The 69,656-nt window shown below is 36.2% G+C and overlaps 7 protein-coding genes across 8 annotated transcripts; 5 read left to right on the forward strand and 2 right to left on the reverse strand.

The window, feature by feature from the left end:
- Positions 1-1,645: 1,645 nt before the first annotated feature.
- On the reverse strand, positions 1,646-8,434 carry LOC107616270 (uncharacterized). Its single transcript, XM_088499389.1, has 4 exons — positions 8,183-8,434; positions 7,577-7,675; positions 2,437-2,652; positions 1,646-2,386 (listed from the first exon to the last, which is right to left on the reverse strand). Exons 1-4 carry the CDS (start codon positions 8,432-8,434, stop codon positions 1,646-1,648), a joined length of 1,308 nt encoding a protein of 435 aa, XP_088355515.1.
- A 6,271-nt stretch (positions 8,435-14,705) lies between these two features.
- On the forward strand, positions 14,706-15,577 carry LOC148546841 (uncharacterized). Its single transcript, XM_088499390.1, has 2 exons — positions 14,706-14,771; positions 14,948-15,577. Exons 1-2 carry the CDS (start codon positions 14,706-14,708, stop codon positions 15,575-15,577), a joined length of 696 nt encoding a protein of 231 aa, XP_088355516.1.
- A 315-nt stretch (positions 15,578-15,892) lies between these two features.
- Positions 15,893-16,477, forward strand: LOC148546842 (uncharacterized). Its single transcript, XM_088498438.1, has 2 exons — positions 15,893-16,177; positions 16,259-16,477. The coding sequence occupies exons 1-2, from the start codon at positions 15,893-15,895 to the stop codon at positions 16,475-16,477; spliced, it is 504 nt and encodes a 167-aa protein (XP_088354564.1).
- Positions 16,478-22,032: 5,555 nt separating this feature from the next.
- LOC107617755 (ENTH/VHS family protein) lies at positions 22,033-28,977 on the forward strand. 2 transcript variants are annotated; one of them, XM_016319605.3, is made up of 14 exons: positions 22,033-22,290; positions 22,644-22,724; positions 22,853-22,904; positions 23,121-23,200; positions 23,289-23,367; positions 23,638-23,721; positions 23,818-23,963; positions 24,226-24,567; positions 25,497-25,538; positions 25,659-25,751; positions 25,822-26,024; positions 26,408-26,598; positions 26,989-28,066; positions 28,182-28,977. In XM_016319605.3, the coding sequence occupies exons 2-14, from the start codon at positions 22,690-22,692 to the stop codon at positions 28,592-28,594; spliced, it is 2,838 nt and encodes a 945-aa protein (XP_016175091.1). In that variant the 5' UTR covers positions 22,033-22,290; positions 22,644-22,689; the 3' UTR covers positions 28,595-28,977. The 2 variants fall into 2 exon arrangements, with proteins under 2 accessions (XP_016175091.1, XP_016175092.1); XM_016319606.3 differs by lacking the exon at positions 25,497-25,538.
- Positions 28,978-32,339: 3,362 nt separating this feature from the next.
- Positions 32,340-33,920, forward strand: LOC110266355 (uncharacterized). Its single transcript, XM_021110845.2, has 4 exons — positions 32,340-32,371; positions 32,446-32,536; positions 32,656-33,616; positions 33,763-33,920. Exons 1-4 carry the CDS (start codon positions 32,340-32,342, stop codon positions 33,918-33,920), a joined length of 1,242 nt encoding a protein of 413 aa, XP_020966504.1.
- Positions 33,921-45,531: 11,611 nt separating this feature from the next.
- Positions 45,532-49,227, forward strand: LOC107618206 (zinc finger CCCH domain-containing protein 14). The gene is made up of 3 exons (XM_016320198.3): positions 45,532-45,960; positions 46,353-46,413; positions 48,269-49,227. Exons 1-3 carry the CDS (start codon positions 45,873-45,875, stop codon positions 48,996-48,998), a joined length of 879 nt encoding a protein of 292 aa, XP_016175684.1. The 5' UTR covers positions 45,532-45,872; the 3' UTR covers positions 48,999-49,227.
- A 677-nt stretch (positions 49,228-49,904) lies between these two features.
- Positions 49,905-51,859, reverse strand: LOC107619710 (protein NRT1/ PTR FAMILY 7.1). Its single transcript, XM_016322005.3, has 3 exons — positions 51,801-51,859; positions 50,169-50,345; positions 49,905-49,989 (listed from the first exon to the last, which is right to left on the reverse strand). Exons 1-3 carry the CDS (start codon positions 51,857-51,859, stop codon positions 49,905-49,907), a joined length of 321 nt encoding a protein of 106 aa, XP_016177491.1.
- Between the last annotated feature and the right edge of the window lie 17,797 nt (positions 51,860-69,656).

Consider the following 69,656-nt stretch of genomic DNA (forward strand, 5'->3'; position numbering starts at 1 on the left):
CACACCCAGCCTAAGTGCATGTATTTCAAAAAAGAAAGTTATGCCAGAAGGTATGAGCCTCCAAAATGTGGAAAGAAATCCTTGCATATTATTATTATTATTATTATTATTATTATTATTTTGGTGTCCTCCTTGCATATTAGATTGTTTCTTATATAATGAGGTTATGTGAATAATAATAACATCAATAATAGCAAGAGCAATAATGAAATGGATCTAAAAAATAGAGATGCATATATAGGTGCGTGTCAATTATAAAATTATGCAATAAAAACGATGTACCATTGAGAGATAAGGAAAAAGTGGATAAATAATTAAATATTATATTCGGTAGATATATTTATGACGATAAACCATTAAAATAGTCTCTCATTTTTATAAATGTTAACAAAAATATTCTCAAGATATTATAAAATACGATAAATATAATTTAAAAGAATATTATTTTTTTATAAATAATAAATTATTTATATATTTAATTTAAATTTTTGAAAAAATATTTAAAAAAATAAAAAATGGATAAAAATTTAATTTCTATAAAAAAATTTATTATTAACAATAATAAATCAAAATAATTTATTTAACGTAAAATTATTAAATTTTAAAGATAAAAGTATTTAAATTTTTTAATTAATAATACTTGTAAAAAAGTATCAAAATTTAATTTTTATATTATTTTAAGAAAATATATATTTAGCATTTAGTATTTTATCACGTTTTAAAATTATTTTTGTTTTTAACAAAAATTGAAAATATCTTTGTCAGCGTGTTTACCAGTTGGAGCGATTTCGGAAATTTATCCTCTTTTATATTATTACTAGTGTATGAAGTATGAACTCGTGTCAGAAAAATTTATAAAAATAAAAAAAATTATATGCTTAGATATTTTTAAAAAAACACAATAATTATTATTTTTAAAAATTTATAAAATTATTAACAAAATCAAAGTTTAACTTAAAAATAATGAGTAATAATTATTTTATATTTTTTTAAAGTAAAATAATTATATATTGATTCATAATTTAAAATAAAATTAAAATATTTACATTAGAATTTTATTTTTTTAAATACTTCTCTATAAACAATGTTGACGATTGAATTTGTAGACATTCCTACGTGATTCATAAGTAAAACTTTTAAATTTCTCTTACTCTTAACTCTTAAAAGTGCCACATATAGTTAGCCTTGTGTAAAAATTGGTTTGGGCAAGTACAATCCAACATGAGATAAAGTTTGTTCATGAGACTTATTAATTGTCATGGCAAACGATACTATTATGGAAACTATTTTTGTTAGAATCTAACTGGGACGGTTTCATTTGTTGCTACCATATTCATTCTTGTAATCAAAGCAATATGACCAACATTGTTACCCATTAAGACTTCACATTCTATGACATGATTTCCAAATTTTTTAACTTGTAGCCTTGTACCATTACAAAGACCATTGGATTTGTCAGTATTCCTCAGTAACATCACCGGAACACCAACCTTGAATATTAATTTATGTGGAGGCAAATCAGAGCAATTTATGCTATTCAGTAATTCAGAATCATAGAAATCTAGCTGACTCTCCATATTCCCTTCATCCATACAAATCGAATCCGAACTAAGATATAATTTTTTTCCTCCAGAAATGATAGCCATCAGATAGTTGTTGACTTCTTTAATAATGTCCAGCGTGAGAGCCAGTATAGTTCTTGCTTTAAAAAATCATTTGATGACATGTTATCCAAAATATTTGGATAAGAAAAATGAACCAACTCATCAAATGCCTGGTCCAAAGAAGGAATAACAATATCTCCTAGAAGACATATCTCAAATTCACCATTCATATTGTCACCTATTAGACCATCACCAACTTTCAATAACCACTCACCAAATTGCTCTGTCTTATCTTGATCTGAAGCAGTCGTCCCTATAGAGAATCTCATGTTTTTTGTTAGTTTGAGCACCTGACAAAACTTCCAAAGGTAAGACGAATTCACGGATGAATGAATGATATATTGTCTCGATTCTCGTTGAATGACAGGAAAAAGTTGTCTAAAGTCTCCACCTAGCACAACCACTTTTCCTCTAAAGGGAAAATCTTTGTTATATATTGGAAAAAATCTCATGATATCACCCAAGTATTTATCAAGCGCTTCATAGAAGTATCTACTAACTATTGGAGCCTCATCCCAAATTATAAGTTTGGCTTTCAACAGCAGCATTACTTGAAGGGAACCAGGTTTGATGTTACATACAGAATCATCAGTTATATTCAGCGGTATTTTGAACCTTGAGTGTGTCGTTCTTCCATTGGGAAGAAGTAAAGATGCAATACCACTTGAAGCAATGTTTAACACAATATCACCCCATGAGCGAATCTCAGTAGACATAAGGTTCTAGAAAAAAAATTTTCAGTAACCCCATGACCGTACACAAAGAAAAAAACCCCTTCATCACAATACACAGCTGTAACAATTTTATCGAATGCATATTTCTGCTTAGGTGTTGCGACGGCTAACATGTCTGAGGCATTTTTCTTTAAATCATCCTTGTTAAAGTTTAGCTCTTTCCTGATAACCATTTCGGTTAACAAAGAACTATCAACTTCAGTTGCTAAAGGCATAGAAGGATAGTCTTTTATCATAAGAATGTAAGATCTTGTCTATATCCATTAAATACAACTGCTTAATCTCATCATCTGACATGGTTAACTATGCATATCATACGATACTGTAAAAATTCAATCAAACTAAAAATGATCAATAATGAAGAACTTTTATAATTGCAATTAATAAAAACTCACCCCTCGTATTCATCACGGTTCTCTGTCGATACAAAATATCATCTGAGAGTTCATGCCAATATCTATTCCAGACATGTTCTGGTTTTGAGATATTGTTGGATGTTAATAGAATAACAAATAACCTCCTAACATATGATCTTGAGGCCCACGAGCTTGCTTTGTTAATTGCATCCATGAATTCTCTGTCATCTTGTAAGAGTCCAAAGGCGAAACATGCATCTCTATACGTAGCATAAATTGTTCCTCATACTATTCTTATATCTCGAAAATTCATACATCCTCTTTGAATATTCAAGAGAAGTCGTTGGTAATATTCTTCGGTATTTGCTACAAAAAACTTAGTCAAAATCCCACTTTTAAGTTGCTAAATGGATTAGGCTACACGATTTCAATTATTATGATGATAATCATGCATGAGAATTAAGTGTTATTTAGAAGAGGGTTAAGATTAACGACAAACATGCATATGCATTAGTCATGCTCTTATTATGTTTCTCTCTTTTTTGCCCTCCATATTCATCTTTGGTTAATGTGATTGATTTAGTCTAGAATTTTGAATGTTAAATCAGTGGAAGCTATACTGCTTGATTTCCAACAGTCAACACTACCTGAGAATGCTTGGCACAAATTTTTCTAATACAAACCTCTCTTGTTAGTTGTCACCCATATGGGAGAAGGAAATTTAAGTCTTCAAGATGAGAATAATAAACAAAAAAGTAAGAAATAATTTGATTCTCAATTTTGTTGTGATGTGCGTATTATTTCTTATCAAAGATATACATTATGCTTTTTGTATGATGTAAAAGCGAGAGCGACTCAAACTTTGTTATTTTTTGTCGGCATAAACTCTTATATTCAATTTGTATTATTTAGTGATTATGTATCTTGGCATTAGTGCATGTCTTTGCAAGCTAAAATTTATAATTTTATATAATTGTCTATGAAAATCTTGCTAAAAGTCCCCAACCCCTCTCTTTATTGGCCGAATACAACATGAGCTATATATTAAATCTGCTTTTGACTACAGAATCTTTTTTTTTATGATGAAAAGCTTATGTTTTCTTGCAGGAAAACACAAAACTGGGTTTTGTTCTTGTTCTATTTTTAAACGAATAGTCATAAGAAAAGCAGAAACTGCTGAGGTTGAAATTATGACAATTATGAGGGTGAGGATCATACAAATGTGGGACTAAGTGTATGGAAACAGAGAAAAAATTGTGTGTATGAATAAAATTAGAAGTACATGCTCATCCATCAACACCATTTCAATTGAGCTAATAGATTTGGGGTCTTTGAAATTCGGTAAAGACCAAAGTATGATTACTCTGACAAGAATCTTCCAACATTTTTTGGGCGGTGCAATTATCTCCAACAAATCATATTGCCTAACCATTTTTCTCTAGTGAAAAAAATAAAAGCAAATGTAAATTCTAGCAAGTACGTATGGTAAGATTGTAGGATCACACCTTTTAGGCTTTTATAACAAGTAAGAAGATGTATATTTTTTGGTAAATCATTTTAAAATTGGAGTGCATCAAAAATCACATATCCTCCATAATCCAAAAGAAGAAAAAATCTGTCTTGATGATTTAAAAAACGAAAAAAGATTTGAGTTGAAAATAAAACACTTATTATACATCATAAATACTGACAAATCAAAATGTACTGAGTAAAAAAAGGGTATAAAAATAAGATCTGAATCCATGCCTTCCTTGCAGCAACTCACCTCCATCAATTATAGATAGGGAGCGTCCCAGTGCGACGGCGATCTGAGCGACAACAACATTAGTGAAAGTCTCCTCTTGCCGGTCCGCTATCTAACCTCTCTGATCACATTAGTATCTTCAATCGTCGTCGACCTCCTCGCCGGCACAACCCCGTCATCATCACGTCGCCGTATGAGCAACCAATCTTCTCGTCTTCGCCATTATGAAGTTGCCAGTGCCAAGCCGCTATTCTCCATTGCTGGCGTATATGCTTGCTTGCTGGGAGAGAGAAGATCCAAAAAGATTAAAAGAGGACTTTGGGTGCGGGTTGAAATTAATTGTATGAGATTCGGATAGGTTTTCTATCTGCTCAACTTGGAATCGAGATTAGTCTCCGTAGGTCCATGTTTTGTTAAGATACAATGGAGGCAAGCAAGCCGACATAGCGTGGGCCTTACTTTTTTTTTCCCTTTTTATCACCATTCATAAGTTCTATGCTTTATTTAATTGTTGTATAAATTATGGATCTACATTGGGCTGCCTAGAAAATTAATTTATTGTGCTTACGGTTTAGAATGAGTTTAATTAATAATTTGTTATATAAAATTATATTTTTAATAAATCAAATCTAATTACGATATTAGTTAATAATACATAGAATAATTCCGTTTAGAATAAAAAAAGTTTTGCCTTATATTACTTTTGCTTACGAGCGAGAATATAAAATTTAAAACTTAAAAATCTATGGAATATAAAAGACTAAAAAAATAAGGCGATTTATAAATTATCTTTAATTTATATATAATATAATTAAATTTAATGAATTCAATTAGAATAAACAACAAATTATTTATTTTATTTTAGACTTTATAAATGAATAAACCAATTAACTAATATAAGGAATTACAATTAATGTAGTAAAATTAATCAAGTATTATATACTATAATAAATTACACTGATATTTAAATATCTAATCAAATCAATTAGTTGATATAATTAAGTCAAATTAAAACACTTAAAAATACACCGTTCTTAATTAAATACTATCTATACTATATAAACCACATTTAAATTCATTTTTTCGTGTGCGTATATAATTTAAAGTAATTTACAATTTATTTGATTGGATATTATAATATAAATTAATTTATAAATTAACGTTAATTCATATATAATATATAATTAAATTTAATGAATTTAATTAGAATAAACAATAAATTATTTATTTTATTTTAGACTTCATAAATAAAAAAATTAATTCACTAATATAACGAATCAATTAATGTAGTATAATTAATTAAGTAATATGAATTTTAATAAATTATATTAATATTTAAATATTTAATCAAATCAATTAGTTGATATAATTAAGTCATTGTAATAAATTGTATTGAATGAGTTAAAATAATTAAATCGGAAACACTCTCCAGAGCATGCCACGTCAGCTACATTATTAAGTGCAGAAACTCGATTTTTATATAATAGAATAGATTATAATTATTTAAAATTAGAAAGTAAATTTATTAAATATTACTGTTATAACTTCGATTTATTAAAAAAAATTCACAATATTTCTAAACCTGACAAATAAAAAACTAATTTATACTGTTGCGAACGAGACTTTCATTTTAAGGTTTATTATTATTGTCTAATAAATTGCTGTATGCAAAAGACATATTCAAACCTTTTAACACTTATTTAAACAAATTAGTGAGTCAACTAAATTATTTTTGTTTTAAGGTAAAGTACTAAATTAGTTCCCTACGTTTAGGATTAATCATATTTTGGTCTCTAAGATTTAAAGTGTCCTATTTGAATTAAAAAAAAGTTTTATTTAATTTCAATGTAGTCCTGCCATAAAGTCAATATTTAGTAATTAACGAAACTCGGTTTTCATATATGAAAAAAACTTATATAATTCAATTCTTCGGTTGCCGAGAGGAGTTCCCCGTGGTAGAGGTGACGATGGCCTTGTCCTCGTCGCCACCATCGAACTTTTTCGCAGAAAATGAGTTCTTGATGATATATTCTTTATGTATTTGAACCAAGGTCAGTGGCTCGCGGTGATGCATCCGCTGCTGATTCTATACCTCTCGAGTTTGTACCTCTTATTTAGGAAAGGACATTAAGGCTTAGTGGAATGGTGACGTTAATTATTTAACATTGATTTTATGGTAGGACTACGTTGAAGCTAAATGAATTTTATTTTTATTCAAATAGGACACTTTAAATTTTAAAAATCAAAATAAAATTAAACTCAAACGTTAGGGACCAATTTAATACTTTATCCTTTTATTTTATTTTATCAAACATATTTGCCAATTTTTTTAAGTAACTATTTTTTATATATGAAAAAAAGGATAACCCACAAAAATACCAAACTCGCAGTAGAACATGGCATCTTTCTCATATTTTAAACTTTTATCCTTGTAGTTTCCCCCCTTTTTTGGTAGACTAGTGTTTAAGAGATAATACATGTGTACTCAATCAACTACTTGAATCATACACTCTAGTCATTGAAAATGATTAAAGAAAAATAGAAAATATTGATCTACATATACTCATATTACTATATAGGAAAATTATTAGGTGTATCGGTGTACGAAACCAAAATACGAAAATGTTTGGTAACCAAAGGAAATCAACCAAAAACAGCCATAACTTGTCTTATTTAGCATTCATTAATTGTTGCGATAATTAATTAATACTAAATAAGGCAAGTTCTGGCTGTTTTTTTTTTGTCTACCTAGTATTACCCACCAAAATATTGGTGTTCGTCGTACAAAAAAAATTTTTTTTTATCAAATTTTTGTTGTGTAGCGAATAACATATACACGAATTTAACTCTCTGAAGAGATGCGAAATATCAGAAATGATCAGCTTAAAAAAAAAGAACGTTGGATTTAGCTCAAAATTGTCAAAAAAAAGTATGAGTGGGATGAGATCGTGCACTGTTGGAATAAATTCAAAAAATAAACGGTTAACCAAATTGGAAGTTTAACAAATCAAGAACGCCATCCATGATAGAGTTGAAATCGACGGCATTCTAGTTCAGATTTTGTGTGACGTGTATTACTGGCTCTTCGACAAGGACAATAATGGCAATGGACATGCCATTTTCATGTTCAAGAAGTTTGAGGAGGTTGAACACGGCAAGGACTGAAACCTCATGAATCTATGGGCATAGCAGAACTGGAGCGCGACTAGACCAAGATGTCATCTTCTTCTGTGTCGATGGGTTCCTCAGCTAGGTCATCCGGCGGAAGCTCTCCCATATTGAAATGGTTTAGTGTAGAGGAGAATGTGTTGGTGGATCTCGTTGGGTTCTCTCTTATTGATTATGCATGGAAGTGTTTATTCTTCTTTTTTCATTGGATTCTATTATTCTCTTGTTACATTAATTTTTATGCTAACTAGGCTTAGAATTATTGGAATGTGAAAGGGAATGAAGAAGAATGTGATTCTCATTGAGTAAAAAAATTGCAATTACAAGTGAGGTATCTGTATATATATATACACAATGAGCTGAGAGCAATAACTAACTGTTATGTCCGTAAGAAGAATGACTAAGTAATTGCTAACTAATTAAGTTAGGTATCCATAACATCCTCCCTCAAGTTGGCAGGTGTATGTTAATCATGCCATACTTGGAGATGAGATTGTGGAACTAGGTTGGAATTACCGGCTTTATGAAGATATCGGCAAGCTGATGTTGAGTTTGGACATGGATCAATTTGATGAATCCTGCCGCAACTTTCTCTCGAATAAAATGGCAGTCTATCTCAATATATTTGGCCCTCTCGTGGAATGTAGGATTTGATGCAATGTGAATGGCTGACATAGAGTCACAAAATAACATGGAAGATGGTGCCTTAATTTGAAAATCAGAGAGGAATCCTGTCAACCAAGTCAATTCAGTAGCCACTGCTGCCATAGCTCTGTATTCGTATTTAGCAGATGATCAAAAAATCGTTTGTTGCTTTTTTTATCTCCACAAAATCAGAGAGTCCCCAATAAACACACAGTAACCTATAACGCTTCTCCTAGTATTGGGACATCCCGCCCAATCTGCATCCGCATAAACCATTAGCCTCTTTTCTGATTTTGCAGAAAATAATAACCCTTGACCCACAGTTCCTTTCAAGTATCTCAAGATATGGTGAAGTGCATTAATGTGAGCAGTTCTAGGCTTAGCCAAGAATTGACTAGGGTAGACACTGCATAGGTAATGCCCGGACTGGATATAGTGTGGTACATTAACCTCCCTATTAGTCTCTAGTAGATGGTTGGGTCCGCAAGTAAATCACCATCGAAGTTGCTTAGTCTGAGGTTAGCCTTCATAGGCAGAGAAACAGACTTAGAATATGTAAAATTGGTGTTTTCCAAGATGCTTAGGTGTACTTTCTTTGGCTAAAAACAATTCCATCGCTGGACCTTGCTAGTTCCAAGCCTAAGAAATATTCCAAATCACCCAGAATCTTCAATTTAAAGGAGGTCTCTAACAATTTCTACACCTTATGCATCATATCCTTGGAGGGACTGACTAGTATTATGTCATTTACATAAACCAGTAAGCAAACAATCTTATCGCTACTGCCATAAGAGAAGAGAGAGTAATCACGCCTGGACTGTTTGAACTTGTGAGTGAGCAGTGTTGAAGTGAATTTGTAGAACTATGTCTTGAGGCTTGTCTCAAACCATAGATGGACTTGTTCAACTTGCATACAAGTCTAGAGTTCTTGGATTTGTAACCAAGAGACATGTCCATATAAACTTCTTCGAACAAGTCACCATTCAAGAAGGCGTTGTTCACATCTAGTTGTAACAAAAACCAATTGTTGATGGCTGCTAAAGAAAGGAGAACCCTAACAGTGGTGAGTTTGGCCACGGGAGAGAAGGTGTTCTTAAAATCAATGCCTTCCTGCTGCGTATAGCCCTTTGCAACAATGGGCCTTATAGCGTTCTACTGAGCCATCTGCCTTACACTTGAATTTGTACACCCAATGACATCCAATTGTGTGTTTTCTTGGTGGAAGAGGAACTAAATCCCAAGTATTAGTAGCCTCCATGGCCTGAAGTTCCTCATCTATAGCCTGCCTCCACTAAAGGTACTTCACAGCTTGATGGAAGAAGGTGGGCTCAAAAATTGCAGCGATATTAGATATATATGAAATGAGAGTAATGGTGTGAGATGTGTCGAAACTGATCTAGATTCCCATGAGAAACAATATTACACTGATAATCCTTGAGGTAAGGTGGTGGTCTGTGTTGTCTGGACGATTTTTTTTAAGTTAATTGGTGAACTTGGAATAACCAACTCATGTTGTGAGGTAGTAGTTGAGATAATGGTTGAACAGAAGGAGGACTGATAAGCGTGGCTGGAGGGGGCTGCATTAGTGATGGATGCAGGGATAACTATATCAGGAAAATTGTCCACCATGGACCTGGAAGTATCGGTTAATTAGCGAAAGGAAAATTCAATTTCGACAAAGGAGACATTTCTAAAGATGAAAATCTTCTTGCTCACTAGGTCATATAGCTTGTATCTCTTGTAATCAGAAGAGTAGCTAATGAAAATTGCACGTACTGCTCTAGAAAAAAATTTGTGTCTCTAAAATAGAAGAGAAGACGCATGAATTAAACAGTCGAAGATTTTTAAAAAGTGATATTCAGATTATTTAAGGAAGAGTCTTTCGTCAGGAGAGCAGTGATGAACTGCTGAACTTGGTAAGCAATTGAATTGTATGCATTTTAAATTAATTTCTTATTTTCTCATTTCCTTGTTATTGTCAATGATGCAGCACTAAACCATTTGTTTCCTAGAGGAATGTGTCTTTGTTATTAGTTGGCTCATTTATGTTAGTATAAAAAAAGTACGAGGATCAAAGTGCGTTGCTTCCATTATTGCGGTTAGTATTACGTGATTATTATTTTGATAAAAAATATTTTTTTAATGAAAAAATATTTTTTTTATTTTTTATTGTGTTTGGTAAATTTCGAGTAATAAAAGTAAAAATACTAGAAAAATCAGAAAAATATCTTTTTAGAGAAGCTGTAATTTACATCTTTTTTATAAAAGATCTTTTTTTCTTAAAAAAAAAAGATATTTTTTATGTAATAAATAAACAAAAAATTATTTTTATATTGTTATATCTAAACATAATTGATAAATAAAAAGATCTTTTTGCATGAGATACCCAAATATAAAATTACTTTTACTTTTTTATAAGATCTTTTAAAAAAAGATAACTGAAAAAAAGATCTTTTCTTAGAAGTTCACCCAAACAAGTCCTATATAGGGTTAAGTATTATTTTGGTCTCTAAAGTATAGGTCAAAAATTTTTTTTGTCCCTAACCTTTTTTTGTATACAAAATGGTCCATAAGGTTTAATTTGGTTTTAAAATCATCTCTAAGATTTAACTTGGTTTTAAATTTTTGGTGGCGAAAGAGACAGATGTAGATTATGGATAACTTTTTCTTCTTCTTCTTCCCTTCTCCTTTTTTTTTCTTCCCTTCCCTTTATAGGAGTAGAAATACTCTCCTTCTCTTATTATTTTTTTTATTTTATAAAATTTTTGTTATAGGTAATTTGGTCAAAATTTTTAAAATTTAAGTAAAAATAATTATTTTAAAACTTGATTTTAAACCTTATGGACGATTTTGTATAAAAAAAAGTTAAAGACGAAATAAATTTTTGACTTATACCTTAAGAACCAAAATCATACTTAATCCTATTATATAATTTGAAGTTGAAGTTTTATAAAAAAGTAACTATTCCAATAAAAATATCAAAAATATTTTTTTGTGATAATCTTTGTCTAAAAAATATAATTTATTTGTTTAAAAATATTTTAAATAAATATAACACTTTTATAATATACAAAAATTAAGTCTTATAATTTATTATTTAAAAATTAAAATAAAATATTTTCACATAATAATAATCATAAAATTTTTATTGATACAATAAAGTTCGGCTCAAATACAAAGGAACATCATAACCGGTTTCTACTATATATTTTTACAGTTGGACTTTGAGATAACCAAATAACCAATAGTCCAATATTATTGATCCATCCGCTTAAACTAAAAAAAGGATAAAGGAGAAAGATGTCAGCTCTGGTACATCATAAAATGATTTTTCCAATGCTATTTTATAGAAAGCCATGCGATAATTATAAACTATATTGGAAGAAAATTTAAAAAATTAGTGAACATTTTCTTTTTGATACAGTATTAATCTATTATAATAAAATTACACATTATTATTATTATTTATTTTTAAATTTAATAAATAAAATTTGAAATAAGGGTTAATACTCAAATTAGTCCCTGAAAGATCACCCGATCTTCATTTTCGTCCCCGAATGTTTTTTTTAATCAAATTAATCCCCGAAAGATTTAAATGGAAACCACGTTCGTCCTTCCGTTAGGTCACTGACGTCGCCGTTAGAAACTGCTGACGTGGAGTGTGACTTGGCTGCCCACCCCAACCAAACGACGCCGTTTGGTCACTCCAGCGTGTCGCAATGAAACGCTTGCGTTTTGAGGGGATAGTGAAACGTTTTTCACTGTGTCTTTGGTGTTTAACCTCAGTTGTTCTTCTTCAAAGTAAGCTTGAGTCTCTGTTTCTCTGCCCCCTAAGCAAGCAACAGGAAGACGAAGAAGACTGCCCCATTGAACGCAACCGTTGGAGTCGGCGTGGAGCATTGTTGGTGCGTCTGCTCTGGAGCCCGGTGGGAAACCTGAAGGGAAGAACAGAGTGTTGTTTCTGCGTTCGAAGAAAGAGGTAACCTTTTTTGTATGTTGCCAAAATCCTCTGGTAAAAGTGTGTAAAACCGTAGTTTCCGCATTATTTGATTGAGTGATCGTTAACAATCTGTTAGTGAAAAGGGTGTAGGGTTTTATTCCAGGGTTGGGTTTATGAACGGGTGAATGCGTAAATTAGGAAAGAGTCTGTATTTTTGGCTTAGGAAAAGTGTTAAGTATGGCTTGTGTTAATGGAGTAATGGTTAGTGGTTTAGGGTCTGTGTTGGTGATGATTTAGTGTTTTTCATGTTCCTTGTTAATTTTTGTATAGGGTTTGGCGATCCTTGCACTTCTAAGATGGAGGGTCCTCCGATGACGTTCATTTTTCATCATGGTGGAAGCTTTAGAAATGATGAGAAAGGAAGTAGAATATACGAACCAGATAATACGGAAGTGTTGGTGGGGGTGGATGGGGATACATTGGATGTATTTTTTGTTAAAGGATACTATAAGCAACTGGGATATGCTGGGGGGGGTTTATGTTGGTGGAAGGTTCCTTGGCTGTCGCTTGAGAAAGGGCTGAGGAAGTTGGAGACTGATAAAGACTTGCTGAAACTGTGTAAGACCTGTAGGAGGAATCACAATGTGATGAACATATACTTTGAACATGGAGTTTCAGAGCCACACGTGGTGGAATGCATGAGTGAGGAAGATGATGTCATCTTGCCAACCAATGCACCCTTCTTGAAGCTGCCCAGCACACAGCCTGCAATGCAAGCAAGGAAAGTTGCATCCCAGCCCACAATGAGCCACTCACAGAGGGAGTCAACAAAGCCTCTGCATCCCACTCCCAAAAATAAAGCCAAAGCCACTCCCAACTCTGCTGGACCCAGTCCTCACCACAAGAACATGGACTATGCTAAGCCCAAGACAAGGTCTTCCCAGCAAGCAGAGAAGCCCAAGGAAAAGCCCAATTCTGAGCCCAGTGAAAAGCCCACTAAGAAGCCCATTTCTGCCCCCACCAGAAAGTGTAGTTCTCAGCCCACTCCAAAGCCCAAACAGCATCACAAGTTCCAACCAAGAAGTTTTTCCCAACCTGCAAATCCTACCACTGCTGTTAAGGCAGGAAGTAGGCACCAACCTCCAACGAAGTCAAACTCTAAAAACAAGAACAACCCAACTCAGCATTGCACTAGATCTGGGAGAGCTGTTAAGCCACCCCCTATTCAGGATGATAGTGACTCTCATGAGTCATATGAGAGTGCTGAGGACAGTCTATATAAACCCACCAAAGGATTGGGAGATGCTAGTGACACTGACAGTGGGGGTGAAGAGTTTGAAAGTAGAGGTACACGAAAGAATAATTTTAGAGAGAAGCACAGACCAGCATCTTCTAGAAAGGAAGACAAGGTTATTGACACAGATGACTCTAGCTACGAAGACATTGAAGAGGATGAGCCATCAGATTCAGGTAACTGATGGTTTCTAATTCGACTTATATTAATCATGTTTTTATATTTTTAACAGACATATTAGTTTGATAACTGACCTCTGTGTTGTGATTGGATTGACAGACTCTGGAGAGGATTCTGGTAGTGAGACTGAATCCGACTGTGACTCCTGGCACTCGGAAGATATGGATAAGGTCCTGGACTCTGATGAGGAGGAGCCTACTGTTTATACACCATACAATGAAAAGGCAAAATTTGGAACTCTGAAGCTTGAGGTTAGCATGATCTTTAAGTCCAAACAACACTTCATGAATGCCACTAGAGATTATACCATACAATGGGGTAGGAATATCAATTTCATTAAAAATGATAATGTGAGAGTGAGGGCTGTATGTAAAACAGAGGGATGTCCATGGGTTGTTTATTGTGCATGTAATAAGCAGAATGGGGTATGGCAGATTAAGACACTAGTTGATGAACATAGTTGTCCTAGAAAGAGAAAGAACAGGGCTGCAACACAAGAGTGGACATTAGGTAAGCTGGTTCCTAAGCTTAGAAAGCACCCAACTATGAAGCATAGAGAGGTATATGACTGGTTTGTCAGGAAGTGCAACGTTAAGCTTAATAGGACCTGCATTACTAGGGCCTTAAAGGCAGCAAGAAAAGTAGTGGAAGGGGATGAAGTTGAACAATACGGACTGATCTGGGATTATGCTAACCAACTCTGGACCACCAACCCAGGTTCAACAGTTCAGGTTGGAGTCATTCCCATGCCTGAGGGTCCTCCACAATTTCAAAGGTTCTATGTATGTCTGGAGGCGTGTAAGAAAGGATTCAAGGCCGGGTGTAGACCGTTAATTGGCTTGGATGGCGCCTTTTTGAAGAGCTTGCATGGAGGGCAGCTGCTGACCGCTTGTGCCCAGGACGCTAACAATCATGTTTTCGTCATAGCTTATGCCTTTGTGGATGTTGAGAACAGAGATAACTAGCACTGGTTTCTTGAGATGTTGCAGAATGATATCGGTGACTACAGAGAAAATGGTTGGGCCTTCATTTCGGATATGCAGAAGGTAAGGACCTTTTTGCTTCACGAAATGATTTTTAAGGACTTATTTGACTGCTTTAATTTCTTTTAGGGACTAGTTTGATTTAATGAAATACGTAGTTGGACTTGTTTGATTTAATGAACATGCAATTTCATTGCTGATTCACTGCAAACTGTTGTTGACGAAATGTTATGTTGCAGGGATTGATCCCAGCCATGCAGGATGTGATGCCACGAGTTCACCACAGATTTTGCGTCTGGCATCTGTGGAGGAATTTTTCTAAACAGTGGGGCAGTATACAATTGAAGGAGCTGCTGTGGGAATGTGCTAGGTCTAGAACCGTTACTGAGTTTGAAAGAAATATGAAGAGGGTGAAGGTGTTGAATGAACGAGCCTGGGCTTATCTAGATAAGTGGCCGAGAGAAGCATGGACGAAATCTCATTTTCGTGAAGGGCCTAAAATGGACACTATCTGTAACAACGCCTGTGAATCATTTAATGCAAGGACCAAACATGATAGGGGTAAGCCTATCCTTACACTGGCGGAGGAGGTTAGGAGGATCATAATGAAATCCATGATTGACAATAGGGAGAAACTGGCCAACTACCAAGGTCTTCTGCCTCCAGTGCAACAGAGCAGGCTGGAGGCAATGACAAAGCTTTCTCAGCATTGGAGCCCACAATGGAGTGGTGATCAGAATGAGGAGTTATACGAGGTTCACGGCTGGCCAACAACAATGGTTGTTGACTTAGGAAAACGAACTTGCACATGCAGATTCTGGCAATTGACAGGTATAAATTCTCACCCTATATTAAGATTAAGATTCTGAAGTGTACTTTTCTTACACTGCAAAACTATGTCTGAGATATTAACTGCTGCCACAGGTATGCCTTGTATGCATGCCATATCCTGTATACAAGATAAGAATGATAAGAGGGCTGAGGATTACTGCCATGAGTGGTTAAGCATGGAATCATACCGAAAAACGTATGCTTTCCATGTTAATCCAGTCAAGGGCCAAGAGTTATGGGAAAAAACAGGTCGTCCTGCCCCAGTTCCCCCTCCAATTAAGCCCAAACCAGGTAGACCGACAAAGAACAGAAGAAAAGACAAAGATGAGGGAGGATCTGGGTCCAAGACAAGAATGAAGAGAAAATATAACCCCATCCGATGCATGTTCTGTAGTGAGGTTGGACACAACAAGAGAACATGCCAGAAGAAGAAACAGGCTGATGCTGAAGAAGAATCACGTTTAATGCAGCTGCAACTGGCTTTAACTAACCCGAACACAGATGTACCAAATGAGCTCCCTTCTGATGTACCAAACGAGCTCCCAACTGATGCTGATAGTGCAACTCTGCATAATCCACTCCCTCTGTCTGTTTCCCCACCACCAAAGCGGTCAAATGCAACCACTGAAACAACACCGGTTTGCTTTACTGCTTTAACTTCAATTTCATTTCACTACAGCTGTTTAGTTTCTCAGTTTGGTGTTTACCATGTCATGCAGGCTAAAATGAGGGGAAGACCACCAAAGCTTCAAGTTTGTAAGGGAAAAGGGAAAAGAGCTGCCTCTCCCCAACCTGCTCCCCCAATAGCAAAAGCTCCAATTTCTGCTGGAACAATTAGAGGATCTAGTGCTGCCACAACCAAGAAGCTTGCAAGTTTTATGACCTTCGTCCCGACTCCAGGGTTCAAACGGCCTAGGAAGAAAGACGACGCCATCTGAAGCACATCCATCTAAACATATGCAACCTTTTTTTTTTTTGTTCTAGGCTTTAGACTAAGAAAGACATGTTTATGTTTCTGTTAAACAATATCTAGCATCAATGTTTTGTAATGACTCTATTTTGGGTGCATGTTATGCCTTGGTATGAAGTGTTTCTGTTGAATCACTTTTAGGAATTCTACTACCTTTTGTTATGAAACTTCATATTAAGAAATTTAAGAAACTTTATTATCTTGTTATGTGTCTGGTTTGCCATTTGCTTCTTTACATTTTATCTTTTCACCACAGGTTATCCAAAAACCAAATAGCCATTGATAAACTCTGGTTTCAGATTACAATACTTTAGCAAGGGTACTGGAAACAACAAAACCAGCCCTACTTGTACATATCTGAGATGCAAACTAACACTCCTACTAAGATGACTAGCATCACAATAGTGAACATGAAGCACAATAACATTCTGTGTGCTCTAACTTCTGCTTCTAAACTACCTATTCTCCATGCTAACTTAATCTTCCAATCTTCATAGTCAATGTCCAGTTCTCCTTCCATTTCTGGGACACCCCTGGAACCCTCTGCAACAGCTACATCATTTTCTTCCACCCATTTAAAAAAATTGCAATGGTTCCCTTTCTGGAAAAATTGAACAACAGTGTAAAGCCCAGAACAAGAGTAGAAGCCAACATCATGCTATGATTCATACAAAATTAAACTCACCCGATATCTTGCACAGGTATGGAACAACCGGTCTGGGTTCTTTGATGTCCCTGATTTCTTAATCAAGGTTTTCAAACCGCAGAAACAGGTTTCTTCATGGTTTTGTCTTCTTCTTCGCATGGACGAGCTCGATGTATAACTACTCTGTGACGGCGATGGAAACCCACGACCGGCCCCTCCACTTCCGCTTCCCATCATGGCGCCGAGACCAACTTCCTCCTGCAAGCACAACACCTGGGTCTGCGACAACGCTCAATCAACGGAACCATGTTCTTCGAAGGTTGGGAATTAGGGTTTTTTAATCTCACACTTGGGGACCAAATTGATGCAACACACTAAACATATCTGGTCAGCAATACACACACCATGCCAGGTGTTAGGGTGGGCAGCCAAGTCACACTCCACGTCAGCAGTTTCTAACGGCGACGTCAGTGACCTAACGGAAGGACGAACGTGGTTTCCATTTAAATCTTTCGGGGATTAATTTGATTAAAAAAAACATTCGGGGACGAAAATGAAGATCGAGTGATCTTTCAGGGACTAATTTGAGTATTAACCCTTTGAAATAATAAACACTTTCTTTATAAATGATATGTACTTTAGGCCAAATTTGAGTTTGGTGTCTCGTTTAAAAAATAAGATAAGATGTCAAAACTCTAAAATGAAATCAATGATAATGATACAGCTGGAAACTGCTTCTTTCAGGTTCAAACTTCATTTATACTCTGTGAGTTGATTGGGTTTTCATGAGTAAAATATACTAAAACGATTGGCGATGAAGATAGGTTTATGTTTATGAAAATATTTATATTTGAATTTAATTTTAATATATTATTAGTGTATTTAATTATGTAACGCTATATTGTTAAAAAAATATTATTTTTACTAATCACATGAATTATTATTTAAAATAATAAATATAATTATACAATTGAATAAAATATTTGATATTTATATTAAACTCTACTTTTCTTTTTACCGAGTCAACTTTGGAAAACATTTGCTTCCCATGAACAAACCTACTTATTTTGACTAATCATCATCCAAATGCAAATTGACGAATACAATTTGGTCAATATTTTTTATTCTTTTCAAGCACTTTGAAATTCTAGAAAGATGTATGTCATGATTTTAGTAGCATAATCCGATAATAAATTAAATTAAATTTTTACCTACATGATATTTTATCAAAACAATAATTTCGCCAAAACTAAATAAATTATTCTAATATATCAAATATTTTATTTGTATATAGCCACCTATATAAATAAACTGTATTAAATTTGTAAATATATCCCCAACAATTATATTAGAATAAAAGTCATTAAGTCATCTATCTAGAAATTATATATTTTAAATTAATTTTTAAAAAGTACAACTGTGAATTTCTATCAATTAAATAATGACACATTATCATCTAATATTTTTCAAGAAGGGCCTTTGAACATTGAAGCATACAAGATTTCTTTTTCTTTTAGCATTTTAATTACTGAACCAATATATATGTTTGTTTAAATATCACCATGCCAATAAAATAAGGCAATGATTCTGGTAATATTTAAAAAAATGAGTGAAAAATTATTCTCTATTGTGTATTATTATTTGATAAGGCTAATTGTGCATATATGTAATGCATTAAATAATTATCTTTTCATATTTTATTAGAATATAGATATCATATTTATATGAATTTCAAATAATTATCTGTCATCGTGTGTTTTTGCTTTCCCTTTGTTTGGGTCTTTGATCCCCTTATATCACCAAAAAAAATTTTATTGCAGCACTTTTTTTTTTCCAAAGATAATAGGTTATATTTCATTAATTATTAAAAAATGAAATACAAAGATGTCTAAAAGTAGAACAACATAATAAAAGGTGGGGATTTTTCAAAAACACTACACTGAAGGTATTCATCCAACGGTGCGTGGTCGAAAAACGAAGAAAATCTTAAAGAAGAAATAATGATAAATCAAATTGAATGCAACTAAGAGCTTGTCTCATGGAGATGACGACCTAAACTGGGAGTTCTTTGAATTTCACGAAGCAACTTGACAGAGCTTGCTAGAATGGCAGACGGCATAGAAGTAGAACCTTCAAAAATCAACTGGTTGCGAGCTTTCCAGCAGTTCCAGCAAATGATGGCAAGCAATTGAGGATTACGGTCAGCATTCTTCAACGGGTTAAGTATCTCTGTTGATGCAGTCCACCATGTCCAAAAGTCGTTAGAACTCTGAGGGGAAAGACAGTCACGAAGATAACTCTGAGACCATACGTCTTTAATTCTAGAGCAATCGATCAAACAATGAATGACTGTTTCCGTTGCTTCATGACAACAAGGGCATATTGGTGATATAGATGGGATGCGGTGATGAATCTGAGCAAGCATCGGAAGTCGGCCATGGAGAGTTTTCCAGATAAATAGCTTAATTTTGTGAGGCAAGTTCAACTTCCATAGATCAATCCACGACTTTTTCTGCTGCATATAATTAGGGCAAAGCTCCAGAGGCGGATGGTAAAATAAATAGCCAATTCTGTAACCTGAAGCTGTATCATATTGTTTGGATTTGTTCAAATCCCATTGCAATTTGTCCCTACTCTGCTGAATTTTAACTGACAAAATCTTGTTTGCAACGTCTTGGGGAAATAATTCTTGAATGGGATTCTGATTCCAATTTCTATCTTCAGTAATTAGATCTTTAACTCTTGGAACCAACTCAGAAATAGCATGTCTATTTGGCATGTCAGAAATCATTAAAGGATACGGAGGAGGCAGCCAAGGATCCTCAAAGGTTCGGATATTCTCACCAGTACCTACAGCCCAATTAAGACCTTTTTCAACAATCTTTCGGCCTTCCAGTATGCTCCTCCATCCCCAAGAAGGTAAGACTCCAATTTCTGCCGTTATAGTATTACCATTGCTAAAGTATTTACCTCTTAAGATTTTGGATAATAAGGAAGTAGGCTGTGTTACAAGTCGCCAAAACTGTTTGCCTAAAAGCGCCAGATTTTGGATTCTGAGATCTTTAAATCCAAGGCCTCCTTCTTTTCGTGGGCAAGTCATAGTGTCCCAGCTAATTCAAGCCATCCTCCTTTCAGAATCCTTTTGTCCTCACCAAAACTGAGAAAGTAGAGAGTGAATTTCCGAAATTAAACCATCAGACAACTTGAAGCAAGACAATGAATAAATAGGAATAGCTTCGCAACTTTATTGCAGCACTTACTCTTATAGAAATACTGAAATACAGAACTCAGTAAATACGATTTAATTTTATCGTATATTTAATGTATATTTAAATTTTTTTATTGGTCCAAACTATAGCCAATCATATTATTATTATACATACTACTCATATAAAATAGATGTTAATATATATATATATATATATATATATATATATATATATATATAATAACTAATTCTTTAATATACATATTATTTTTTAATTTTGAATTAAATTGATAATTTTATATATTAAAGTCTGTAAATAAAATATAGAGTTAATATTCAATTGGGTTTTTGAAAATTGAGTTTAGACTCAAATTGACTCTTAAAATTATAATTGACTCGATTCAAATTCTAAAATTTATAATAGTAACTTGTCTTAGCCTTAAGTTAATTTTTATAAATAATGTGTTGATTTTGTACGTTAATTTGCTTAGATTTTGATTTTTCGTCTAGGTTTTATGTGATTGAGATATAGACTTCGTAAAAATTTGATTAACTCTCCAACATCTTTACAATAATATATTTTTAAAAATTTTAAAATTTTGAGAGTGTCAAGCTTTTAGAAGTTAGTAGGTTTTGATATGAGAAATCTGGGTAAGAAATTCAAATAATAGTAAATTAATGTACTAAATGAACATGCTTCGTTAATAGAGATTAATTCAAAAGTTAATACAAGTTATGGTTATAAAATTTAAAGACCAATTTGAATCTATTAAAATTTTAAAAGTCAAATTGAGTCAAATATCAAAATTGAGAATCAAAATGAATATTCACTCTATGGATTTTTTTTTGAAATAAAATAAAAAAATTATTATTTTTTAAACCCATTATTTCAACTTTAATTTTCAGAATGCAATGTTTTTTGTTTAAAGCAACTTTGTCTAACTCCGACAAACTTCTATAATTTTATAGAGTTGGCCGCATCCTTAACGAACATCATCCAACTCTTTCCTAAAACCTTGGCTGAGAACGAAATTCAAATTTTTAAGCCATTATCATCGTCTCCAACAGTTTATAGGAGGAGTACGTAAAAGTACACAGACAATAAGCATGACTTCTTCAATATCGCCGGCACCAATAACAACCATTATCATCGTCTCCAGAAAATATACAGGTACATATGAATAAGCCATATTTAACCAAAATTTTTTCTATTATAAATTAAAAAAAATCACTATCTCCAAAAAAAATACGACTTATTCTTGTTTACTTTTGTGTACTCCTATCTATTCTCTCCTCACAAAAAATGTGGTAAAGTTTGACGGAAAATAAGGCGAACTCTATAAAAATATAAAAATTCGTCGGAATTCAGGCGAACTCTATTAAAATAATGGAGTTCGTTGGAGGATGCGACGAACTTTGTTCTAAATAAAAAAATTGTATTCTATAAATTAAAATTAAAAAATCGAGTTTTGAAAAATAATAAATTTTTTATTTTATTTCAAAAAAATCCCAAAATCTACAATATAATTAAATAGAACATAAGATCATTTATTTATCAAAAATATTATTGTACATAAAAAAATTAATGTATTTTATACCAAAATTGATTTATTAATTTATTTATGGTATGTAAATAGTATGATTGTAGATTGTGTATTTAATTGATGCCATAATTCCCTTGGTGTAAGTTGCCCAGTCTTTGTCTCTGTCTTCAATTTTCTTTCGGTTTAAACTCCAGAATTGTAGAGAGAGAAAATCACTCCCATGTTAATATTGTAGTTTCCTTTCTGTTTGTTTCCCTCGTAATTTTATGTTCCAGAGACTCACCAAACACACTCACACGCACCTCTCTGCAATCTCCGATCTCTCTTTCTCTCTCTAAAACCTTCACCTTCATCTTCTGAGTTCTGCCCACTGTTTAGATCAGGTAACTTCGATCTCGATTTCGCGTACTCAGATCTGGATTCCCCTCAAATTTCTTCACTTTTTTAGCTTCTTGGATCTATCTATCTTTACCTCACTTCTTTATATTTCATTTCGTGCTTCAATTAAGGATCCTGATTTTGATGCTTTGTTTTCTTATCTGTTATGTTGCGATTGTCAAAATACTGTTTTTTCGTTTCTTTCTTGTTCCTTAGTTGTTTTTTGGGATCATTATATTGATTTTGATAAGTTTCTTTTAATATAAGCTTTATTGATACTTGCTTATTACTGCTTGTTTTATATTTTAATGTATTTTACCTCATTTGATGAATGGATATGGCTGTTACCGAATTGCAGTTTGGCCTGTGGTGCCGGCACATAACCGTTATTGAAACCAGCTACGATGAAGAAGGCCATTGGTCAAACTGTTAGGGAACTGTAAGTCTAACTCTTTATTAACATATAACAACATATGGATATGGTTCAATATGCGGGAGTATAATTTTCTATCTTGATCTGTATTGCTATTTCATTTCTGATTTATGCTCTCCATTGTAATATTGCAGCAAAAGAGAAGTAAATAAGAAAGTACTCAAAGTTCCTGGCATAGAACAGAAGGTAAATTTGTGTGTGGTTTTCTTATATTTTTATACTCACTGTAAACTATGTTTGCATAATTATGGCATTGGTGTAAGGATTGTGGGGAACTTTGAGCTCACTTTTCCTAAGTTTTTGCTCAGGAATGGTTAGTTGAGTTGAGTGTCTTCGAATTTGCATCATATAATCTTATCTCACAAATATTAATCCCATTAGCTGTTTCTATCCTTTCCTTAGGTTCTCGATGCTACGAGCAATGAATCTTGGGGTCCTCATGGATCACTTCTTGCTGATATTGCACAGGCGAGCAGAAACTAGTAAGCTTAATCTCTCTTTCTAAATAATGAATCGAACTGTGCTTTGCCGTAAAAAGAATCTCATTTCTGAGCTCCAATTCTAATGCAGTCATGAATACCAGATGATCATGGGGGTAATATGGAAGCGACTTAATGACACTGGCAAGAATTGGCGACATGTCTACAAGGTGTTCAGGGAGCAGTTTTATGTTTTAGTTGTAGTTACTCGTGTGTTCTATTATTCTTATTTATTTTCTGTTGTTGTAATGCTTTTTAGTCCCCATGACAATGAAAAGCACCCATGAAGTAAACCGCTTGTTAAATTTGTCATAATATTTGTCATGACTATGCTGGTTACCTTCCTATTTAGAATTCTGTCCTGTATGTGTTTTACTGCTGATTATACATGCTTAGAATTACATAGTGCTAATGTTTTCATATTAACTGTTAAATCACAGGCTTTGATAGTACTAGAATACATGGTAGGTCATGGGTCAGAGCGAGTCATAGAGGATATTAGAGAGCATGCCTATCAAATATCGGTAATTTTCATTTCTGTCATTCAGGTTTTGTTTATTATTGAAACAATCTGAAAATTAGAATTTAACTTAATATTATTGCCAATGTATTGTGAACAGACATTGTCCGATTTTCAATATATTGATTCCAGTGGAAAAGACCAGGGAAACAATGTCAGGAGGAAATCACAGAGTCTCGTTACCCTTGTGAATGATAAAGAAAGAGTCATAGAGGTTAGACAGAAGGCTGCCGCTAACAAGGACAAGTAATTCTCATCTTATTATCTTTATTTATATTTTGAACTTTTGAACTTCAGTATTTCCCATTTTATATAACAACTTAGACCAATCACATTAATTAAGAAGCACCAGCATTCTTAAAGCATTTTTTTTATTGTTTTTATTCATCTATGAAGTTCCAAAGGAACTTCTAGACTATTAAATCTAAAATCACAAGGTATAACTTACAACACGTAAGTATCAATCTTACTTTGGAAGATATATGTAATTGCCGATATGATTCCCCAGGTTTCGCAACAATGCATCAAGTGGAATGTATAGACCTGGTTCATACTCAAGCAATGGACCTTATGGTGATAGATATGATGATGATCCTTATCGGAGCAGGGAGGAAGATAGAGGCTATGGTAGAGAAAAAGAATGGGGCTATAGAGATGATGATCAGTATAATCGTGATGGAGATCGTTATGGCAGAGATTATGAGGATCGATATAATAGAGATGGTTACAGGGATGATGAATCCAGGGGAAGAAGTCAAGATGTTAATGATTACAATTATGGCTCTAGAAGCAGGAGCTCAGATAGAGATCCTGATCGCAGTTACAATGATGAAGGTCAAAACTCGTCTCGGTATGGCCCTATATTTGGATAAGATATTGCATTCACTAAAATTTGCTTTTGTCTAAACAAATATGCATTGATAAATATTTATCAATAGAGTTCTCAAGGTTTATTAAATTTTGGATCCAATCTTTCTTGTTATTGTCTGTACTTTATGTTTGGCCTTTGGTAGCTTCCATTTTTCTTGGAAAAGAAAAAAGTTGCACCGCGGCCCGGGGGGGGGGGGTACATGTAGGAGTTTCACAAGATTTTACTGTCCACTTTTTACTCTCTAATCATTAATCAATGACACCCAATTTCTCAGTTTAACATTTTTTATATTGAGGATGGAGAACTGTAAGACTGGCAGAGATAACAGAAAGTAGATCGGTAGTTGCAGTAGGAATTAGAATAGAAATAGAGAAGAATGTGAAATCACAGAAAAGGGAGTATCTGTGTGATATTTCCCAAATCAGTGAGGAATTATATTATTTAATTGTGTATGAGTGTATAAGAAATAATATAAATGATATTTGGCATTTGAGAGGCCAATTCTCTCCTCAATTCGTACTCTACTTACTTCCTAACGTCCAATTGCTTCTGCCTTTCCTATTTATATCCTCCTCTCACTTCTAACAAACTCCCTAAAACTCGGTTCCCCTTACTCCCTAGATCCCATTCTGTTATTTTCTTCTTGCCTTTCCTCCTATATGTAAATTGATAAGGGGCAATTTTCCCATTCTGTCCTTGATCTTCCTTGCTGCTGAGGTATGTAATAAGAACCCAATTCATTCAATACCAACTTGGTCTGGCCTTATTCCTTGATTTATTAATGTGGAATGGATTGCATATATTTTTAAAGTTCAAGTTTAAGGAATATATTGTGAGTTCACTGAGTTGTAAACTGGTAAAAATAATAAGGAATCATTGTAACATTCTTTATTGCAATGTTCTGTCAGAGTTACCAGTGCTAAGGCTGAAGACCCTTCTCTGGAAGGAAGGTCAAACATTCATAGATATGTTATTTTTTTTTCCTCTCGGTCCCCCCCCCCCTCCCCAAATATTTACACATATTACTACATGGTATTATTTGAGTTTACCATATGTAATACAATGGGCAGGCTGGAGCAGAAACTATCAGAGCAAAATATGGGGGCTCCTCCAAGTTATGAGGATGCTGTTGCTGAATCTCAAAGCTCTGTACATCATGAAAGGTATCAAGTTTACAATATGGACATCACTTACTCACAATTGAATCTGTTGCTAATAATTTCTTGATTACAGGGATGGAGAAACTTCAGCAGCATCTGGTCCAAGGGGCTCTTCTCCTGCAAGTGATAATCCACACCAAACTTCTGCTCCGACAGGATCTTCTCCTTCTGTAGGTAATAATCCAATTGAAGTAAATGGTGTGCCAACTACTGCTATATCTGGAAACCAGGAAGTTGAGGCTTCTGATGAATTTGACCCTCGTGTTCCTCTTTCAGGTGTGAAAAGTTCTTTGCTAAATTCAGTTGCGTTGATCTTCATTATTATTGTAAATCCAGTTGTTAAATTGTTACAAAATGTAATTAGTATTTTCTCTCTTGGATATTAAATGCAACTATGCAAGTGCTTTCAAGGAATGTTCTACCTTGGTGTCTGGCAGCATGTAACACTTAATTTAATCCATACATGACTTTGGTCCTACACGCCCAAATCAATGGCATGACCATACTGTAAAATTGATGGACTTTTAAATGCAGATATTCACTGTTTCAGTTTAATATTTATTGTATTCAGGAGAATGTATTCGTGTTTTAGTGCTAATTTCTTTGCTAGAAAAATTCATTATGCTTTATACTCATGATGTCTGTGTGTTTCTTCTTAGCTGCCCCGGCCACCTTAAATAATGTTGAAGTGGACTTACTTGGCTCCCTCTCAGAGTCATTCTCGTCGAATGCATTGTCCTTAGTGCCCTCTGCATCAGCAACTGCAGCCGCAGCAATTGAAGGCAATGTACACCTTGATTCAACAGCTTCCTCTGCAGCACCACCACCTGGCTCCAATAATTTTGATCAGGTAAAAATGTGCTTGATTGTTCTTTTTTATATATACAGTAATTATAAGAATGAGTTTCTGTGTGGCTTGAAATGCTTCTAGTTTTTACCTTGTTTCCCCCCTCTGTCCTTTCTGATATGCGCATGCTTGACTTTGAACATGTATGCTTATTAAGCAATGTAACATAATAATTACTACCATTTTTGTTGTTACCAGAATGAATGGTTGGAATTCAAATTTCTAAATATTGGAAGTGCTATTTTTATATTGAAAGTATATCTATTCTTGTGCTTATGCAGAGAATAATCTTTTTTAGATGCTTCTGAGCATTTTTACTCTTAATGTCCTTTTATGGGAACTGATCTCCTTGTTAGTCCTAGTTGAAAATATTGTTGATTTGACTTTTGGCAGTCTTTTGAAGACCCTTTCGGTGATTCTCCATTTAAGGCCATTTCTTCTGAAACAACTCCATCTCAACCTGAGATGAATCAGAGGGTCGAACCATCCCAATCAAGTGTATCTGACTTTGGGTTTGGAGACTCATTTTCTGCTGCACTGCACTCTACATCAGATGCCAGTGACACTCATTCTTTAGCGACAAACTCACAGTTAATATCTCAAGGTTTTTCTGCCCCACAACAGCAGAATGATATTCTTGCAGATATTCTTCCGCCTGCACCATTACCTGGAACGATCTCTCAGCAGAACTTTTCAGCCCCTCCCAATTCTCAATCTTCATCTGAGCTAATGGCATCACAATCCATTTTTGCACAAACTGGCCAAAATACGCCGCAAAGTTTCTCAGCTGAACCAGCAACACATTCCTTTTCAGTTCCCACTGGCCAACTTGCCCAGCAAGCCTTTTCAGCTGCCAATGGCCAACCAGTACAACCACCTTATTTGGCACCAACTAGTCAACATGCACAGCAACCCTTTTCAGCCCATGCTGGTCAACCTGGCCAGTCAATGGGTCCTATGTACGGTGGATTCCAGTATCAGGCAGGATCTGTGACTTCAGGAGCTTCGGGTATGTTACTTGAACCAAGTGGTGGGAATAATGGACATATGAACAGTTGGAATGTCCTGCCACAGGGATCTCCAGCACCTATTCCTTCACACATGACTCCCCAAGCACAAATAGGACAGCTGTCACAGACTGCAAACTACTTTCCCCAGCATGGAGGGTCTAGTTCTCAATCCCCAACGAATCAAGCACCACAGTTTAGCAGTGGGAATTTCATCGCACAAGAGGGGAATGCATCTACTTTTACACATCAACCACATGATGTATCTGGTGAAAAACAAAATGAATTTGTAGGCAGCTTACTTGGTCAAGGTGCAAATGTTCCTAATGCTTCCCAGTATGCTGTGCCTTCAACAGGATCAAATTATAAGGCCTCAGAACCGTCTAAGGACAAGTTTGAGATGAAATCAACAGTTTGGGCAGATACACTGAGCAGGGGGCTAGTTGATTTGAATATATCTGGAGGTGAGTGCTTGTACCTCAGCCTCTTCTTGCTGTTTTTGACATTTTTTAGCCACTTCGGTTAGATTGTCTTCTCTTATCTGAACCAACTATTGACTTCAATGCTTCTTATCTGCAGCTAAAATAAATCCCTTAGCAGATATTGGAATAGACTTTGCTTCCATTAATAGGAAGGAAAAGAGGATGGAGAAACCAACCACAACAGCCGTAACATCAACTGTAACCATGGGTAAAGCCATGGGATCCGGTTCAGGTGTAGGCCGGGCTGGTGCTGGTGCTCTCAGAGCTCCGCCAAACCCAATGATGGGTTCAGGCATGGGAATGGGAATGGGCAATGGTCCTGCTGGTGGTGTGGGTATGGGAGGCTATGGAGGTATGAGCGCGCCAATGGGAATGAACATGGGTATGGCGCAGGGAGTCCAGATGCAGCCACCTACTGGGTTATACTCTGGGTCCAACATGGCAGGTAATTATAACCCCATGATGGGAACTGGTGGTTATCCTCAACGGCCATATGGTTCCTACCGGTAAGATTTGGCTTGTACCTCAAAGATAGAAAAGTTATGGTATGAGATTGAGAGTTGTACTTATATAGCATGGTAAAGATTAATATTGATTGTTTTGTCGAATGATTTTGAGCGAGATGATGGCAAGCCAATCCAGTGTTGCTTGTGGTCTGCATTCTATACCTTTACATTTGTATTTTTAATAACAGATGTAACTTTCTGTAAAGTGATCCAGATGTATGGTTATAGTACTTGTGTGATGTATGGTACTATCATTCTTTCTCTTTTGGGTGGTCATATTCATTTGATGCTTTGTGGCATCGGCATTGTATAACCTTTGCTGGGATTGGACGGAAGAGGTGATATTAATATATTGTTTTTCTCCATTAGACACATGAATTCAGAAAATCAATGTGTAAAAATTTGTGTTTGATTTCATTGATGCTTCAAAGGACTAGTGATATCAGTCCATGATAATGTATAGGCATTTTGCACATGATAACAAATAAACTATTTAAAACGTAGTTTGAAATCCCAGATCAACTCATCTTATTTCATACTCCACATTCTACTTCCTAATACCTTATGACCACAATGATTTAATGTAACGTAGCACGCCATGTATTTATTTATTGAAGGTCTGAAATTGGTTAGATCTAGTTTTATCCGGGTGAAAGGGATTCAAACAGCTTAATATATGAAAAACACTATTTTGTCTGCGGAGTTCGGAGTTTCCAACGTGCATGGGACGTTGTTCCAGATAGCTGTCCGTTTATATTTTTGAAGGTATCGTTTGTTTTGAGGTATTGGTACGGAGACTGAGACTGAGATTCAGTATTATGTCTGTTGGCTCAGAGACTAGTACTAAAATATCAGTTTTTGTTTCCAAAATTTCAGTATTTTAATACTTCCAAAAAGTGGAGACACAGGAGACTGAAATTTTTAAAAACAGAGATTGAAACTTTAATAATATTTTATATCTAAAATACTTCCATTTCAATTAATTAATTTCAACTTTATCCTTTGTGGAAATTAAATTAGAGCTTTATTCTTATTTCAGTAGTTGTCTTTCATTCTACACCAAACACAATACTAAGAATTATTTCAGTTTCTGTCTCTGACTTTCTTCCAAATGCTACCTTCTCTTTTTGCCCTATTTTCTACTTCTTCTAGTTAGTTTTAATTGCATTTTATTTTCATTTTAGTAATTATACATGGTTTGGTTTAGTTATTTGTTAATTAAATAAATTGTAAGCATTTGATTGATGTTGATTGGGTTGCTTCTTGCTTAAAATGTGGCTTAATTTTTATGAATACGTGCACTAAGCATTAAGTCTTTGTGTGATTGCCTAAATGAATTGTGAGTTTGATTCATATGTTGTAGCTACCATATGCATTAGACTATATCCTTGTTTGGCAACTTAACAATGAATTGTGCACTTTTACTTTAGTAAATTGAGTTGAAATTATTTGTTCATCATGATTTTCATATCAAATTCATCACATGACCAGTACTTATTTTTTGTTAATGCTTTGCATTTGTTTGAGTGATTTAACTTGATTTTTATCAAGTTTGTCACTTTTTGCAACAAGTACATTTACCATGTGACTATTCCATTATGTTTCACGATGAATAAGTAGTTTTCTTTTCATCATTGGATTGATTATTGTTTATTGTGCTTTTATACCTGGTTTTTAATTTGAATATGGAATGAAAGGAGGTGTTGGACTCGCATATGGGGAGGAGAGGTGCTTCACCTCGTTGTGGGATCAGATGAAGCTCAAATCGGACCCTGCGAGTTGCGTCCCTCAAAACGGACGGTCCGAGTTGCGTGTATTAAAACGCACGGTCTGTGTTGTAGCAGGGAGGACAGGTGTCGCGCAGAGATTTCTCCCCGAACGGTGGATTGCACCCAACATAGCCCCACACTCACCATCCGAGTTATCACTTTCACCGTTCACTCTGAATTTCACTTTCACCCTTCTTCATTTCTCCATTCTTTGAAGCTTTGCATGGTGGAAGTAGAGTAAAAATGCCCAAAAAATAAAAAATTAAATATGTAAATCGACCTGAGCTTCATATTATACACTATCTCAGTCATTCTGATTATGTAAGTTTTTTTAAAATTTTTTAAATATTTTATATTTATAATTATTATTATTAGAAATTTAATTATTAGGTTTTGTTGTTAGAAATGCAATATAGGAATATAAATAGAATGATTATTAGTATTTTGTAACGTTTGTAATTTTTTTTTCTGGAATTTTTTGACTAGTTGTTAATTATAATTATTATTATTAGGAAATTAATTATTATTATTCTTATTAGTTGTTGAATTTTAAAATGTAAACAGATTGATAGGAATTTTTTATAAAGAACGAATTTTTTTAATTTAAATTTTTTTAATATTTTTTATTATAATTATTACTGAAAGCAACGTTAATTTTTTTTAAAATCCTTTTAAAATTATTAACTATAATTGTTATGAATGAAGTTAAATGTTACTGTTGTTGTGAGAAATTGTTAATACTGAATGTTTAGTAGTATTAGGGTTAAAGCACGTTAGTTTATTTATTTTGAGAATATTTTAATTTTTTTAATTATAATTATCATTGTTAGCAAGTTAATTGTTATTATTGTTGTTAGAAAATGAATTTAGACATATAATGAGATTTATTATTATTATTTTTTATGATTGAAGAAAATATGTTTAAATAATATTAAATAAGTAATTAATATTAATTATTATTATAGATGCTGTAACATTGTTGAGAATTTTGATTAGGAATTTATGTATTAGTTATTATTATTATTAGGAGTTAGTTATGAATAATTTTAAGGATTAATAATTAATTTTAGAAGTTAGAATTATTTATTTTATAAGGATTTAGTAAAAAAATTATGATGGTTGTGTGGTTTCAAGTAATTTATTTTTTGTTGAGTTAGTTGTGTAAATTTTGAAACCATGAGAGTTATTTAATTTTGGTAGGAGTTTATTATTTTAGTTGCTGTGGTTAAAAAATTATTATGTTGATGTAGTAAGTTAGTAATTGTTAATGAGTTGACTAATAATTTGTTATGTTTTTTGTAGAAATTAAGAATGTTGACATGTGACCACCCAGTTCCTCCGGATCGGTACAAGTGTACAACGATAGGGTGAAGGAGCATTTACGAGTTACTGGTTTTTATCATGCATCTTAGATTAGGGTAGTCCAATGTCAAAAAGTACTGGTGAATGCTCTAATCGAACGGTGGCACCCAAACACACATACGTTTCACCTTCTCATTGGTGAATGTGCCGTGACTCTTGAAGACGTGGCTCTAATTCTTGGTCTTCCGACGGACGGTCTGCCAGTCACAGGGATGACACTGAATAGTTTCGAAGCCTTGGAGGCGGAGTGTTTGCTTCAATTTGGAGTTGCACCGCGTAAGTCGGACTGTAGAGGAAGCTGCATAAAACTGACGTGGCTGCAGAATCTAAAAGACTGATGAGAACAGTATACAGAGGTATGTGAAGTGCCATATTATGTTGCTGATAGGGACGATCTTATTTGGGGATAAATCTGGGGCAGGTGTGCACTGGAAGTTTCTACCCTTGCTACGTGATTTTGGCAGCATTGGACAGTACAGTTGGGGATCGGCATGCCTAGCACACCTCTACAGGGCGTTATGCCGGGCATCTCGGTTTGACTGTAAGGAAATCAATGGTCTTCTAACACTTCTGCTCTGTTGGGCTTGAATCCGACTGCCATATCTATCGCCGCTTCCTATGGAACCCCGCAGTTTTCCACTAGCAAACAGGTAATATTATGTTATAATGTACTCGTATCTTGATAATTAGAATTCAGTTGAGCTAATTAAATATATCATATTAGGTGGCGTAACTGGGAGCGCGGTGACCGACAATATAGATATCTGACGCTAGCTCACTTTAGGAAGGCCTTTGATGAACTTCAGGAAGGCCAGGTGTGTTTTCATTAAAGAAATATTAGTTTTGGGTTTAGGGTTTAGGGTAATTCTTATGAAGCATTGTTATTGTTACTATTATGTGGGTTGTATTAATGAGTTTCCTTTATTTTTTCCAGTTTGTGTGGGTTGCTTATGCTGTGGATCGCGTGGATCCGAACATAATTCCTGCCAAAATCTACATGCAGTCCGTTGTCTGGAGCGCTACAGTGCCGTTGGTGTCATTCGAATGCATCGAGTGGCATGCCACCGATAGGTATAGGCGACAGTTTGGTTTTGTTCAGGGAGTACCTCATCAGGAACGGAATCTGGACAAGGCGCACGGAGAAGTCCTGACTGGTCCTAAAAATCTTAACTGGGCCACGGCACCAAGTCATTCATTTTGGGTGATGCATTGGACAAACAGGTATAACCACATTCTTACTGAGCTTCCCATGCCTTCACAGCATCCATTGGATACTTACATGTACTGGTACCGAACAAAATTTGGGGACCGCTTGAACCTGTCGAATCTTGTGGTTGAAGAGAATGATGAGGGTAATCAGGATATGGATGATGAGAATGAAGAGCAGGAGCCAGAGTTGCCGCCACCATCACCTCCAAATCCGCTTCCACAAGAACAGCCTCTGTCCTCAAGCCAGTATGTACCTCAGACACAGGTCACCCCGCCGTTTCCAATACATCAACAATATTGGGGTATGTCACAGTTTGAACCAGGAGAAGGAGGTTCCTTTAGCCAGTTGCATGGGTTCATGGCTGCAGATGCAGGACAATCACAATATGGCCATCAGCCTGAGTTCATGACAGGTAAGTATTCATTGGATGCGAGGCTTCCGTGCCATACCTCGTCGGTTGCTTCTGGAGGGTTCGTATCTGTTGACTCCAGTAGGAGTGACGGTGGACGCAGAATTCTTAATAATCAAAACCCTAACCATGTTTCCATGAGACTCATTGAAGAAAATGCTAACACACTTGAGCAAGAGACCGATGCGTATCTAGTAGATGAACCGGATGACGAGGACGAGGATGCGGAGGATGAAATAGAGGAGTTCGATGAGGATGAAGAATCCCGTAATGATGGTATTATGTTGTATATTTTGCTTTACATGTTTGATTAGTTACTTGTTTTGTGTTCATAAATGGTATGACTAAATGATATGTGGTATCTCTATTGGTTTGATTACCTTATGTACTATATTTAATTGTTTTTATTAAAATGTATATAGGTCAGACACGTATTCCGGATGACACCGTCAAAGGTTACAATCTGAGGGTAGATCCGCCACGTCATAGCGCTAATTGGTACACTCTATCTGTGTTTAAAAAAGCCGCCAAAAAATGCAAGAGCTTTGTGAAGGATGTAAAGTGGTCAATGAGAAAGTAGTTGTTGTGTAATGAACTTATTTATGTATTAATGATGTGGACTATGTTTAGATTACTTTGTATATCTTGGACAATATGTATTGATGATCTGGACTATGGTTAGATTACTTTGTATGTTTGGATTATGTATGTAATAATGAACTTATTTATGTATTAATGATCTGGACAACTGATGTCATATTATATATTGCTGCAGATATCTTATTATACTAGATTATCATAAGTTATAATGCTACATATATCAGGTCATATTAACTCAATGCAACAATTCATGTCATATTATATAATGCTACATGTATCATATCTTGTTAACTCAATAGGACAATTCATGTCATACTATATAATGCTACATATATCATATCATCTTATGACTGTGAATCTACTGAGCATCTCTATCGGCATTTACTCCAGCTGATTGATGGCATCTGCTACGACTGTGTCCCTCAGCCTCACATAGCCTACATCGCCTAGGACGACGTAACATTCGCGTTTCCATCTCATTCAAGAAGTGCGTCATCCTGGGGCGACCTTTGGTGACACGTCTCAGGTACGGATTCGGTACGAACCGGGGTCCGTTGTAAGCAGGCCATGTAGTAGGATTACCCAGTGGCCTAAACCCTGACTCGGTACACCCGCCGAACTTGTTCCATCTTATACACGTCATGCACATACACTTGCCAATCTAATCGTTGGTTGGCACAACATGCGAACACATGTCGACAGGGGATCCGGTCCACCTAGAACTCACCACAGTCACATCGAAGGCGACGTAGGTCGACTGCAAACTCCAGTCCACTTGGCATCTTGCGCACTTCAAAGACCTCATTCTGCCGGTCGAAGCAGCTAACCTGAATGTTTTCTGACGCAAGCTGGTTTGCATGCAACTTCGAGGTGACAATATCAGAAAACACATGGCCGGCATTAATCCAGGCTTTCGCCTCTGCTCTTTTTTGGGTGAACAACTCGTTAAGCCTGTAGAACGTTGCCTTCACAAGAGCAGTAATGGGAAGATTGCGTGCACCCTTCAATACTAAATTGATGCATTCCACTAGGTTCGTCGTCATGTGACCCCATCGGTAGCCACCATCAAATGCAGTGCGTACTGTTCACGAGGAATTCGGTTTAACCAGTCAGTATACGCCTTGCCCTGTTCCCGTAAATGCTGGTAACGCACTTCGTACTCCCGCACTGTCCGCGAATATCCTGGACGATAACAAGATAAAAAAAGAAAATAAAAATATAGGTCAAAACAAGTGTTGAAGGTAACTCTGTTAAAAACTTACTTAAATTTACTATGCGTTACCTATGTTGACGACCAGTTTCTGCAGATATGGTGCCTTGAACTTCCTCAGAAAATTTGACTCTATATGCCTGATGCAAAACATATGAAACGCTCTAGGAGGTGACCAAGCTTCGTTACTGCGTTCCACAACTGCATTGATGGATTTGTGTCAGTCGGATATTAGTCCCACACCATCCCGAGTGACAACATGTTGACGCTGGTTACTAAGAAAAAAGTGCCATGCATCAGAAGTCTCTCCCTCCACAATAGCAAACGCAATTGGGACGATATTATTGTTGCCATCTTGTGAAACTGCCACTAGTAGACAACCCTTATACTTTTCGTACAAGTGAGTGCCATCCACCTGGACAACTGGCTTACAATGTCTGAATGCCCTAATGCAGGGATAATAACTCCAAAATACTCGATGCAGTACCCGGATATCACCCACCAAGTCATCGCCTTGATATGCAGGCATAGTCTCAAAATGGACATCAGCTGATGGCTCCTTATGACACATGGCCTCAAACCATATAGGCAACGCTTCGTACGATGCTTCCCAACCTCCAAATGTTTTTTCTACTGCCCTTTGCTTAGCCAACCACGCCTTCCGATAACTAACGGTGTAGTTGAACTTCGATTGCACTTCTTCTATCACTGATTTTACCTTCAAGGAGGGGTCAGCCTCAACCAACGGCTTTATTGCTTCTGCAATTGTGATAGAATCCAGCTTCGAATGATCCTGTGAAATGGTGCCTCTGGTACAGATGTGACTACCGTTACAGCTCCTTATAACCCAACAGTACTTCCTGCTGATCATGCTAACCCTGATAAGTCAATCACACCCTGACCCATACTGTGTACACTTGGCATAAAATGTCAACGGCTCAGACTTGTACACCCGGTAGTCTACACTTCGTCGTATGATATACTCTTTTATCGCCTTGATAACTGCTTCCCTGGAACTGAATTCCATACCAACGGCAAATTCACCATCTGCGACAATAGGAATTTCTGCCGGGACAGCCACCATACAAAAAAAAAAAATTAATCCACAGATATTTAAACACCGAAAATAAAGGAAAATCAATATTTACTGCATCAAGTATGATATACATCCAAATCTTGCATCATGTTATTATATCACTCTAAACAAAATAATGACATTAGCCTCAGATGTAAAAACCGGACCGGCAGGATCGACCGTCAAACTTAGTGAACCGGACCCTAACTGGTCCGGTTCGGTACATGAACCGTACACGGCATCGAACCAGTGCGAACAATAATTACAAACTCACTTATTTTTTAATACTCATATCATATCTATTAATATTATTTTTTAATAAATACTTGTAGTATATAACAGTATAAAAGATATAAACTTATTAATAAATTATTAAAATAAAATAAAAAGTTACTTTAACATAAAAATAAAATAGAAACATTCATGATAGAATAAAAAAATAAAATATTTATTGTTCATTTTTCACATCGGTTTAAAGCCACTTGATATTTTTAAAATGTTAGTAAATATATGTATAATAAATTTTAATTTTAAACTTCTGACTATGGTTTATTTTTTATTTACGTAGGACCGGGTCAATCGGTTCAACCTCTAACCCAGCGGTTGAACCAGTGACCCAGTGACCTGAACCGTTCGATCACCGGTTCGGCTCTGACAACTATGACATCAATGCATGATTAAATAATGGTTAATAACTACTAATTTATTCTTAACTAAATCAATAACTAACTAAAAAAAGTACGATCTTAAACTTAAATAAATAAACATATACACAAAAACAATTACCAAATGAGTATATTCTCGCACTTCACTTAACTATTTGGTCCATCTATCAAGATAAGTTAACACAAAATTCTAATCCTTTTTATAAATACGACGAATTATGTACCTGCACTCATATATTCCGGAAACTCCGCTACATGCATGGCTTCCAAATCCAAAACTCGCATGAATGAAGGCTCCTCAAACAGCCCTTCGTTTGCGAGTGCATTTGCCACCTCTGTCACATCCGGAGCCATAGTTCCGTCACCTTGATCTTCATCTACGTCTGGTCCAACAACTTCGTAGTTGCTTTCGAATTCTTCTTCACTGTCACTATTGTAATCTTCTTGTAAAATATTCCGATCGGCCTCAGACTGTTCAAACTCAACATACAACTCGATGAACGACATCTGACCCCGGTTTTCAATATACATCGAAAACATCTCTTGCATGCTCGGTTCGTCCATCACATATTTGGTTTGAAATTGGAAGAATCCACCAAACACCGTTATGGGATATCTGTACAGAATACAAGATATTTTTCTTGCCCTCTCAGAGTCAATCTTTTCACAGATCATACCTTTGAGCTCTTCAAATGAGATTGTGAAAGGAATAACAACATCTAATGGATTTTCACAAACAAATTTAACTCCTTCAGATGTTTATAACAAAATTTGACCAAAATAATATACTTTTAATAAAACTATGTCACTCATTTCTCTCAGTCACTTAAAAAAAAACATGAACTTGACTAATAAATTTTTTGATTTCATGAAACGGCAACACAGCAAGAAGAAAAAACCAGGAAAAGAAGCCGTTGAAGAAGGAGAAGAAGACGTTGAAGAAAGAGAAGAATACGCGACTAGATCTCTTCCCTCAGTTACACACTTTTATATATCTCCATAAAACATAATTGGACCCTTCGATTAGGTTAACCTGATTCAAAAAAATATAAAAAACCAAGTCATACCATCCGATTTGGTTCCCCATAACGTTCAAGAAAATTACCCAGAACAAGCAAAACGGAGGGTCCGACTTGCACGCTTCAGATTTTAAAATTCCTTCAGCTGCAAATCGGACCATGCAACTTGGGAAGCAAAATTTTCGGACTAAAGAACTCGATGGGTCCGACTTGTTCTACCCTGGAGTCAGAAAAATCTGTCCCACATTTTTGTCTTGTACGCCATAACTCCATAACTGGGCAGATCACACCAAACCCTTCCGTATCAATAAAATTAAGCCTTTTATATCAATTTTGCGCTTTTACTTGCACAATTTCAATATCTAATATCGCATACATTCAATTCACTTTAGTTGTAGTCACTTAGGTTTGTTTATGCCTTATCTCTTGTTTATTCTTTACTTGCAACCTAGACTACTTAATTGAGGAACACATGCTATTTCTTTTTTATTGTGTGGTTGCCGTTTTACCCGGTCAACGTGTGTGTTCTAAATCGTGCACACTTAGAATACACACATTATCTTTTATCATACCACACTCAGATGAACTCTTTCTCAATTCTTGTTTATTTGTTTTCTACAGCAACCCAAGCCCCAGTGCCCATCAGCTGAAGGTGGAGCCTCACATCTCTTTATCCCTGGATCATGTGCATGCACGGAGGACCGTCCAACGTTTAAGTGTGGGAGAGAATCCGCAACTTTGGGGCGTAAATTTTTCTTTCTCAACACTTTGCACTATTTTTTAATTTTTAGTAGTTATGAATTTTGTGAATATTTGTTGGTATTTTATTGCATTACACTTCGCTTAGTTTGCTTATATATACATATCTTTGCTTGCTTATAATTTTATTGTAGTAAATATTTGCATTTGCATGTTGCCTAGTATAGAAAATAAGTTTGGTAAAAACAATAAAGAATTTTCAAGAAATCTCTTTTAGAGCATTCCATTGATTAGATTTGAAAACTTGTTTTTCAACTTGCTTGAAGTATTTTTATGGAACATAGAAAAGAGTTAAAATAAAACACCTAGTGAGATTTGAGCCTTAATGGTGTGGTTGCACATTTTCAACCACAAAATTTGTTATTGTGTGTTATACTCTTTCATGATTATGATGATCTTAGATTTGCTTGAATCTTTATATCCTATATTTGATATTTTGAATGCATTTAGTATGATTGAGGCCATTTTTAAAATTGAACTCACTAACCCATATAGCCAACCCTTACGTTTACCTTTGTAACCCACTTTTGAACCTTTTAAATCCCCTTTAGTTCTAAATTGGAGCGCATCATTCTTCCTAAGTGAAAAACTATTTATGTCCATGAATTGTATCTTTGATTAGCTTGGGTTAAGGAATGTGTGTTATTCAAGTGTGGGAAAAATTTTGGGAAAACATTGGTTATAAGTTTACTTTGGGTATTCATTGTGAAAATTTAGAAAAATGGGTAAACACTCATGCATCTATTACTTAAAACATATGCATCTCTTTTTTATGATAAAAGAAAAAAAGAAATTTTAGTGTATATTTTTTTGAAAAAAAATAGAGAAAGAAGAAAAAGAAAAAGAAAAAGAAAAAGAAAAGAGATGATAATAAGAAGGGATAAGTACTGTTTTGGTCCCTAACGTTGAGGGTCAGAATCGAAACCGTCTCTGATCTAATTTTCGACTTAAAATCGTCCTTAACGTTCTTTTTTTCGTATTAAAATCGTCCTTTTTATTTTTTTGGACAAAAATACCCTCCCCTTTCCCCTCCCCCTACACCCCCACCCCGTCTCCCCTTCCCCCCACCCCCCCCACACCACCCCGCGTCTCCTTTCCCACCACCACCACCACCACACCGCGTCCCCTTCCCCCCACCCCCGCCCCACTACCACCACCCCGCGTCCCCTCCACTTCCCCCCAACGCAACCACCACCACCACCACCACCACTACCAACACAACAGCAAATAACAAACAGAGATCAATCAGCAAACTTCTTCCATCAACAGCAAACAACAATTCAGATATCAAGAAATTCAGAATCAAGAAAATCAACAACTCAAAACTAACAATGATTCAACAAATCAAAGATTCAACAAATCAAGAAGTAGAAGAAGCAGAAGACGATGCAGAAATAGAGATCGAAGCAAGAAGCAGAGGCGGCGAGGAGCAGCGGAGCGGAAGCCGACGACGACGAGGAGGTCACGGCGGCAAGGGCGAGGAGGAGCAGAAACGGCTCGACGAGGAGGGTGAAGCGCGAGGGCACGGTGGCGGTTCACAAACGCGGCAGTAAGCGGCGCCTCCGCGAAGGGAAAGCTCGCAACGACCCGAGTTGATGAAGCGGCGAAAATGAGAGGAGGAGGAGGAGGCAGAGGCCGCGAGGCTCGCTAGGCGGCGAGGCGGCGAGGCAGAGGCGGCGAGGTGGTGACCCTGCAGCCGCCGTCCCCTCCCCCCTTTCCCCTTTCCCCTTCCCCCTCCCCCCTCCGCCTCTCCCCTTCCCCCCACCTCCACCCCACGTCCTTTCCCCTTCCCCCAACCCCCAACCCCACGTCCTTTCCCCTTCCCCTCCAAGCTTCGCCGCCGGCGCCGTCCCCCATCCCCCTTCGTATACCCTTTGCCTCCCCCCTACAAAACGCGTTTTTTATTTTATATTTTTTTATTAAAGTAAGGGTAATTTTGGAATAAATTAAAAAAATTTATTAGAAAGGACGATTTTAAAATGAAATACAACATTAAGGACGATTTTAAGTCGAAAATTAGATCAGGGACGTTTTCGATTCTGGCCCTCAACGTTAGGGGCCAAAACAGTACTTATCCCTAATAAAAATGTAAATAAAGGATGCATATGTGTGTGAATTAGAAAGAAGATACATGACTGAATGTGAAAAAGGAGATGAATGGAAAGTTAGGTTCTTTTCTTTTGTATAGATAGGTTAATATAGGATTAGGTGGGATACTTAACCATATTAATCCTACCCTTACCTAGCCCCATTACAACCCTCCAAAGACCTCATGATATTTGCATTCATGCATCAAGTATTTGTTGATTTTTAGATGACTAGCAAATCCTAGAAAACATGACTAAAGGAGAATTGAGTGATTAAGCCCTAAAAACTGAGCGACTAGAGCATATACACATCCGGTGAGGGGTTCGATCACTCAATTCTATGATTCCATCCCTTATCTCGTGTTTTCTTGCAAGTTGCCAAATTAATTTTTGAAAACTTCAAATCAAATCTTTGGATGTTGATTATATTGCATTAATTCCTTGACTTGGCCCTAATGATCTATTTTGGATTGATTGGAATTCTATTGTTTGTTTTTGCCAAACTCAATAGAAACCTTAGTATAGGTATGAATAGGTAACATTTAGTATAATTGCATGCATGTAGATAGTGCATTAAATAAGTTGCTTGCCCTTTTACCATTCTCTTTTGATTGTCATTAGCATGAGGACATGCTATTGTTTAAGTGTGGGGGAATTGATGAATCCATATTTGACGATAAATTTTGGTTTGATTTGAGTGGATTTCATCATATAAACCCACATTTATTCATCTAAATAGCATACTTTTGTGTTTTCTCTCTAAATTGTGCCTAATTGTGAAAATATGCTATTTTATGCTTATTTTAATCAATTTTATTTCACTTTCATTTCATTCGATGCCTTGATGATTTTGATGAGTAATTCAGGTGTAATAGGTTGGAATGCCTTGATAAGAGTAGAAGAGAAGCATGCAATTGGGAGAAAATATGAAGAAAATAAAGGAGAAGCCCACAGCTAAGTGTGCGTGTGCACAACATCCTGTGCGTACGCACAAGATGGAAATCAGCAAGTGTGCGTACGCACAACTTCTGTGCGTACGCACAGGAGGAAAATCAGCAAGTGTGCGTACGCACAAGTCCCTGCGCGTGACTTTATTAAAAAGTCACGTGGCTCGCGATTTTGAGGGCTTTTTGGCTCATTTCTGATGGCTTTGGAGCATATAAGTATTGGGAGGCTAGCATGACTATTTTTACTCAATTGCATTTGAATTTGTTTAATTGAAGTTTTCATATAGGACATTTTATGAAATTTTTAAAATTTTAAAAACCTTGAAGAAACAAATCAATTAAGTCAAGTAAAGAAAAAGGGAAAAAGGAGAAAGTTGAAGGCTCTGAGTACCAATGATAATTTATTAGTCAAGTACTTGTGGTATTTATGTATCAAGTAAAAAGTTTGGAAATAAAACACTTAGAGTCAATGTTAGGCTCAAGTGCAAAGCACTCTCTCAAAACTCAAGGCTCTAAGCACCAATGATTAGAAGGAAAATAAAGAAAAGAAACAAATGAGTTTAAAGAGTCCTCTAATTAAATGCTTGTGGTGCTTATGTATCAAGTGGTAATACTTGAAAACAAAGCATTTAGAGTCGAAGCTTTTAACTAATGGTGCAAAGCACCCAAGAAGCTAAGCTAAGAAAAAGATGAAAAGCTTGATTCAAGGAAGGAATATAAAGAAAAGATTTCATGAAGTGAGCTAGATAGAAACATCAATCATTTGAATTTCTTTTGTGATTATTGCATACATAGTAAACTAGCCAATCATGAACATTAAATTGCTTCTCTTTTCACCTTGGATTGTCAAATTGTATTGCATGATTCTTTGTTTGCTTGAGGACAAGCAAAGTTTAAGTTTGTTGTTGTGATGCATGTGCATCATGATGTGTTTTTCTATACTTTTTCATATAAAAAATTAATTCATAATGCTTAATTATAGCAGTGTTTTGATGATTAAATTGAATATTACTTTAGTTGCTTGAATTAATGAATTTTATAGGAAATGATAAAAAAAGAAGCAACAAAAGCACTAATAGAGGAAGCACACTCCTAAGGTGGCATAAGAATTGGAAACGAATTCAAAGAGAAGCAATGAGGATTTGCAACCCTGACCTCTCCACACTCCAACAAGAATAACTCGAGGTATAAAGCTTCAAATGCGGTGATTCTAGTGCCATTGGAAAGTAGACTTCCAAAGCTTTTCAACCAAATATAACACTCTATATTGGACACTTAATTTGAGGGTGCAAATCACTATTCTTTCATCACTACGTACTCGGCATGCGGCTAGGCGTGCCTGGGCGTGGCACGCTGGGCCAAATTTCCTGCAAGCACGCCAGAATGACCTCTGTACCTTCAAGAGATCATAACTTGGGTTAGAGAGGTCCAAATGACATGCTTCTAGCGGCGGTAGAAAGCTGATTTCTAAAGCTTTCCAATGATATATAATAGTCTATGGTGGACATGCAGTTTGGAGCCACGAACGACCCATATTTCAACATTGCAAGATTGCTAAAGCCCAAATTGTCACCAAAGTACCACTTCAATAACACTCCACATTGGGCCACTTCTAATACTCCAATTCCTTTATTTATTCTTCAATGTTTCAAGCCTCCATGAAAAGAATTAAAATTTCACAAGTCCAAGTCAAGCCACAATTAACAATCAATTAAGGCTACAAGAATCATCTAGAAGAAGTTAAAAAATTTGCATTTGATTGTAATTTCATTTGAATTTGTAATTTAAGTAGCTTATAAATAGACTCTTAGATTCATCATTTTACACACATCATGGAGGGGTAGAGGTGACTCCACTCCCCTTTTACTCTCATTCTCTTCTCTTCTTCTATTTTCTTTCATACACACTTTTATAAATATTTTGTTATAAATCTCTAATTTTTAGTATTGGAAAAAAAAATTCTATTGCAATTTAAGATTTATTTAAAGTTTATATTTGGTTATTGATTGAATGGTCTTTGTTCATCACATTCGGGTTTCAGTTAAAAGAAACTCAAACACAAACACTTATGAGCTTGCATTGCACATTTTTTTTTAATTCTCAAATATTTGTTGCCATTATCAAACACAAACACTTGATATACCACATGCTGGAAATTGAAATAATTGTTTTTGGTGATGTCTCGGGGTGAGTTCAGCGAAAGAGAAAAACATTTCCATTTCTTTTTTTTTTTTTTTGGAGTCTATTGGTGAAATAATTATAGAATATTTACCTATTTTGATTTTTAAAGAATTTTGGACTAGACATTTTGATCTTTAACTAAATTTAATTATTCGATTTGTCCCTAATAATTAATTTCGTCAGTCATTTAGATTCTTTGTTCCGTCAATTCTAATAGAGGATAAAATAGTCCTTGAAAACTCTAACAGGGACAAAATAGTTCCTGACCTCCTCTATTCAGAAACGACACTATTCTCTCCCAATTTTCATCATATCTTACATAACACTAACAGTCTAACACTGTAACTTTAAGCTACACAATGCACACTCTGTAATTTCAATGTTCACAAGAAGAAAAATCCTCAACCTGTTCTCAACCAATTCATACACAGGAAACTAATGACTATGTCTCTCAAGTGCTTGTCTTCTTCGATGGATCCCATAAATCTAGACAGCAAGTCTGACTTGTTAAGACCCGTCGCCATCTCTCTCCTCCTCTGCCCTATTATCTCCATGACCACATTGTTTACCACTTCAATCACTTTCTTCAGCTTCTTCTCCGAACCAATGTTCAGTTATTGCTTCAGTTTTCATATGAGCGGCAACAGCGACATTGCTCATTGTACTAATAGCTCGGATGTGAGGTCGAAACTGTTTGCCAACTTAGACTCCGATAAAGAAGGAATGAAGCACTCGGGGTCCATTCTAAATGAGAATTTGCATATGATGTTGAAAGAGAATCTTCTCATGATGTCCTAATGTCCAAAAATCTATATTGCTTGCTGGAGAGTGGAGAATGGCGTGTCCTTAGAGTAGTTGTGGAACTTGGTCTTGAGGATGTGGTGGATGTTGTCGGAGTTGGAAGTGATGCTGTTATCGAGGACGTGGAGGTGGATGCTTCTGGTGGCTGAAGTGCAGAAGAAGTGGGTGTACCAGTCACAGAGATTTAGGAAGTGTGTGGTCCATGACATGCTGTGGTAGGTGCGACACGCGTGGTAGTTACACCATAACTTGATCTTGGAGTTGAAGAGGAGGAAGGAAAAGATGGAAAAGAAGACTGTGAAGGTGAAGAAAGAGAGTATGAATGTTAGGGTTATGCAAAATACGATGAAAATTAGAGAAAAATAATGTCGTTTAAAAAAAAAAAGGTTATGGATCATTTTGTCCCGGTTAGAGTTGTTAGGATCATTTTGTTCCCTGTTAGAATTGTCAGATATCATTTTATCTTCCGTTAGAATTGACGAAGTCAAGGATCTAAGTGACCGACGGAATTAATTATTAATTTTAATTAGGAACTAAAGTATGTGGTTCGAAATTTTTTTAGGACCAAAATGGATAAATACTCTACGTATACACACAGTGAATTGTATAAAGTATATATTGAAAATGTTGGAATATATATACAAATAAACTGATTTTGTAACTAATTTTTTATTTGGTACGGTAAATTTCATTTTGGTGTGTACAAAAATATCAGCCGAATGATCCAATATGAAGAAAAGGTGGAAGAGTTGGGCCTGGCCCGTCATGTTACCCATAAAGCGGAAAGGGAAAAAAACAATAGATTTGGATGATGTAGCAACTAGCAAGCGATGATGTCACGTGACGTGGGGCGCACGCGATTGTGTGTGGCGGTCACCCTTTCCTTTCTTCTCGATATTCCCCTTTTCCCTTCATTTTGCAAATTTTTAAAAAATAAATAAATAAACGATGCATGAGAGAGATGAGATGAGATGAGGCGCAGAGAGAGCGGCACGTGAATTCAATTACAGCGAGTGAGCGAGTGGGTGACGACCCTCTTTCATTCTTCTTTGTTTTTTGCTGCTTCTGCTTCTTCTCCTTCTTCTCCTTGGGTTTGGAATATCGAAGCTGGTAGAACCCTAGCTAGGGTAGGGTTAGCGTTTTCTTTTTCTTTTTCCTTTTTTTTTCCCTTTTTTTTTTGGAGCTAGAATGGATCGCAAAAGGGGACGGCACGAACACCCTTTCAACGGCACCGGCAATGGCGCCTCCAAGAAATTCAGGCCACCTTCAGCTTCAGGTTCGTCTTTCCCTTCCTCTTTGGATTCAACACAATGCTTCCACCTCTATATTTTTGTTTTCCCCATTAAAGTTTTCTGCACTTGTTTTATGTTTCTGTTGTGCTTCTATTGTTATTACCCTCTTTACCTGCTAGCTCCAATTAGGTTATTTACAATTTATAAATAAATAAAAAAAAATAAACTGTACTGTGTTGAGTTCCTGGGTATTGGACTCTTCAATTATTATATGCTCGCAGAATAATCCGTATGCTTGAATATAAATGAGCTGATGTTTGCTTAAATACTCAGAAGTAAGGGTGTGGAGAAAAGGTTATTGGATGTTATTTAAGTTTGAAGCATAAAAGGTTAACCAAATTTTAACGGAGGGGACTTAATTAATGTTCTGTAACAGAAATGGAGTCTTTTCCAACTGGTTTAGGAAGCAAATTGAAGCCTTGCACAAAGTTTTTCAGGTTCAAATCTTTAACTTATCTAAAATAAAATCTAATGCAATTACATATATTTATAAATTCCATTGGTGTTGCGGAAAAATCCTGATAACAATCTCACCGAGCATAATCCATTTGATTTGACTAATGAATTGGGTAGTCAGAGCTGTGATACAGGTTCTACTTCTAATCCATGATAACCAACAAGACTATGAACAGAAATTGTTGATTCTCAAGAAAAGTTCTGTTAAGTGCTTGCCAGGCTATAATAAAATAGAACGCCATTCTATCGGATGCAAAACTTGATCCACATTTACAATACACTACAATTCTTTGCAAGTAAAGAGGTCTGATGCAGATCACTGAAATGTTCTAGAGCACTGCATGGCTTAACACATGCTCTATCAAGAGAACAAAACAAAATTTGATTGGAAGCATTCATAACATACTTCATTTTGGATATGTTTGAATTCCATATTGCTTGACCTCTCATTTTCTGTTTGCGTTCAGAACAATCTTTGTTTTATGCTTGATTTTAATTTTTCATTTGTTTAAATATACGTGCTTTTGCTTTTATATATGAAATCACATCGTAGTATGAATGAAACTAAAGTCCGTATCAGGTATATGGCGTTGGAAATTATGTATTAAGAGTTTTTCTTTATTTTAAGATCGGTTTCTCGGGTCTTTCATGCACCCAAATGCCCCCAAGAATACTTAAATGCTGCAGGTTGGCTTATTTTGTTTCTAGACTAGCTTCCTGATTGGAAGATTGTTCCAGATAGATTATATTTCCATGTTTTGGCAGTGTTGCTGCATGAAGGGTTTTGTTTACATGTTTGTATAATAATGCATTTGGGTTGTAGGATGTTGTTAGTGTTGATTTGGCCATACAATTTGATTCCTTGGTTATCTTGTTTCATAATATTAAAGTTTGAAATCATTCTGTTGTTTCTCAAAACAATTTGAAGATGAGAAAATACTCTTTGATGCTGAATCTTTGGTACTTAAGAATTTTAATTCTGTTATTGCTTTTCTTTTAAAAACGTGGCATTATTCAACCTATATATTCTATTTTTCTTTTATATGATGCTGTATATGTACCCTTTAAAAGGTTCGTTAATCCATTGAGGTAGGAGAGTTGAAATTGCATTTTCAATGGGACGTAATATACATTATTTCATTGGTGTATGAGGCTTTAAATTGCAATTTCATGTAATAGTGTCTGATTGCAACCTGAAGTATAAGTTTCTTTTTTATGAGATGATAGCTTATGTTTGCCAAACTGAATTTGTTTGTACTATACTACTATATGATTAGATCATTCTATAAGAGAATGAAAAGTAATTTAAAATTTATGATATGTTGTATTATGCAGAGGCACCTAGATTTTTCCATTTAAGCAATATCATCTCAGCCATGCAGTTTTCTTCCCCCCATTCACATTTTCATTTTGTGATGAGAACTAGATTATTTCTAGGGTGCCGTCTTGTTTGTGATGTGCTGTTAAGTCTGGACATTCCTCTGTGGTCATTGTGATTATCATTTTATTGCTTAATTTCATTATCACTGTTAAATCTGTGGTTTGCTCTGCTAAAACTTCTCATATAATATTCAATTGGTATATGCTTAACCAAAGGAAAGTCTTTATTCGTTCAATTAAATAAAAACGTAAGGTTAGGTTTAATGGCAAGCATTGTTTATGCATTCTGAAGGGATTATCTTAAGCCGTGCAACTCTGGTGGAGGATTGATTTCTGTTCACAATTGAAAGAACTACACTTGCAGTTCACTTAGATCTGGCTCTATCTACACAATTTTTGTATTGTTATTTGTTAGTATGTTGATCTGATGTATAAACACTTCCATCTTATGTGCAGCACCTCTGGCTGTCCATTTGGTGAGGGATGCCATTTCTTGCATTATGTTCCTGGTGGCATCAAAACCGTTCAAATGATGAATGCTGGTAGCAACCCTGCTCTTCCTCAAGTTAGTAGAACACCACCTGTTCCTCCATCTTTCCCGGATGGGTCTTCTCCTCCAATGGTTAAAACCAGATTGTGCAACAAGTATAATTCAAGCGAAGGTTGTAAATTTGGTGACAAATGTCACTTTGCCCATGGTGAGTGGGAGATTGGCAAGCCTACAATGCCTTCATATGAAGACAGACAAAGGATTGGTGGGCGAGTTGAGACTCCAGCTCATGGAGCTGCTGCTGGCTTTGGCGCCTCAGCTACCGCGAAGATTAGCATCAATGCTTCCCTTGCTGGGGCTGTTATTGGGAAAAATGGTATCAACTCGAAGCAAATCTGTCGTGTAACAGGAGCAAAACTTTCTATCAGGGAACATGATTCTGATCCTAACCTTAAAAACATTGAGCTTGAAGGAAGTTTTGATCAGATCAAACAAGCAAGTTCCATGGTCCACGAACTTATTCTGAATGTTAGTTCGGCTGCTGGACCTGCAAAGAAGAATGTCACTTCATATGGTCCTGGTTCAAACAACTTCAAAACCAAGATATGTGAAAAATTTTCAAAAGGCTCCTGCACTTTCGGGGAGAAGTGCCACTTTGCCCATGGAATAGAAGAATTACGCAAGAGTGGAATGTGATTTATGTTTCCTTTGCCCTTGTTTTCTCTTAGCACTTTCAGGACAAACACTTATGATTAGTTTACGTGGTTTTCTTTAGTGAGGATTGAATTGTGCAGAATTTTCTAGTTGAAATTTTTGTCAATTAGCTTCCAATGTGCCACATTATCTGATTTTAGCTTCTAATATTTTGTTATCTTCTACCATCATCAACTTTTAATATATCCACGTATCTAAATTGTTGGTCCAAGATTTGGTTTCTGCTCTGTATTGCAGGCTTTGCTATATGCTTTTAAGTTAGGCTTTACTAGTATATGGTCTATATTTGAAAGATGCATTTCTTTAAGTTCGTTGAGTAATAAACTAATACTAGCTGGTTTCTGTCTTTTCGAAAGATGATCAATTCATAGGATTGAGTGGAAAATAAAGATTTACTTGATGCGAAGATATGAAAATTGTGTAGTGACTTTGTTATGGCATGTATCTGTATCATACAATTAATTGACCTAAGTCAATACATACATGTTACTTCACTTGTCATACATATAGTAGATCTCACCATCACTCATAAAAACAATTATTCAACCAATCAATTCCTAATGAATACTATACAGTATTGCATTTTAATGGATCCTCAATCCATTTTGGTGATAAATTGGCATTTGAATAATGGGCAAAAGCGTTAATTACACTCACTACAGCAACTTAATGTAATTCAATATTATGGCGATAAATAGTTAAATACAGGTGCACACTAGGACACTGCATATGTCAAATGCTGACATGCTTGCCGCTGGGCGCTGGCAAATGTTGGAGTTCATCACATCACCTTTCTCAACAAACAGAGAAGCCATTTCTGTGAATACAACCGAGTAGATTATTGTGCATAGCCACACCGGTAACATTCTTAGCACACATTTTGCTTCCTCAACTTGTTACCGTGCAGAGTCGCCACCGCTTCATTGGACTCGCCTCGTCATTGTCTGTCATCGGTGTTGCCTTATCCATGAATCTGCCAAATGCACGACACAATATAATCTAATAGTTCTGTTAGATATATAACTATTTATATGTCTCTTCTTGTCGACTTAAACTTTTAGAAATGATTTAATGACATTATACCAAAAGGAAATCTAAAATTCTTGTTAAAAAAATGAAAAGTGAAAAAAAGCCTATGCAAATGTTACTTACATGAAATCATCGCTATGAAGACTCTTTCTACTCCCTTTGATGGCGGATTTAGCGCCCTCAACCTCGAAAAGTTGGTTTGCCTTAACAGGAATAACATCCCTTTCACTACAAGAAAGTCGTCCCATAGCGTCGAATTTATTGACGAAATAAATTCGACGGTATAAATCTTGCCGGTAACTGTTTACCAATAGATTTTTTCATCCGCCGTTAATTACTGGTAGATTTAAATTTTTTATTGCGAAATTTTAGAGCTTGTTACCATCGGATTTATTCTCCGGTAAATTCGACGATAATATATAATTTATTATTAATAATTAAATCAATAGTTACTGGTCGATTAACTGATGGTAAACTTAAATTTTAATTTAAAAAAAATATTTGAAAATTCACTATATAATTTTAAATATTTAAATTTAATAATTTCTAAACTAACAAAATTTAAAATTTTAGAATTTTTTTATAATAATTTGTCTATAATTTTTCATTGAAAGTTCACAAACAAAAATTCTGAATACAGAAGATGAACTAAACAATTTTTTTTATCTCTTTTCTTTTACTTTGAAATTATTTCATTCATAAATGGAATCTATCACTTATATGGGAGCTAAACAATGACAAATCAAGCCAATGTGTTATAGCTCAAATGGCATAGTCTCTCCATACTCAATTAAGAGGTTGCGCGTTCGAGTCTCCTATCTTTGGTAAAAAAAAAAAAAAAAAAATGACAAATCAAAAAGCTAAAGATCCAAAATGTAATTCTTATATAACTTGCAATTCTAATTCAACAAATCACAAGATCGTCAAATTGAATAAACACCTACACCCTAAACAAATCACAAAATCATAGGAAAGCTGAAAACAAAAAATTACAGAGCATAAAAAAAGTATAAATGTTCATTTGTACAGGCAGTACACAATCAAATATCATGAGAAAAAAATTAATTACTTTTCTTATAAAACATACACACACCGATAACATAAATAGAAACCATTACTATGTTATTCTCCTTGTTCTTAGATTCTACATGTTACAAAACTGCAAAACCAAATTTAGTGAAGTAACTTAACTTAATTCAGTATCACATAATGTTATATGAAATAAATTACCATTGGGGAATAAAAACACAAAAACAAAAGAAAAAAAACGAAGTAAAACAAAAACAAAAAAATGACTTGTATTATATCATCCTTCATGATGTCGTTTTTCGCTATTTTACTGTCAGTAATTGCTGGAAATCAAGTGGATGAGTTGCAACTTGAATTAAAGGATCGCAAAACACTATGAAAACTATGAAATATATAATTTTTACCTACAAAAAGAGTGCACAAACAGAACCATAACTTAACCAGACACTGTAAACACCGACAACAACTATAATAGTTCATAAACCACAACAATGATATGAAAACCGTGCATTTCAACTAACAAGAAACTCAAGCTACTTATGAAATGGCTAACACCCTCTTTTTCCTAACCATATGAGCTACTCTTTTTCATCAACAACACAATCTACTAAGAGAGAAGATTCAGCTACTAACAAATCTTACTTCATTTTATCTTCAACTCAAATGACTATCTCATCCAAAACATATATAAACAAAGAAAATAAAATAAGAAAAGAGAAATCAAACCTTTGAACCACTTTATAAGCCTGCCTCTTGAAGAGAAAAATGGTAGTGAAAAAAGGCATTGCACTAATTGCTTGATTAAACGACACAGGAAGGCACTTCAACGACACGTTCCCAAACACAACGGTGACACAGAAAACAAGATTCAAAGCAGAGATCTTGAAGAACTGAAAAATTATTAGCAAAAAATTTAACAAGTCAACAAGAATAATGACAGCAACAGCAACAATTACTAACAAATCAACAAAAACCACAACAACAATAACTACGAGAATTGAATAATTATTAGGAAAAATTTTAAGTAATCAAGAACAATAATATCAAATAAATATAATAACTGCAAGAACTGAATATCTATGCAATAACAACATAACAATTAACAAGAAAAATCAGCAACAAGAAGAATAACTAACAGAGACTGAAGAAGAACAATAAGCGACGAGATGCTGTTACAGCAGAAAGGGGGTTAGGACAAAAAAGGGATTAGGGTTTTTCATTAAAAAAAATGAAAACAGAATGAAATATGGAGAGGGATGAGAGTAACCTACCTGGACGACGGAGGAGAGACATAACTCTAGCGACAAAGGGAGCGGCAGCGGCAGCTCTTTCAACGGTGGTGGAGACAAATGGAACAACTCCGTTTAAGGCAACGAAACATGATCTAGGCAACTTGACGTAGACTTTGGAGGAGAATGGAGGTGGGCAGCACTGGCGGAAGGTGGTCGGAGGTACTGCCGGAGGATGTTGCAGGGGAGAGAGAAGAGAGAGGAGAATGGGGGAGAAAGAAGGGTGTTCTCGAAAGTGAGGGGAGAAGACCGCGCATTTTGAATTTATATCAGTTTACCGTCGGATTTATCGGCAGATAAATCCAGCTGTAAGCATTGCGTATGACCAAAACACAACGTTCTATTAATTAAGATTTACCGGTACATAAATTCGACACTAAATTTAACGGTAATTTCGACGCCAATTTTTCTATATCTTTCTCCAATTATTACCAGCGAATTTATCATCGGAATATTAAATCCGACGATAACCTTTTTATCCTACGAATTTATTGTCATATATGCCGGTAAATGCCATTAACGCCTGCCGTTAAATCCGACAATATTCAATGTTTTTCTTGTAGTGTTTTTTCAGCAAAAACAACGAAAACTGGGGCAACTCTCACCAGTGGCGGAGCTTAAAAAAAATTTGGGGGGGGGGGGAAGGAGGGGTCAGATAGAAGATAATTGTCGAGATATTTTTGATATGGACCATTTAAGATAAGCTCGTCTAACCTCGTGTCTCTGATTTGGGTGATATTGCCAAATTTGAAGTCGTTTTCCAGGGTCTCGTTCCAAAGAATTAAAGTTGAACTCATCAGATGCAACTCTTTAAACTTTTGAAGGTTGTATCTCACTTTCTTCGTGATTCATTAAAGTATAAGAACTATTTACAGGTGTTAAATATTGTAAAAGTTATATGTTCTCCTTCTTGAATATTAGCCTTCCTCTTAAAAAATGTATCAATTCTTTAATTTTTCATGATTATTTTATATAAAAATTTGAATATATATCCTATAAAATATGTAAAAAAAAGTTAGAAAGGCAAATATTAAAATTTATAATATTTATTAAATTTTTTTATCAATTTATACAAATATAATAATATCAATACTTATTGAATATTCTAATTTTTTTATCATATAAAAAATTAAATTAAATAAACAGTAAAATATAAAATAATATTAAATTACATAAATAAAAAATAGGGTAAAAAACTGAAATAAGCCATGGCGAGATACATATTACACGATTCAGCCAAAATAAAAATTGATTCACCAATCAACCAATGCACAAATTAATGTAGTTCGAATCAACTCATTTCAAACTTGAATCCTATGTAATTCGAATCGATGCAATTCGAATTAGAGCTACTTAATTCGACACAACGTGATTCGAATTAGCTTGAGTAGGTAACCCTATATAATTCGAATCTTGTTGATTCGAACTATTCTTGTTTCGCCACTAGTAGTAATTCGAATTGACCTGTTTCAAATTACACTAGATTTTGCTATAAAAGGAGTTCGAATCCACCCCATTCGAATCACTTCCCCACTCTCAGACCCACAAAATCCCAGAGAAAACGACCAGATTCACTCCGACAAAGGCTCGAGCAGACTATTTAGCTGATGGAGGACGATCCAGGTAGACTATATCGGTTGGATGGAGTGGCTCATATTGCCGGGGTCATCAACGACGAGGTTAGTGGTTTTTTTATTTTTTCCTGGTGCTGTATTTTTGTGGTTCTGCACGTGGTTTTTGTTGGTGGTATTGCATGTGGTTTATTGAAGTGGTTTTGTTTGCGGTTTGGTAGGCAGTTTAATTTAGCGGTTTCCGTTACTGGCTTTGCATGTGGTATTGTTAGTGGTTTTTGTTTAGTGGTTTTGCATGTGGGATTGTTAGTGGCTTTGGATGTGGTTTATGTTAGCGGTTTACATTAGCGGTTTGTGTTAGTGATTTTTGTTAGTGGTATTGTGTGCGGTTGATTTTAGTGGTTTTGTAGACAAGTTTTGTTGATGATTTATGTTAGCGGTTTATGTTAGCGGTTTATGTTGGTGGTCTTGGATGTGGTTTATTTAGTGGTTCTGTATGCAGTTTATGTTAGCGGTATTCTATGCGGTTTATGTAAGTGGATTTGCATGCGATTTTGGTAGTGGTTTATTATATTGCTTTTGTATGAGGTTTATTATATTGCTTTTGTATGCGGTCCATGTTTTGACAGCCCCAGCGTTGCATCTCGAGCATGCGGCGGCAGCAGGCCATGCGACTCGATGAGAGATACGTTTCGTACTTGCAGATGACCGGATTATACCATCTTGCCAGGCTGAACGATAGATGGTTCCAATTAGATGAGCCCCTTGTCAGTGCATTCGTGGAGCGGTGGCGTCCGGAGACGCACACCTTCCACATGCCGTTCGGAGAGTGCACGATCACACTTCAGGACGTGGCGTACCAGTTGGGGTTGCCAGTGGACGGGCGCTATGTCAGTGGTTGCCTTACAGATTTCCAGATATACATCTAGGGTGGCCGTCCTGCTTGGGTGTGGTTCTAGGAGTTGCTTGGAGTGATTCCTCCTCTGAGCCAAGTTCAGAATTTCGCTGTAAACTGCACCTGGTTCCAGGAGACTTTTGGGGAGTGCCCCGCGGGAGCCGATGAGGAGACTGTACGGCGCTTTGCTCGTGCATATATCATGATGTTGTTGGGTACTCATCTGTTTGCCGACAAGTCCGGCAACCGCATTCACATCAGATGGCATCCCTACGTAGCTAGGCTTGAGGAGATGGGTACCTACAGCTGGGGGTCTACAGCACTAGTATGGTTGTACCGGTGCATGTGCCGAGTGGCGAACAGATATGTGGTGAAGTTAGCAGGCCCACTTCAGTTACTTCAGTCCTGGATCTTTTGGCGCTTTCCTAGGTTTAGGCCTGCTGGGTATGATACGTGCAGCTGGCCGTTGGCCTCAAGGTACCCTACTCAGACTTTTCTATTTCAATTTAAAATAGTTAATTCCATGTTCGCTTCTTTTGTTATACAAATCTGTCACACTTTTAATTAGCTATAACACCAATATGAGATGCAGGTGGTCAAGTTACAACCCTTCCGGTAGCGAGAAAGGACCTAGAGTGCAGATGTGGAGACTGAAGATAGACATGTTACAGGCCAGGGATGTGAGTATACTAACCGGCTATGTTTATTTAATTAATTAAACTTTATGACTTTGGATCATGAATTGGCCTGACAATGTTTGAATCTTTCTGCAGTTTATCTGGATGCCCTATAGCTCCCTCGAGGTACTGCAGGTTGTCCATCCGGAGGTGTTGGAGCCTCGACATACGGCGATGTGGCGGTCTATGACGTCACTGATATACTTTGCCGTGATAGAGTGGCATCAGATAGATAGGGTTTTACCGCAGTTCGGCGGAGTCCAGCCCCGTCCGCAGCCCGCCCTGTACATCGACTTTCTGATGTCGAAGGACGGGAGAGGCGGTGATCGTTGGTTCCGTCGGCTCTTCAGTTCTGGCATCTTCATTGGGAGAGCCGTGCGGAGCACGTTCTTCGGTTCGATGTTGTTGCAGATCCTGGACCCTCACATGACTTCCTGCAGTGGTGGACGTAAGATGATACACCTGGTAGACGTAAGGCTGCCAAGTAAGCCATGAGTAGGCACAGCATGCCAGTGCATGCGGACACGGAAAATGAAGTGCCTGGAAGTATCCGCAGTCACATGTCTGAGATCCAAGTGAGACCCTGTAGCTACCCAGTGAGAACGAACCAGTCGGAATCGTCTCTGCGACGGTGAACTCCGAATTATTCCTGTCGTACAAAGTCACCGTGAAGCACCTGGCCGTCTTCAAGTTGGCCTCGATACACTTCACCAAGTGTTGACTGAATTGTTGTCCGGTACCCAGCTGGGCCTCTGCCTCTCTCCCCTTGCGGACAAATAGTTCGGCCAACCTTCCATATGTTGCCTTCACCAGCAAGCACACAGGGAGGTTTCTGACACCCTTGAGGATTGAGTTCACACACTCAGAGATATTTGTTGTCATGTGCCCGAATCTCCGGCCCTCATCACAATGCTGTGTCCACAATGATTACTCAATCCGGTTCGCCCAGCCACACATCGCCGGGTCTTCAGACCGCAGAATATCAAACCAGTAATCGAACTCTACCTCGGTCTTAGCGTACGCCGCGTTCACAAGAAGCCTCATTGCGTCTTTGCCCTTGAAGGTTAGGGTGAAATTTGCTGCTACATGTCGAATGCAGAATGCCCGGTATGCAGATGGAGGTAGCCAGCCTCCGTCGGGAGCCTCAAGCGCGCCCTTGATGCCATTATTCCTGTCCGATATAACCAGCAGACCCGGCTGCGGTGTCACGTGCTGACGCAGGTGGGAGAGAAAGAAGGACCAGGACTCAGCATTCTCACCCTCGACTAGTGCGAATGCAACAGGGAGTATGTTGGAGTTCCCGTCCTGTGCAATCCCGACAAGCAACGTTCCCCCATACTTGCCATACAGATGGGTGCCGTCAATACTAACCAGCGGCTTGCAATGACGGAATGCCTCGATACACGGTGAAAACGTCTAGAACAGTCTGTGAAAATAAGCTTGAGACTCATCCAGTTGTCCACCAACTCAAACAGGGCTCGTTCTAAGGACTGCAACAGTACCAGGCATCGTCAACAGGACTCCTAACATCCACCTAGGGAGCTCGTTGTACGACTCATCCCAGTCACCATAGATGACGGCAACAGCCTTCTACTTCGCCAACCAGACCCTCCTGTACGTCGGCCTAAACCCAAAGTGTGTGGCCGTGGCATTTAAGAGCACCTTGATGCTGATGGATGCATCAGCCCTAACCATTGGCATAATGAATGCCGAGATCACATGATAATCCAAACTCCTGTGGTCGCTGGAGATGGAGGTCGCGAGACACGTATGCGGACCATTGTAATGTTTGACCTCCCAAATACCCTTGCGCTGCCGGAGACTCAGCCGAATCAACCATGTGCACCCATTCCCTAACTCAGAACACTTACCCACATACCGGCGACAGTCAGACTCCACTACCTTGTACTGTACCCCTCGGCGGATACTGTAAGTCTTTACACTTAACAGGGCCTCATCTTTATCCTGAAATTGCTGACCAACTTGGAACTCTGTCAGACCTGCAGACCCTTCCGCATCTCTAGCGCCAAATCCAGCAGGCTGCCCAGGAAATCCCTCCTGCCTCATGGCATCCAAGTCCAACGATGAAAAATGTGGAGGGTACTGCTGTGTGCCAGAGCTAGAACCTCCTCCCGCCCCTGCAGGCTCACTCGCTCCAATATCATCGTCACTGTCATCAACAATCATATCCGGCTCGATATCATCGTCCTCTGGATCATCCAACAATCCATCTTCAACCCCAGCCGGTGCAGCACACTGTAAAGAGGTCGGCAAAAAATCCCCAGTTCCGACCTCGTCGCCTACACTGCCGTTGAGATCAACAGCGAACGAAGGGGAGGCGACAGGCTGGACGGGTGGCTCGTACGCAGGGACGGAGGAAGAAGCAATGGCAGGTCTGGAGCTGGAACTGGCTACCGTGGCTAAAGTGGTGGTATTCCGGTTCGAACCCCCCGAGTTGGATACCACATCAATCAACTTTGCCAACAGCTCTGGTGTCCTCACTTCGGAAAATTGCCGGCGACAATGAAACACGACCTGCAAGTCCTCATCACTCCCGATCGTGAAATAATCATACTTCACGGTCTCTTGGAGCACCGTGATTGGAATGCGATAGAAAAACTTCTTAACCCGTTTCACACCTTCCAGACCAAGTTTTAGCAGTACAGAGCTAACAAGGTCATCATAGCTCATCGTAGGCCTCACGATAATACAGAGAGGATCCTTATCAGTGAACTTCACACTGGAACGAGTTTTTCTCTTAATCGATCCTCTGTGATGAACCAACACTACAAAACTCTCCTTACTAGCCATCTTACCCCTCTAATGAGAGCAACTCACGTTTACACCATATATATATACAAGTCCGGTCCTCACTAATTCGAATTGTACAATGTGTAATTCGAATCAACATCATTCGAATTACATAGGACTTGGCACTAGGGAGTAATTCGAACCAGTTCAATTCGAATTATGTTGAATTCACGTGTGATAGTAATTCAAATTGCATCAATTCGAATTATGCCGAGTTCACGTCTGATAGTAATTCGAATTGCATCAATTCGAATTACATTTAAGCCAAGTTCGAAATGAGTTGATTCGAACTACATTAAATTGTGCATTGGTTGATTGGTGAATCAATTTTTCTTTTGGCTGAATCGTGTAATATGTATCTTCTCATGGCCTATTTTAGTTTTTTACCCTAAAAAATACCTAATTTTTTATATTTGAACTCAAAGGTAGAGGGAGTGTTGCTTATTGAATACAGAATTGCGAAATGCGAATACACTTGGTTCAGTCCAAATCTAACATGTTTTGAATGTTTAAAACTAAAAATTATTGTGCAATAAAAGCAAGAGATGAAGATTGAACTTTGGTATTTTAAGTCATAGTAAAGTATTTGAGCCAATTAAACTATTTTTTTTTTTTAAAAGTATTACTAATTTTTCAACAAAAGTTTGGAGGGCCATGACCCCTTATCTCAACTAAGGACGATAGTGCTAAACTCTATATATATCCACATATATTCAAAGATAGAAACTCGTGTACAAATTATCTTCACTTGAAGTTGACGGTTAAAAATTGTTAGATAATTTGACATGTTTGACTAAATTGACCTATAACGATTTTTAACTATCAATTTCACGTAAAAATATATGCATACATGAGTTTTCACTATATTCGAGTTGTTAAAATTGGTTTTCCAGTAGGACCACGATTCACATTTGGATATTTTAATTTGAAATTGAAAGTATTACCAGAACAAAGATAATCTGAAAGATTGTGCAGGTTAAGTATCGACCCAAATAGGAATCACCGAGGAATGCTTCAATGAGTGAGAACATATAACTAAAGTTAATATACCTTATCAAGTGTTACAAAACCAGTATAGCTAATTGGGTGCGGCGATATCAACTGAGAATGAAGAAGTGGCCATTCTTGGTATGTTGTGGACTAACACATACATATTAAATGAACTAATAATGTAATGCAGGAAACAAAAGGAGGGAGCTACCAGAAACAAATTAAAGCGATGATAAAGAAATTAATTGTTGGAAGTAGTGTTGGTGATAATATATAGGGCTGTCAATGGGTAGTGTAGGGTAGGATTTGGACTCTATTCTAATCCTATCTGCGGGTTGAAAATTTTATTAAAACTCTACCTTATTCTATTCGCGGGTTGATAATCTTTCAACCTTAACCCTACCCGCACCCTAAAATTTTAAATCCTATCCTACCATACTCTATCCGCAGAAATATCAATTTTTTTCAAAGTAAATATAAAGTTCAATCATTTCGAATTTTATACATATTAATAACATAAAAAATAAAAAACTAATGTTCTAAATTACTAAATTAACTAACTAGTTTTAGTGGTTGTTCATTTATTGTAAGTCATTATATAAGGGAGGTTGTGAGTTCAACTCTCACTTCCTTCACTATATATCTAATTTTTATAAAATACGTGTTATATATGAGGTGCGGGTAGGGTAGAGTAAGCCCTACACCCGTACCCTATCCTACCCGCAGACATACCCGGACCATACCCTACCCTACGCGCAAGCATATCCGGACCATACCCTACCCAACCCGTTCCCTCTTACCCTATCCAAACGGGTTGGACCGGATTGAGTACCCTTGGGTAGGGTATGAATTGCCAGCCCTAATAATATAGTTGAAGAGGAATGATTACCCTACCCGCAAGTATATCCGGACCATACCCTACCCAACACGTTCCCTCTTACCCTATCCAAACGGGTTGGACCGGATTGAGTACCCTTGGGTAGGGTATGAATTGCCAGCCCTAATAATATAGTTGAAGAGGAATGATTGGAAATTGATAATACTGAGAGAAAGCGACCATGCCAGGTAGTTAGTCCGAAATTTAAAAGGTGAAATTCCAACCATTAACACTCAACTAAAAAAATAGGAGTCTTTTAGAACAAATTATAAAATTTTAATTTATTCTATTTTATTTATTTAAAAAACTTAAAAAGAAAAATATGATAATAAAAAGTAATTATAAAAAATTAACAAGAATAGTGAAAGAAAAAATAAAACTAAGTTATATTCTCTTTATATTTTTGTACCTTTTCTATTAGCATGGATACAAAATACATTAATTTAGTGTCTCTAGACACAATGTCTCTATTCATGTCTCTATTTTAATGTTCCATCTTTATAAATAATTACGGTCATATTTATTACTTAAATTTTGATAAAATTCAAACTCTTAATTTTTTTTTTTTTATCATTGGATTATGTTTGCATCAAAATTAACATTTACTTTTAGATGCTGATATGATATTTATGGACGTAATCTCATTGGATTATTTGCTTTTAGATGCATGATAAAATCGAAGTGGAACTGTGGGAGTGGGGACATTGGGTTTTCTCTTTCAACCTGAAAATGGATCCAATTTCTTTCTGAAGTCCTCTTCAAGCTTTTATTTTTCTTGGATTATTTGATAGCCTCTCTTCAATATCACATTTGAATTGGGGGGTCACATGAATGTAACTGAATTTTCATTCACTTGAGCCATGAACTTAGCTCCAATGAGGCCAGGGTCACACATAAAGAATGGTATATCTATCTAGCTGTGCAAGGAACGAAATAAGGCCTTCAATCTACTATTAGTTTTAGCCAAATCTCGAACTCAAGTGCACTTATTGTAAAGCAAAGATTATTAAAAGGTTTGTAATAACTGAGGTCACCAATTTTATGAAAGAGTCTATATTCCAATGTTTGTTTACATTCAAGCTAATTGCTTAAATAATTGAAGTAATTTTCTAATTTCAATTAAAAATAAGTTATTATTTTTATTCATAAAAATTTAAAATGCTGATAAATTTATCTAAAAGCAATATATGCATTTTGAATTGCATATTTTAAAAATTAATCCTTATAATAAGGTTATTAACTTTACATTTTGTGGTTCAGTTTTTTGTATATTATAAATTAACGTGTGTTATTCAATGATATTTGATTGCTATTGTGTATTACTCTACTATGGGCCTGCTCCAAATTTTTGAAAGAAACAAAACGTCTTTAACGTTTTGTGGGAGGATGACTTTTTTTTTTAATAAACAAAGCAAAACGACGTTGACGAATTGAATAATTTTTTTTAAAATTTTGCATGAAGAAAACGTCAGCGACGTATTGTGTGATTTTTTTTTAATTTTATTATAGGCAAAACGTCAACGACGTATTGTATATGGATTTATTTTTTAATTGTCATAAAGGAAAACGTCAATGACGTTTTGCTAGAAGATATATTTTTAAAATATTTTTTGGTCAAAACGTCGTTGATGTATTGCTAAAAAAGTAAAAATATTAGTGACGTTTTGTGAAAACGTCAGCGACGTTTTGTGCTAGGGGGAATAAAAAAATATAAAAGTAACTATAAAAGAAGTGCTGGATTGTGTTAAAACGTAAAAATGGAGTATGAGACTAAAGTTTAAGTGAAGTAATGAGAGCTTTGTTCTACAAAATGTTCTAAGTTTGAGAGAGTGAAAAAAATTTGTGAGTGAGTGTGATGAGTGTATAAAATGGAGGGTTATATTAGTTTCAAAATATATTACAATGGTCAGATTTTATCTCATACACATGAAGGTGTGAGTTTTTATGTGAGAATCCATGTGTTATTGTTGTTCCTCTTTCAATAACATATGAATGACTTAAGAGTATACTTTCTCAAAGTGTAGATCATCAAGTGCAAAAAAGAGTCATAAATATTCTGTATAGGCAGCCTGTGCTAGTATTTCGTGGTTTCAGCCAATTTCAAAGAATGCATGTGACTGATGAAGTGATGCGTGATCATCTTTTCTATCTTTTCCTAGTGAATTTGCATTTAATTTGATTGAGTTTAATCAAGAATTAATTATCTTTTAACCACTATGAATGTTACTTTGAGTCGTGTGCAATTCTGTTTATTTTAGGTAGCATTTGGTTGGATTTGATGAGTTTTCGCAGAAAAAGAGAAGAAGGCTATATAGGGCAGGAATGGCTTAGAAGATGGAGAGGAAGCTTGCACAAATGGAAGGAGCACAAGAATTAAAGGAGATGACCAGCGAGGAGCGATGCGTGCGCGTACCTAACGCGTGCGTGTGATTTGGAGATTTGCACATCGACGCGTGCGCGTACCTGACGCGTACGCGTGACACGCAAAGAAGACCATCGACGTGTACGCGTGACTGACGCGTACGCGCCACATGCGCCACATGTAGACAACGCAGAAAACGCTGATTTATAATTAATTCTGATTTAAACTTTAATTTTTATAAATAGGAAAAGATATTATATTAATTTTAGAAAATAGATTTTTAAATTAATTAGGATTATATATAAAAGAGAAAAGAAACTTCTTTTCTGGGGATTATTCCACCTCAGCCCAATTTACAGTTTACCAGAATCCTAGTTTTCACTATTTTTCCATAAGCAACTAAACATCCACTGTTAAGGTTAGGAGCTCTGTCTATTGTATGGATTCATACTATTATTTTTCTATTTTAATTCATGCATTGATTTATATTTCAAGAATTGTTTTCGTTCTTTATCTTATGAATTTGGGTGGAACGGAAGTATGACCCTCTTTCTAATTGAGTTCTTGTATAACTTGGAAAAGCTCTTTACTTGAACAACAGCTTGAAAACATATTCTCCTAAATTTCTAATTATCCAGACTTAACGATATACGTGACATATAATCCTCTTATATTTGGGTAATCAGAATTTCTGTGGCATATAAACTAGAATTAAGCTTCACTCTCTAATTGGAATTAAGTGACCAAGGAATTGGTGGTTGATGAATTTTAGAGGAGACTAAAAATGTCTAAGGAATTAGGGTTTAGTCACATATAGTTTGTCATGAATTAAATATTGCAAGATTAAAATAGTTAGTAAGAAAAGTCAATCCGAAAAATAGATATCTCTAAAACCTTAACTGTTTCTCCATATATTATTCACTTCAATTTACTGCTTGCTTTCTGATATTCTCAATTTATTATTAATGCTTTTGAATACCAAAACACTATTTTCTGCTTGTCTAACTAAGTAAATCACTTGACCATTGTTGCTTAATCCATCAATCCTCATGGGATCGACCCTCACTCACCTAAGGTATTACTTGGTACGACCCGGTGCACTTGTCGGTTAGTTTGTGGTTATAAATTTCGCACCAAGTTTTTAGTGCTGTTGCCGGGGATTGATAGTGATTAATAACTATTAGTTGTTTGATTGCTTAGATTAGGCGTCTTAGTTTTAATTTTATTTAAATTTTGCTTTAATATTTTTGAAAAAAAAAATATAAATAAACAAATAGCACTAATAATTTTCTTAATTTCTAAAATTAAGTTTGGTGTTCCCTAGTAAGTCTTATTTTAATTTTTCTTATTTAATTTGCCTAATAATCTCAAAATTTTTTGTCTTAATTTTAATAGTAATTTTCGAATTTTAGTGATTGTTTTATTCAATACTTTTATCTCTTTACACAGGTTATCTCACTAAGAATTCTCTGCACTCTGACGTAGAGAGTTCAATTTTTTCTTATTTTCTGTCTGTTTATGCGTAGGAACAGAGACAAGGAACCTCTCTTAGACTTTGATCCTGAACCTGAAAGGACTTTCAGGCGGCGTTTGCAACAAGCAAGACTTTACAAGACTGCAGAATCCACTATGAATCCCAATAATGCTGTTAATGTCAATGTGGCGAATCCGAATGGAAATGAGCAACAAAGGAGAGTGCTTGGCTCTTACTCTACTCCTACTGCAGATCTTTATGTGAAAAGCATTGTGGTGCCTCCTATAGCTGCGAACAACTTTGAGTTGAAGCCATAATTGGTCACCCTGGTGCAACAAAACTGCCAGTATCATAGTCTTTCCCACGAATACCCAAATCAATTTATTTCTATCTTTCTGCAGATTTGTGATACTGTGAAGACAAATAGAGTGAACCCAGAGGTGTACAAACTCATGCTCTTCCCGTTTGCTCTGAGAGATGGAGCAAAGCTATGGCTAGATTCCCAACCCAAGGAGAGTTTGGATACTTAGGACAAGGTTGTTACTGGATTTTTTACTAAATTTTTCCCACCAAAGAAGCTGACTAAGCTTAGGGTGGAGGTTCAGACCTTAAGGCAGAAGGATGGTGAAACTCTTTATGAAGCTTGGAAGAGATACAAGCTACTGACTAGGCAATGTCCTCCAGACATGTTCTCCAAATGGACCCAACTAGATATCTTTTATGAAGGTTTGAGTGAAATGTCTAAGATGTACTTAGATAATTCTGCAGGTGGTTCATTGCACAAGAAGAAGACACCGGAGGAGACTATGGAGCTTATTGAGTTGGTTGCTAGCAACCAATATTTATACTCATCTAACAGAAATCATGTGAACTCTGAGGCTCCTCAGAAGAAAGGTGTTATGGAAGTAGAAGCTCTTAATACTATCCTTGCTCAAAATAAAATTTTGAGTTAGCAGATGAATTTAATTACTCAACAGTTGAGTGGAATGCAAGTTTCAGCTATCAACACCCAGAATACACCTCAAGAGGTCCCTTACGACATGGCAGGTAATTTTATACAAAATGAAAATTATGATTATGCTCAATCTTCTTCTGAATAGGTAAATTACATGGGGAGTGGTCCTAGAAACCCCAATAATGATCCATACTCTAAGACATACAATCAAGGGTGGAGAAATCACCCAAATTTTGGGTGGAGGGACTGACCTCATAGATCTCAGAATTTCAACAATGATCCTCAGGGCGGTTTCCAACAGAACAATCATAATAACCTCCAATTTTAGTCTCATCAACAACAACAACCTCAGCAGGAAAATTCTCAACCCCAACAAGATTCTAATTGGGAGATGATGAAAAGTTTTATGCAGGAAACCAGAGCTTCCATTAGAAATTTGGAGGTGCAAATGGGCCAACTGAGCAAGCAAATACCTGAGAGGTCCTCAAATACATTTTCTGGTGATACAGTGGTAAATCCAAGAGAGAAATACAAGGCTATCACCTTGATAAGTGGACAAGTAGCAAGTATGGAAACACAAGTTAATGAGGAGCCAGTTGAAAAAGAAGCTCAAGAGAAGAAGAAGGAAGAAGTAGAGCACGCCCCTCCAAAGCGTGCGGACAACCCATTCTCGGACTCTCTTGACACTTATCGTACACTGCCAAAGGCTCCTGAGTACAAGCCTAAAATGCCATATCCTCAGAGACTTCAAAAGGAGACCAAGGACAAGCAGTTTTCAAAGTTCTTGGAAGTCTTCAGAAAGTTGCAAATCAATATTCCTTTTGCTGAGGTTTTGGAGCAAATGCCTCTCTATGTCAAGTTCATGAAATAGTTGTTGTCAAAGAAGAAGCCTTTAAAGCGAGATGAGACAGTGGTCCTGACTAAGGAATGTAGTGCCATCATTCAGAATAACTTGCCAAGGAAGATGCCGGATCCAGGGAGATTCCAAATTCCATGCACCATTGGGAGCACAACCTTTGAGAAAGTATTATGTGATCTGGGAGCAAGCATCAATTTAATGCCCTTGTCTGTGATGAAGAAGTTGCAAATCCAAGAGGCACAACCCACAAGGATAGCATTACAGATGGCAGACAAATCTATGAAGCCTGCATACGGATTAGTGGAGAATATCTTGGTCAAAGTGGGTAAGTTCTTCCTCCCAGCAGATTTTGTGATTCTTGACACGGGGGAGGATGAGAATGCCTATATAATTCTAGGAAGACCATTCCTAGCCACTGGGAGAGCTCTAATTGATGTAGAAGTGGGTGAATTAGTGCTTAGAGTGCATGATGAGCAACTAGTCTTTCACGTCTTCAAAGATATACATTTAACCGGTGAAGAAGAGAGGTGCATGCAGACTGAGCTTATTGATCCAAATCTTCAAGAACCCCCTGATGATGCACAGCAAAAATTGCAGCTCTAATTGTGTACGCGTGACATGCGCCACGTGCAGACAACGCAGAAAACGCAAATTTATAATTAATTATGATTTAAACTTTAATTTTTATAAATAGGAAAAGATATTATATTAGTTTTAGAAAATAGATTTTTAAATTAATTAGGATTAGATATAAAAGAGAAAAGAAACTTCTCTTCTAGGGATTATTCCACCTCAGCCCAATTTACAGTTTACCAGAATCCTAGTTTTCACTCTTTTTCCATGAGCAACTAAACCTCCACTGTTAAGGTTAGGAGCTTTGTCTATTGTATGGATTCATACTATTATTTTTCTATTTTAATTCATGCACTGATTTATATTTCAAGAATTGTTTTCGTTCTTTATCTTATGAATTTGGGTGGAACGGAAGTATGACCCTCTTTCTAATTGAGTTCTTGTATAACTTGGAAAAGCTCTTTACTTGAATAACAGCTTGAAAACATATTCTCCTAAATTTCTAATTATCTGGACTTAACGGGATACGTGACATATAATCCTCTTATATTTGGGTAATCAGGATTTCTGTGGCATATAAACTAGAATTAAGCTTCACCCTCTAATTGAAATTAAGTGACCAAGGAATTGGCGGTTGATGAATTTTAGAGAAGACTAAAAAGGTCTAAGGAATCAGGGTTTAGTCACATATAGTTTGCCATGAATTAAATCTTGCATGATTAAAATAGTTAGTAAGAAAAGTCAATCCGGAAAATAGATATCTCTAAAGCCTTAACTGTTTCTCCATATATTATTCACTTCAATTTACTGCTTGCTTTCTGATATTCTAAATTTATTGTTAATGCTTTTGAATACCAAACACTATTTTTTGCTTGTCTAACTAAGTAAATCACTTGACTATTGTTGCTTAATCCATCAATCCTCGTGGGATCGACTCTCACTCACCTGAGGTATTACTTGGTACGACCCGGTGCACTTGCCGGTTAGTTTGTGGTTATAAATTCTGCACCATGAAGTTAGTATGCAAAGAATGTTTTTTTACCTATCATCAAACTAGAGCACAGGCCTCACTTATCGAGTTGTATATTGAGTTCGAAAAAATCGATGATGTTGACTTTCTAGAACCCAACATAGACTGGGTGGGTTATAATACTGAAAGCGATGAAGAGTTTGAAGATAATTATGAAGTTGTTGGTCCAACTGAAGATGTAGAGGAAGATGAGATAATGGTTGAAAGAGATGTAGCTGATGTTGCAAATGGACTAACCAGACAACATCCATATGGAGAGCCATCTTTTATGCATGCTTTGAACCTTGATGCCATGCATGCACCTGAATTTTCTGAATACGTCAATACAGGTAATTTTGTTGTTGTTGTTGTTATTTACCTTTTTAATATTAGTAATATTATTATTTGTTTTGCTTTTATGTTAGGTATGGTTTTTATTTTTTAAATTGTTGTTACTATTTATTGTTCTCATTATTATTATTATTATTATTATTATTATTATTATTATTATTAGAATATTATTTAGATTTATTTTTGTTTTATTATTGGTGTAGCCCCAGCTGTTATAGCTGCCGGTGAATTTGCCGTTGGAATGGAGTTTAACTCTAAAGAGGCTGTTATTGCATCAGTTAAAGAGTATACCATTCGAAGAGGAGTTGATTACAAGGTATATGAATCAGAACCAACAACATTCTATGCTAAATACGTACAGTACGGAACAAGTTGTGATTGGCTTATTAGAGTTAGTCTTATGAAAAGACAGTATTGTTGGGTGATAAGGAGGTACAATGGTAGTCACACGTGTACCAGAAGTACCATATCTCAGGATCATGCTAAACTGGACTCTGAAACAATTACAGAAGTAATAAAGCCATTAGTTGAAGCTGACCCATCCATAAAGGTGAAATATGTCATTGCTGAAGTATAATCGAAGTTCAACTACACGATAAGTTATCGCAAAGCATGGTTGGCCAAGCAAAAGGCAGTGGAGAAAATATTTGGTGGGCGAGAATCTTCATATGAAGTTTTGCCCACATGGTTTGAAGCAATGGTTGCAAAAGAACCATCAGCAGCTGTTGAGTATGAAACTGCATATGACTATCGAGGGGATGAGTTAGTTGAAGATCTCCGGATTCTGACACGAATCTTCTGGGATTTCTACCCATGTATTAAAGCATTCAGAAGTTGCAAGCCAGTGGTTCAGATTGACAGCACACATTTGTATGAAAAGTATAAAGGAGCTTAGTTGCAGTATCACAAGATGGCAATGGAAATATCGTGCCTCTTGCATTTTCCATAGTTGAAGGTGAGATTGCTGATGCCTGCCACTTTTTTCTTAGCCATTTGCGAACACATGTAGTTAATCGGGATGGTGTTGCCCTTATCTCTAATCGACACGAGTCAATCATCTCAGCTGTGGATCGTAGTAATGGAGCATGGGAATATCCGAGAGCTATTCACATGTTTTGCATCTGACATATAGCATCCAACTTTTTGAGGAGTTTCAACGCACCACTCCTGCAGAGGCTAATTTTTAACATTGGCTATTCTAGAACAATGCGTGAATTCGATATGTGTTACCAGAGATTATGTGAGCGGGGGAAGGCTTACAAGCAGTGGTTAGACCGGATCCCTCGACAGCAGTATGCCTTGGCATATGATGGTGGACATCGTTGGGGCCATATGACAACTAACCTAGTGGAGTGCATTAATGGAGTATTGAAAGGGGCACGCAATCTTCCGGTCACAGCCTTTGTTAAGGCAACTTTTTACAGGATAAATGCATTGTTCACAAGGAAGAGAGCTGAGGCTGAGGGTCGTATAAGTGCAGGACAACTATTCTCTGAATATGCAACTCAGAAAATTCTGTCAAATCAGCGCTCAGCGGGGAACATCCAAGTTAACCTATTTGATAGGCAGAACAAGGTTTTTGAAGTGCGCAAGATGCCAAGTAGGTTGGAGTTTGCAGTAAACTTGCGCCTTGCAGTTAAATATTACCTGTGAGCGAGTGGAAAGCTGGTATCCACCGGCAGAGGCCCTATTATCGGCATTCGTATCCAGGCCCACACAAGGAGCAATGCCAGAGGACCATCCATGTCCTTGAAATCATATCTCGATGCCCGACATAATGATCGATACATGTGCGCAAGGCAAGCAGAACCCCAACTAAACTTATGAATTTGAGAAAAGTCACAAAGCAACGGCAAATACTTCTAGTGCACAGAGATTCCAGACTTGTC

The sequence above is a fragment of the Arachis ipaensis genome, chromosome B9, assembly GCF_059453495.1.
Source record: "Arachis ipaensis isolate K30076 ecotype BB chromosome B9, ASM5945349v1, whole genome shotgun sequence".
NCBI classification, from domain to species: Eukaryota; Viridiplantae; Streptophyta; class Magnoliopsida; order Fabales; family Fabaceae; genus Arachis; species Arachis ipaensis.

Excerpts from the sequence above, each read along its gene's own strand:
- LOC107616270 (XM_088499389.1), bottom strand. The coding sequence starts at position 8,434 with ATGGCAGCAGTGGCTACTGAATTGACTTGGTTGACAGGATTCCTCTCT. Across the intron at positions 7,676-8,182 it reads CCGATATCTTCATAAAGCCG|ATTCATGAGGTTTCAGTCCT; the intron begins GTAATTCCAACC and ends CTATGCCCATAG. Across the intron at positions 2,387-2,436 it reads CTGTGTATTGTGATGAAGGG|AACCTTATGTCTACTGAGAT; the intron begins GTTTTTTTCTTT and ends TTTTTTTTCTAG.
- LOC148546841 (XM_088499390.1), top strand. The coding sequence starts at position 14,706 with ATGTTGCAGAATGATATCGGTGACTACAGAGAAAATGGTTGGGCCTTC. Across the intron at positions 14,772-14,947 it reads TCATTTCGGATATGCAGAAG|GGATTGATCCCAGCCATGCA; the intron begins GTAAGGACCTTT and ends GTTATGTTGCAG.
- LOC148546842 (XM_088498438.1), top strand. The coding sequence starts at position 15,893 with ATGAAGAGAAAATATAACCCCATCCGATGCATGTTCTGTAGTGAGGTT. Across the intron at positions 16,178-16,258 it reads CAACCACTGAAACAACACCG|GCTAAAATGAGGGGAAGACC; the intron begins GTTTGCTTTACT and ends CATGTCATGCAG.
- LOC107617755 (XM_016319605.3), top strand. The coding sequence starts at position 22,690 with ATGAAGAAGGCCATTGGTCAAACTGTTAGGGAACT. Across the intron at positions 22,725-22,852 it reads GGTCAAACTGTTAGGGAACT|CAAAAGAGAAGTAAATAAGA; the intron begins GTAAGTCTAACT and ends GTAATATTGCAG. Across the intron at positions 25,539-25,658 it reads GACCCTTCTCTGGAAGGAAG|GCTGGAGCAGAAACTATCAG; the intron begins GTCAAACATTCA and ends TACAATGGGCAG.
- LOC110266355 (XM_021110845.2), top strand. The coding sequence starts at position 32,340 with ATGGAACCCCGCAGTTTTCCACTAGCAAACAG. Across the intron at positions 32,537-32,655 it reads ATGAACTTCAGGAAGGCCAG|TTTGTGTGGGTTGCTTATGC; the intron begins GTGTGTTTTCAT and ends TATTTTTTCCAG. Across the intron at positions 33,617-33,762 it reads TGAAGAATCCCGTAATGATG|GTCAGACACGTATTCCGGAT; the intron begins GTATTATGTTGT and ends AAATGTATATAG.
- LOC107618206 (XM_016320198.3), top strand. The coding sequence starts at position 45,873 with ATGGATCGCAAAAGGGGACGGCACGAACACCCTTTCAACGGCACCGGC. Across the intron at positions 45,961-46,352 it reads CAGGCCACCTTCAGCTTCAG|AAATGGAGTCTTTTCCAACT; the intron begins GTTCGTCTTTCC and ends GTTCTGTAACAG. Across the intron at positions 46,414-48,268 it reads CCTTGCACAAAGTTTTTCAG|CACCTCTGGCTGTCCATTTG; the intron begins GTTCAAATCTTT and ends TCTTATGTGCAG.
- LOC107619710 (XM_016322005.3), bottom strand. The coding sequence starts at position 51,859 with ATGCCTTTTTTCACTACCATTTTTCTCTTCAAGAGGCAGGCTTATAAA. Across the intron at positions 50,346-51,800 it reads GCTTATAAAGTGGTTCAAAG|TTACCGGCAAGATTTATACC; the intron begins GTTTGATTTCTC and ends ATTGGTAAACAG. Across the intron at positions 49,990-50,168 it reads CTTCATAGCGATGATTTCAT|ATTCATGGATAAGGCAACAC; the intron begins GTAAGTAACATT and ends TGCATTTGGCAG.